Source organism: Perca fluviatilis, chromosome 13, assembly GCF_010015445.1.
Source record: "Perca fluviatilis chromosome 13, GENO_Pfluv_1.0, whole genome shotgun sequence".
Classification (NCBI taxonomy): domain Eukaryota; kingdom Metazoa; phylum Chordata; class Actinopteri; order Perciformes; family Percidae; genus Perca; species Perca fluviatilis.
In genome coordinates this window covers 34,933,279-34,996,963 of record NC_053124.1, presented here as the reverse complement: position 1 = coordinate 34,996,963, position 63,685 = coordinate 34,933,279, and the positions used below count along the sequence as shown (strand labels likewise).

Below are 63,685 nucleotides of genomic sequence, written 5' to 3'. Positions count from 1 at the left end.
TTGCCGTACGGACGAACGCCAGTTGCCCGTCAGCGGGGCGGATGTTTTGACCTATACTAAAAAGGATTTGCTTTTGACGCTTCCCTGATTAATTTAGTTTATAGAGACACACACGCTCTCCGTCTAAGGAGAAGCCCTCGCCCGGATCAGGGAACCCGAAGGCGAGCCAAGAGGTCAGATACACACTACACCAGACGTCCCCAAAAACACGGGCTCTTATCCCCCTGTATATGACAAGCCCTTCCCGAGGGGATCTTTAAAACCAATGATTTTTCTTTAGTACTCACGGTCTCAGCCGTCCTCCCAGGGTCACGGAGGTCCCTTCCTTCTCAAGGACGCCCGCCTTGCCCTTCTTGGTCGCCCGACTGAGAGAGGAGGTGCTCAGAGGCTCTGACCAGGCCGCGCGGATAGGGAAATGCACTCCCACTAGGAGATAACAGGAGGTCTGACCAGGCCGCGCGGATAGGGAAATGCACTCCCACTAGGAGATAACAGGAGGTCTGCGTGTCCAAGTTGATCCCCGCCGGGAGGCTACTCTCCACGGGCGGTTAAAGAGTAGTCGCTAACCCCCGTAAGGGGGGAAACCCCACCCGCTTGACAGAGGGTGGTACGATCCCAGAGAAAATAAAAAACTGGCAAAGATTGGCTCCCCTAGTCTAAAATCAGACTCAGGTGATTTTTATTATTTTGTGACAAAAGCAGAAATTAAAAGCAAGTGTTCCTCTACAAAATAAAACTAAAAATAAAGACTCTCCCACACTCATAAACGAGCAGGTAATCTCCTTCTTCGATGTCGAAGAGGGTAAATAAATCTTCCCCACAACGCAACGAAGAGAGCGTCTGGGTAAAAACTAAGAGAGAAGAGCACTTTTTTGGCTTCTGTATAACAGAGGTATTCGAAGCCGCTTCTCAGAGATAGTCTTTTTTTTCTTTTTCTTTTCCTCCCTTACACTCGGCGAGTGCAAGGGAACCCCTCTCCGGCTGGGAGAGTGAAAATGAATCTTCCCCAAAACACAGAAAGTGCAAGGGTAGATGGAGAAGGCTTCATGGTATCCCGATGCCACGTAAAGCACTCGGTAAAAGAGCCCGAAGGAAGCCCAAAAGGGACCCAAAAGGGTAAAAGGGGCCAAAAGGCACCCAAAAGAGGGGCTCATATTTATACACAAAAAACATTTTACTCCTCCCAAAGTTATCAAAAGGGACGTACTATATGTACTTCCATATCCTTGTAAGGTAATGTAGGAAACACTTCACAAATTACGTTACAGTAATGAACTTCATGAACTCTACAGCTCGTGTGCTGTGTATGGCCACACATGTGCCTTGAAGACGCACACACACACAGCTGCATGCGCCCATCAAGGCCGCAGCTCCTGCCTGTGCTCCTCTTATCTGTCTAGGTGCTTTCCTACACTCTTCACATTTTCTCAATGAGAGCTCTTTCTGTCAAAAAATGCAAAAACAGATCTGTATGTAAGCAAAAGACAGATTAATATATGAGCAAAATATATGTTATTTTTTTGGGTTTTCAACACACACTCTAAGCAATGATATAGTTTGCTTTTCAAAACACATCTATCTAAGTGATTATATGGTTATCTTGTTAATACTGACAACGCTATATATGTTGTAAAGCAAGGAATGACATAGATTCTGCTATTTCTTTGTTTTTGAGTTTTCATCTGGCCTCGCGGACAACACCATGGAGTTTAAAATGTGCATATAAAACATTACACAATTACCGTGTTGTCAGGGCCTTTAACCTTATAATGGCGGTGAAAATCCTGACATTTCAACACACAACAAACATGACGAATGCACCAAGGATGGACCAACAAGTCTTCCAAACTATACGACGATATAGGTCCAGAGAAGGTAACATTTGCAGGTTGGTTAGCTGTGCGAAGTCTGTGTGTGTGAAATGATTTAACACCCGTGAAAAGGTACAAGACAACACTGCCCTACAAAGGCAAAAGACCTTAACTCGCCAGAGTGTGAAACTGAGAAAAATGACTTTAAAGTTATGTCAATGTCCTGACAATTGAGTTATAGGTATAATATTGAAATTAGTGTGTATACCTGTATTATTCTACAAATTTTTTAACTCAAATTTGACCTTTGACCTTTTGGAGTTACTGTATTTGCCTAGCATTGCTAAAATGACAATGGTCATACCAACAAAGACCTAACTTCTATTTTATAGCACAATGTTATGATAACAATGTACATTTTACTAAAAATAGCAATATAATCTATTGCACTCACTATGATAAAATGGCTTCACTTTATCAACATCATATGAAAATTATATATCAATAGTTTTTTTCTGTATTTCATACTCTACTACCAAATAGGCAGTCATGATTGATTCACACACTTGGACAGACAACAGTTAAGCATGAGAGTGTTTTGATGTTTAGCATATAAAGCATGTTCTTCGTTTGGATATGAGACACTAATTTATACCATTGCAAGAATGAAGACGTGAACATAAAGACGTCATTCAGCATAAGCCACGTTGGTTTGTTTGATCTTATAATGCATCATAGATGCTCTGCAGAGAGGATGGTTAGTTTAACCAGAAGTTAACTTCACAAGAATTTGTCACATTTCAAGATTTGTGGCAAACAAGATAAACAGTTAGACTACAAACCAGCTTTTGTTTAGCTTGTTTCTAAATTGCTTTAGAGTAGAGAACAGCTGTGTTGTGTAAACAGCGGTGACGAGTGGACTGCCCAGACAGAGGATTTAAATATATGCTCTACTGTGTGTAGAAGGTGAGTTGGTATTGATACGTTACGTTAGGTTTTATTGAGCCACTACAGTACGAGCATAGCATTTTCCCCAGTCGGTACATGTGCTTGCGCTCCGTGTCTTGTTGTGTGTGTGTGTGTGTGGGGGGGTTTCATTTAAATTTTTTGAAGGAGCCTGGATGATGACAAATATGCATATACTCCAGACACACTACCAGACCACCATCTCCACCTTAAGCACGTTATGGGGATCGCTTCAGAACCACAACATCATTAACAGTGCAACACCTTTTGGACCCCTCATTCTCACATAACAACACCTCTGACCCCCGGACCAACACCCCATCCCCTTCATTAGATAAGGTTAGTAGGGGCAGCTCTCCTTCCCTCATCCCGAATGTTATTGATGAGGAGGAATTTCCCCCACTCCCCTCACTATCCCGTCCCATACCCCCCCACTAAACCACCGCACACTTTCTTTAGAACCCAGACCTTCCCTTCTTGAACTGACCCACTCCCAACAATCACAGGCTGCCAAATGCCCACCACTTCTCCCCACTCCAACAGAACCCCCAAAAACTCAATCTGGACCTTACCAGCACGTACAATCCACATCCCTTTCCCAGGTTTCCCTTGAACTAAACAACACCCAGGACCCTAAACAGACACTGAGGGCCTAATTTACTAACACTAGCGCAGTTTGCGCTGCGTCTGTTTATGCGAGTTCGGTAATAGCGCACGCTATGCTTCCACATTTTGCGTAGTATTTATCAACCCTGACACCCATCAGGCAATCAGCGTCTTTCTCCGCCCACTATACCGTAAATTGCGCTGTAGCAAAGCGGTACTATGATACGGCTGAGTGCAGACTGCGATATTCCCACTGCTGATGCTATGACTGTTTGAAATGATCCTGATGCCAATATTTGTAATGTAGCGAGGAGTTTAACAACTGCTGGAATGTAATGTGAACGCTGAGTGAGAGATTCAATTTCATCTTTGATTTCTTCCAGTAACTCTAATATTACATGGTTGCTTGATCTGTAACGCTAAATGATGTTGTGTTCACTGACAAAGTGTGATTCTTGTGTTAAAAATATTTTCAGCCTCGCCTATGTCTTCGTCTTGCTCAAATTACTGTTGCCATTTCACCAGCGGCATAAAGGTCTATGAGGAAACTCGATTGCGGCTGGTTTAGACCTGTTTTTAAGAGGCGGATAATTTCCCCCGCAGAATAGAGGCGCGCTCTTACTTACAGTCTTTGTAAATACCACGGAATATATAATTAGGTGCACTTTGCGCTTATCCTCCCACCTTTTTGGTGGAGCTCCCACTTTCCCCACGACCCTCCCACGAACGCATATTGAAAGCGCAACTTGTCTCTTCTCATTCATGTGGCAGACAATCTGCGATTTTACCCAAGTGCGCCCTGTTTGTAAATAGCCCGCATCGGTTACGTCCGTCTTTGCGACCAATTAGCGCCTGGAAACAGGCGCAAACGGCTTGATAAATCTAGCCCTGAGTTCCCTCGTCATCTCTGCCCCCAGCTCCTCCAATAACAATGCACCCAAACAGACCATCATTGGAACAGTCCATTCATTTACTCCACTCCCACAACGGACAAAAAGAGTTTCCTGGGGTTCTAACCGAATCATTCAGAACCATCAGACCTCCCCCGTATCACCCCCACCCTCCTCTTCAGTTCCCCAGATGACTAATTACCCACATTTGCAACTTTCTCCTATCCTACCCCTCACCCCCCAGAGAACAGCTTCTCCCCGGATATTCCCACCTCCCAGAGCTCCTAGGAAATCCACTCAATCTATAAACCATGATCCTAACAACATAGCATCAACGTCCCAACAAACATTGACCATCCCTTCACAACCCAAGGGGGGCTTTCCTTTACCCTGCAGCCCAACATCAATTCTCCCAAAAAAAACAACTACCACCACCTCCACCACTTTGCCATCAGCCCTCACCTTTAAGAAGAGGGACATCCATCTCACAGCAGAAATCCACATACCCTCAACTCAGACAAATCATATTAAGACACCCCCAACCCCATTTATTTTTGGATCATCTCATAATTCTAATGTTTCTACCATGACATCATCTTCTCTCTCTCCCAAACATCTGTAGGTGCTGCTACTGTCCAGGGGACCTTGTGCTTGGCGGGGCGTACCCCGGACACCCCAACTTTCCCCCTCCCTACTACGGCTTTTTATCCATCCACATCCCCACACACAAAAACTTATAAACCTACATACCATATAGCTTGCCCCACCCGGAAGGTCACAGACTGGTCATTTAGAAGCAATAAATCTGTTCTAATTCTGGGAGACTCAAATATTAACCGTATTCCACCCCACTCCAATCCCAATATTCAACATGACAGTTATCCAGGGGCTAAATTTTACCATTTCATTGAAATCTGCAAAAAGACCATCCCTAACCCTCACCCCCAAATCGTCATCCTCTCCGTTGAACTCAACAATAAAGACGAGACCCCAGACAAACTTCATGCAAGCAACTAAGAACCCTTTATAAACAGGCCATAGACACATTCCCCAATGCGGACATCTACTTCCCGATCATAAATCACTCTCCCCATCTCACCAGTACACAACAGGAAAACCTCAAACTTATCAATAATACCGTGGCACCAGTTACTGGTGCCAACAGCTAAATTTATAGATTTTTCCAAAACCAACCCGGCCAATACCACTCCTACACAAGCCAACACAACATCTGACCCCCTACCTGACTTTAATACACACAGGGACCTGGACTGGACCTCTCCTTCAAATATTCTAAACCTATCCAAACTATTCACCCCATCATCATTGTTCGCTGGCTTACCCCGTCGGCGACGGAGGATTTCGGGGGACGCAAACTGCTTGAGCGTTGTCGGGCTGGGCCGGTTTGACTGCACCTGATCGCGCACTAAATCGCGTTTTACGGCTTGTCGGCCGGAACACTTCTTGTCGCAACAGAACGCGGCGATTGACTTAAGGATGGGCCAGAAAGCAGCAAGCTGACCTAAACAAACCTCGGCTTGCAACCGGAGGACTGACTTGGATCTGGAATGTCGTCAGCGGACGACGCTTGGCCAGGCTGGCGGGCAGCTTGTCAACGTGGGCACGACATCACGACTTGCTCGATGGCATTCGGCTTACTGAGCTTCAGGGTGGCAGGGATGTCGATAAGCACGGCAAAGAATATAGCGCTTACGGGCTGAGACTTGTGCGGACTGGCACTTGTACCGGACGACGATAACCGCACTGAAAGATCTTGAAGACACTTCTGCGGGACGTTTCTGGCAGGTTTTGCTCTCTGCGATACGGACTTCTGCTTTGTTATCGGATTTTAACGGCGCTTCTGCTTTGAAACATCCAGGCAGCGCTGCGGACTGCTGGATGCGCATTGACTGGATTAGCGGAACGACTTGTGGGTCGGAACAGCATCGCGTGACATGCGCTGGCGGTGGGCGGAGGCACTAAGCCAAATGCCCACACCAACCCCTACTTTACCTTCGCTTTCTGGATGACATTTTTGGTATTTGGACGCATGACATCTCTCTCTTCCCACAGTTTCTCAATATTCTCAACAATCATCATTCCTCCATAAAAGTAAAACACATAATAGACCCATTACAGGTAAATTTTCTAGACACCACAATCTTCTTTCAACCCACCACCCCAACACACAACGGCCTTTTTTCCAAGGTTTACTTTAAACCGACGGATACACATGCACTTCTCCATAAAAGTAGCTATCACCCTAAGCACACCTTCAAGGGCATCATAAAATCACAAATTATCCGTTTTCACCGCCTTTCCTCCCACCAATCAGATCTCCAGTCAGCCATCACCACCTTATTTACCATCCTCAGAACCAGAGGATACAGCAAACGCTTCCTCCTCTCCATTAAAAACAGCAACTTGGCCGCTCTTGCCCCCACTCGCTCCACCCACTTTTCAACATCAGTCCAGGTCCTCAATGCAGAGGGTACCCCACCTTCAACTCCCCCATCAGCCTCAATCACTAACTTTAACCAAGTTTCACATCCCATCACTGACCCTCCTCCCAACCCTCACCTTAATCTTTACGGTTTCTCCCCCCACCCTAACCAGGGTCTGCATTCCGTCCCCTACCCTAAACCCTCCCCCTACCCTAACCAGGGTTTGTATCCCACCACCCCCCACCCACATCCTTCCCCTAACCTTAACCCTCATCCTCACCCCAAATCCCATCCCATCCCAACCTAACCCCAACCCTCACCCTAACCTTAACCCCAATTTTCCCAAATATGTCTGTATCCTATCCCCCACCCCCATCCAAACCCAACCCTAACCTTAACCTCCATCCCCACCCCAACCCTCGTTCCCAGCCTAACCCCAACCCTTTTATAAAGTGTTTTATTCACACCAGTGGTCCCCTTGTGCCCGTGACCCTGCGTTTTAACCCAAACCTAACCTTAACACTAATTCCCATCCCTACCCTCACCCTAACCTTAATCGTACCTCCCCCCACCCTAACCAGAATTTGTGTCCTACCCCCCACCCTCATCCAAACCCCAACCCAGACCTTAACCCTTATCCTCACCCCTACTCTCATCCCCACCCTAACCCCAACCCTCATCCTAACCCCAACCAAACTCCTTTCCCGATTATTAGGGCCCGAGCGCCGACAGCGGCGAAGGCCCTATTGAAACTGAAGGAATTATTATTATTCTTTCTTTCTTTCTTTCTTTCTTTCTTCTATTATTTTCCCGTCAAATGAATTGGCTTTTTGAGGGGCTTAATATATTCAAAAACTCACCAAATTTGGCGGTCGCATCAAGTCTGGTGAAAATGTACGTATTTTAAGGGTTTCGGGAATAGACGCACAAAAATGGCTCGCTAGGCCCCCTAGAAAGTTAAGAAAATTGAGCCCCTGCAGTCGTTTGCGTAGACTCACGATACTTGGTACACATATGTAACATGTCAAGATGTACAAAAAACGTCATTAGAGCCATACCCTAAACCCAACAGGAAGTCCGCCATTTTGATCTCAAAGTTCGAAATTAGTGCGATTTTGGCCATATCCACATGTCGTACTTTAACGAACTCCTCCTAGAGATTTCATCCGATCAACTTCAAACTCGGTCTGTGCCATCTTAAGATGTTAAAGATGAAAAGTTGTTAAAAGAAAAACTTTTCGTCATAGGCGTTGCCGTGGCGGGCGGCCATTTTGGTTAGTTCGCGCCCGAAACAGGAAGTGGTTGTAACTTCGAGTGTACGTTGTCCGATTACCTCGAAACCTTTCAGGATTCACAAGGGTCCGACCCTGAGGACAAATACAGGCCAATATTTACTTAAAGTCATAGCGCCCTCTAGTGGCAGCAGAGTAGGCCCTTAAGTCAAGGTGCTATACTTTAACAAACTCCTCCTAGAGATTTCATCCGATGAACTTCAAACTTGTCTGTACCATCCTAAGACGTTAAGATGAAAAGTTATTAAAAGAAAAACTTTTCGTCCAGACGTTGATGGCTGTGGCCATTTTGAGTGTTTAGCGATGACCAAAGAAGTTGTTGTAGCAGGTTAATGCGTTGTCGATATCTGCCCGAAATTTGTCACGATGGACAAGGGTCCGGGCCTGAGGACACCTACAGGCCAAAATTGACTTTTGGTCATAGCGCCCCCCCCTGGCCACAGGAAATCTGCCTTATATGACAAACATCATCCGATTTACATTAAACTTAGAATGTGTGGTCTACATGTGATACTGAGCCGCCCCCTATAATATGACCACGCCCACTTACTCAGGCCACGCCCCCTTTCATAACATTTGAACCGTTTAAGGTAGAGACTCGTGTGAGGTGTCACTGAACTCAGCAGAGACTTCCTTTTTAATTGGTGATGGTTTGAACCGCCCCTATGCTTTAGCCACGCCCCTTTTCACAGCTAATGAACCCGTATGACGTAGAGTCTTGTGGGAGGTATCGTTGAACTTCGGCGGGAGTTCCCCTTTAATTGGTGACAATTTCCGTCGAGTGCGGGGCGAATGCCGCGATGCAGCAAGGGCGTCCGCCCGGTATAACCCCGACGTGCGCAGAGTCGCGAGGGCCCGTCCATCGCTGCTCGCAGCTTTAATTCCGTTTGTATCCACTTACTTTCAACAGACCACTAAATTACGGGAGATGTAGTCCACTGGGAGATGTAGTTAACTGGGAGATGTAGTTCACTGGGCGGTTTCACACTAAACTAAGTGGTATTATGAAAACCCTATGGCTAACTGAGACTTTCTTCGGTTGAAAAATTATCTTTTAAATTGACGAACATCATATTTGTAATCCATGGCTCAATGCAAACGCCGTTCACTACTGTTCATATTATTTCAGAGTTTAGGTTCCCATGAGATCCACCGGGAGGGGCGTGACTTCGGCTTTCTATAGTTTGAAAAAAAGACATGTTATGGAAGAGAAAGAGCCCAAAATATACAACAAAAAACAATGTTTCTGCTCCGAATGTTATCTCCAAAGCCGTGAGTCTTCTAGGCTGGAGCGGGTTCTGTTTTGCAGCTAGAGAGCAATACATTGGTATCAGGAATCCATGCTATGCTAGTTTTTTGGTATGGGTGGCTGAATAATACCCCAAAGTTAGGTTAAATTCTGGCAAGGGAAAAACTGGCATGGTCCAGACTCGAAGATCACGGAGGTTGCCAGGCTGAGACCGCAGCATCCATAGTCTCGATTTGCCAGACCCTCCTCCAAACTGAACCATAATAAGGTTGCTCAGGGCCAGCCCTAGACTTTTGGGGGGCCCTATGCAGGATCTGGTATGGGGGACTCTCCACATTGTAACATGTTGCCACTGCACTTGGCACTAAACCAACTTGTGTATTGTAAATATTAGTTTAAGCACTCATAATGTACAAATACGCATTTAAAGACTAATGTGAGACCTATTAGCAGCAACGCTATTTTTAAATAGACCGGCTCTGTTATAAGCTCTATTGTGGGACATTTCAAGCACTCTTGGGGGCCCTCTGGTAGCCTAAGCAGCCACTTAGTTCACTTATGGGTCGGGCCGGCTCTGAGGTCGCTAGACGCTATGGTCTCACATAGCCAGACATTACTTCACAGCACCGCAGAGTAGCTAACGTTAGATGCTGGCTATGTTGGCAGTCATAGAAGCCCGTGCTCATGCGGACTTCCGGAACCAACTGACAGACACGCTTCCTTGGCTTAGAATTACGGTAGGAACCACTAAAAATAACACTATCTTGCCGTCCTCTCCACCCGACTGAACACACTTTATTGGCTTAGAATTATGGCAACATTTGCTAAACACACTGCAAACTCACGGTCCTCTCTTCCCGATTTACAGGCCGCCTCTCTTGGCTTAAAATAAGTCACGTTGAACAGGCTACACAATGTAAGCAGCTGTAAATATGTTATTTATTTTTTTAGGTTAATTTTATTATCATGAGAATTCCACATTCACAAGAAGAAATGGGGTGATGTCTAACACACACACACACACCTGAAATAGTTGAACGAGATATTGGCCACAGGAGAAATGCTGAAGCTAACAGCTGATAGTGATGTATGTAGCTTGTGTGCTAAGGAAGTGGAAGACATAATGCTTTTATTTTGCCATTGCCCTGTTGTTGCATGTTTCTGGCAGCAGGTGGCAGACTGGCTGCAGCTGAACAAGGCTTGTCTTTACATTCAGCACCTTCGCATATCATTTGGGGGCTTTCAGGATCACAGTGTAACACTGTTGATTGGAAAAATCTTTATTTCAACAATGCAAAGACATAGTTATTGACGTTATTTCTTATTTAAAACTATTTAAAAAGGAAAGAATCATTTAGAAACATGGAGCTAAATAACTTTTGATAGAAACAAACTCTCTCAGTGCTGGCCGGATGGATCTTCTACTGTATGTAAGTTATGTATGGCAGGGCTCTTCAACGTTTTTTTAAGCCAAGGACCCCTTAACTGATATAGAGACAGATCAGGGACCCCCTACTACATATATTGTATAAAATGAAGTTGCATATTAATCTGGTCCTACAATAACTTTTAGGGCAGCCTAAAGCATTTATACCTGATTTTGCATAGAATACTAAGCTATTCAAATAGCCTTAAAATTGTTGGCATGATTTTATAAATCATGTTTTAATGTTAAACACACATGTGGAACAGTCAATCCTTTGGGATGAACTGTATCTGTGGATGGCTACCTTAGTCCCTACACTACCTATAGGCCAGTAAACCTATCATCAGTGGGGTTTTATATTTGCTAATAATATGTTGGAATCATGTGAAAACGTTTACATTTTGAAAAGAACTTTCAAAAATTAACAATAATTTGGAGGCCCCCCTTGCAGTGACTCTGAGGACCCCCTAGGGGTCCCAGACGCCCTGTTGAAGATCCCTGATGTATGGTTCACACTTCGCCTCTTTGCCCAAAATTGAAAAAGGCCTATTCGAGGACAGAAGGAGGCAAGGGACAACTGTTGTGGAAGTTTCTATTTGCAGCAGGAGTGGATTTAGAAAGTTAAACAGTGAAACAAAATAAAGACAGTTGAAGACTAAACCAGTTTTGTATTTTTGTATTTTATTATATATTATGCAAAATATAGGAGTAACACAGGTATCACAAAGGGCACGACAGCTTAGTGTGGAAAATGTCTCTTCAACGAGTGAACACAGACACTGAGCTTATATAAATCTTCAGAGTGACAGCACACACGCACTTGGCTTAACATGACTCTGCATTTCTTACCATCAATCAAGACACTGTAGACATTCACCTCCCCCCCCCGTGTTTCAACTACCCAGGGAAAACTAAATGTATCAGAAGAGATAGTTTTAGGGTGACCTTGTAGCCCCGATCTGTTCAGACAAAACAGTGCTCACATTATGTTCCAGACTTTGTGGCAGTTTAGTGAGAATCCGAATCTACATGTGGAAAATGAGATAAACTCCCTTTCAGCATTGTGTGAGAAACTTAAACAGAAATAAGACAAAAAGATAAATAATCATGCTTAAATGTAAATTTGCCATTACATCAGCTTCACATTTTCTCCGTCAGCTTTGTATAAAAACCCTGGAATGAAGACAGGAAGAAAATACTTTGTTCATGTTAGTTTATTCAACATGTAAAGCTTCAGAAAAACAGAGAAAACAGAGAAATGCCCTAACACACTATTAAATGCTCTAATATACTCTATTGAAATGTTCTAACACACACTACTAAACGCTGTGAAGACGTGATAGAAAACTCTGCTCATTTCTCTGTGACGGAGGAGTTTTAGTGAGGAAAGTTGAAAGGACAGAGACTGACTGACTCTAAACATGAACACTGTACTTTGTGGTGTTTCAGGAGGAAAAGTGCCTCAGTTATATCAGTTTCACATTTTCTCTGTCAGCTTTGTATAAAAACCCTGGAATGAAGACAGGAAGAAAAGACTTTGTTCATATTAGTTTATTCATCAGGTAAAGCTTCAGTTTGTTCCCACATCCCATCAGTAAAGTCTGTTCAAAGACTCTTGTTCAATGATTTCATCAACACATTCACTTCATCCACACAGAACCAGAATCTCAGAGAGAAGGAGTTATTGATTATGATTATGATAACAACAAATACATGTAAATCTAGATTTCTTTAAACCTCCTGTTGTCCTCGGGTCAACTTTGACCCATTGTCAAAAAAGTTTCTATATTAGAAATTTGGATTTCTTTCAACCAAATTATCCCCAAAAAAATGATGTGGATGGTTCCATACAACGCTCTTAACAAGTTCAATGAATCAGTTCTCTACTTTCATTGAATTTGGGTGTTTTAGTCAATTTTCCAGCATTTGAAGAAAAAACAATTGATAAAAGAACGTTAAAAAAAGTGAGAAATGTAAAAAAAAAAAAAAAAAAATCTTTAACAATTTGGGAAAAAAATCCACAAAAAATTCAAATGGCTCAGAAAAAGTCAACAAACGAAAAAAGTGAGAAAAACATCGGGAGTGAAAGCCACAAAAGTGTCGAAAAAGACGACCAAAACGTTGATAAAAGGTTTTTCATTGAAAATTTTGACTCAGAAAAACTAAAAATGGATAAAAATATCCCCAAAGAGAACAAAGTGTGCAGGATAAAAGAGGTCTGGTGCTTTCTCTCTTCAGAGCCATGCAGTGGAAGAGAAACTACCAACATGACATCATGACTTCACCTAAACATACACGCCCACTTTCTAACGCCAAGTGGCGTGGTATCTGGACGCATTTTGACGGGTTGGGTTTAGTAAACGTGTCACTGTAGCGGACAGGGCGCTTGATGAACACGCTACAAAACACAAACGGTTAGAAAAGCAAATACATGTCCAAGAAAGTGACAAAAAACTTTAATAAAAGCAACAAAATAAATAAGAAAAAGCACCAAAACCAACAATGTAAAAATCGAAAAAATAGAAAGTCCCGAAACATCTCATAGCTACAAACATGGATGACCGCTAAATAAATAATTATATAATTTAAATGTTAAAACATAGAATTTAACCCTTAAATCTTCTCACTTTTTTCAGTTTACGCAAAACTCAGCAGTGTGTTTTTTTTTTTGTGGAGTGTTTGGTGTATTGTTACAATGTGTGTGTGTGTTAAATGGTATTGTGTGTGGGATAGTGTGTGGCGTATGCGTGTGTGGGTCAATGGTGTGTGTTGTAGTAAGTTTTTTTTTTTTTTTTTTTTTTTTTTTCAAGGGTCAAAAAGCTTAAAAACCACACAGTAAAAAAAAAACATTGAAAATGTATCAAAAAGCATCAACAAAAGCCTTGTTTTTGTTTTGAAGTTTTCCTTTCCTTCTGTCTATTTCAGTTTACACAACTCAGCAGAGAATCCAGAACAACAATAAACCAAAGTCCAGCATAGAGCGGCTGAGTGAATGTGGTCTGGACTCTGTGGAGGAGAGTCATGGTTTCAGAGACGCTGTAGAAGGACAGAATACCTGCACTGTGATCCAGGTACACTCCTACTCTGGAGGACTCAGGACCTGAGACGGGAGTTTGGACTTTGTTGTACCAATATGTATATTTGTTGATACAATCTAACGCCCAAGATTTGTCATTTCGTCAAAATCCCCATTCAATCCACCCCCCTGCTCTGCTGATATTCTTGTATGCAACTGCTACAGAAACTCCTCCACTCCTCTCCACCTCCCAGTAACAACGTCCAGTCAGACCCTCTCTACTCAGGACCTGAGACCAGCAAGTGAATCTGTCTGGGTGACTAGAATAAGACTGTTGTTCCCACATGAATGCTGCTTTCCTGTTCCCCTCAGATAGTGTTTAAAATAGTTACTGTAGTACAAATTCAAAATACTAGAGAGAGTCGTCTCCCCCGCCCCCTCCTCCCCATACTCAAAGTTCGATATTCCCGGGACAAAAACATGCCTTTTTCTGGGTAAACATGCAGCGAAGACAGGCACCAAAATGACTAAGATTAGGAAAAAAGTTGGGGTTTTGATAAAAACACTTCCAGGACATGAACACCTGTTTCCTGGGTGAAAGTCTTGTGATTTCTCCTTAACTTCTTCAGGACATGAACACCTGTTTCCTGGGTGAAAGTCTTGTGATTTCTCCTTAACTTCTTCAGGACATGAACACCTGTTTCCTGGGTGAAAGTCTTGTGTTTTCTCCTTAACTTCTTCAGGACATGAACACCTGTTTCCTGGGTGAAAGTCTTGTGTTTTCTCCTTAACTTCTTCAGGACATGAACACCTGTTACCTGGGTGAAAGTCTTGTGTTTTCTCCTTAACTTCTTCAGGACATGAACACCTGTTTCATTTCGGGCATTATTAGTGGGGGTCATTTACGAGATACAAACGTGGGTCCATTAGCCCCTGCGCTAAGCTATTCAGCTGATAACGCTACTCTACGCTAATGCTCCCAATGTTCGACCCAGGTGAAAAAAGCTTCTGGGGGGGTGTTTGGCTCGAGGTCATGGTGCAAAGGACCCTAGGGTGAAATTACTCCAAACCATCACTTTAACATTTTCAGGACATGAACACCTGTTTCCTGGGTGAAAGTCTTGTGTATTCTCCTTAACTTCTTCGGGACATGAACTCTGCTCCCCGGCTTAAAAGCCCTTCAACAGTCAACAGCCTTCAACTTATTATTTGCCTGAGCTAGTATATTATAATCTAGTGTGGTTTACATTGCAGATCAGTGATGATTGGAAAACATAGGGTCCCAGGTTGAAGTTGCACACACACACACACACACACACACACACACACACACACACACACACACACACACACACACACACACACACACACACACACACACACACACACACACAAACACACACACACACACAGACAAACACAGATACAAACAGACATTATGTTCTTTAAAAGTAAATAAGTCAGATTGACTGACATGTGATGTAATACTTAGCCTAGCCCCTTACCCTAACCTTAACCATCACAACTAAATTCCACACACAGACACACACACACACACACACACACACACACACACACACACACACACACACACACACACACACACACACACACACACACACACACACACACACACACACACACACACACACACACACACACAGACAGACAGACAGACATACAGACAGACACACTCACCCTATCCATAACCTAATTCTAACCCTAATCCTAAAACCAAGTCTTAACCCTCAAACAGCCCTTTTAAACTTGTGTGGTCCAGCATTTTGGCCCCACAAGGCTGTCGGAACTCCTGGTTTTGGACCCCAACACATACAGTTAAACAAGCCCACACGCATACACACACACATACACACAGACACACACACACACACACACACACACACACACAACACACACACACACACACACACACACACACACACACACACACACATAGCACACACACACACACACACACACACACACACACACACACACACACACACACACACACACACACACACACACACACAAACACACAGACAAACAGACACAAACAGACATTATGTTCTTTAAAAGTAAATAAGTCAGACTGACTGACATGTGATGTCATTCTTCTTAGAAAACGATCATTTCTACGATTGTAGAAATGTCTCCTGATAAACTGCCTCTAGAAGTGTTTTATTCTACTTTGTCGTTAAAGACGACATCGACGTGAGTTGAAGAAGGGAAAGATTATTTCGTGGAGGTCTTTTTAACACCTCCAGTTTAGCGAAGATAAGATAGGTTGCATCCCCCGAAGGTCGTCAGAGCATTACCGTTTTTTACAGTTTTTCCCCTATATGTTTCAGCTATAGTTGAACTAGGCTAACTCGACTTTTAATCTTTCATGATTTGAAAGTTTTTAACTTGACAACAAAGCCAAATCTTACAGGGTTAGTTTGGACTACTCAGACCCACACAAAAAACACATCATAAAAATAAAATAAAAAACCCCACCAGACTCCATGTAAATAATCAGGACTTTTAGCGTGTATAGGTACTGTCAGGGCACGCCCTCATACTCTGCTTCTGATTGGCTAGTAGTCCTTACCTAGCTACTGTCAGGGCACGCCCTCATACTCTGCTTCTGACTGGCTAGTAGTCCTTACCTAGCTACTGTCAGGGCACGCCCTCATACTCTGCTTCTGACTGGCTAGTAGTCCTTACCTAGGTACTGTCAGGGCACGCCCTCATACTGACTGCAGTGTGTGTGTGTCTCTGTGTGTGTGTCTGTGTGTGTGTCTCTGTGTGTGTGTGTGTGTGTGTGTGTGTGTCTCTATGTGTGTCTCTTTGTGTTTGTGTGTGTATGTGTGTGTCTGTGTGTGTCTCTGTGTGTGTGTGTCTGTGTGTGTGTGTTTGTGAATGTGTGTGTATCTCTGTGTGTGTGTCTGTGTGTGTATGTGTGTGTGTCTACATGTTTGTGTCTCTGTGTGTGTGTGTCGTCTCTCTGTGTGTGTGTCTCTGTGTGTGTGTGTGTGTGTGTATGTGTCTGTGTTTGTGTGTCTCTGTGTCTCTGTGCGTTGAATGTGTGTGGTGTATTTTGTCTTGTGTGTGTCTATATGTGTCTGTCTGTGTGTGTGTGTGTGTTTGTTGTGTGTGTGTGTGTGTCTGTTTGTGTGTGTCTGTGTGTGTTTATGTGTCTGTGTGTGTGATTTTCTGTGTGTCTGTATGTGTCTGTGTGTGTGTGTGTCTCTGTGTGTGTATTCATACCCCCTCTTAGCCCTAATTGTAGAAGCAGAACCAGACTCACCTCGTGAATGTCTTTAGTTTGCAGCACTCGTTAGGGCTAAGAGGGGGTATGAATACACACATACAGACACACACACACACACACACAGACACACACACACACACACACACACACACACACACACACACACACACACACACACACACACACACACACACACACAGGTTTTGGCACTATGTTTGTGGGGACCCATCATTGACATAATGCATTCCCTAGCCCCTTACCCTAACCTTAACCATCACAACTAAATGCCACACACAGACACACACACACACACACACACACACACACACACACACACACACACACACACACACACACACACACACACACCACACAGACAGACACAAACCCACACACACACACACACACACACAGACACAAACACACCTACACACACACACAGACACACACACACAGACACACACATACACACAGACACACACACACACAGACAGACACACACACACAGACAGACACATATACACACACATACACACGCACACACACACACACACACACACAAACAAACAGACACACACACCACACACACACACACACACACACACACACCACACACCACCACACACACACACACACACACACACACAGGTTTGTGGCACTATGTTTGTGGGGACCTGTCATTGACATAATGCATTCCCTAGCCCCTTACCCTAACCTTAACCATCACAACTAAATGCCACACATACACACACACACAGACACACACACACACACACACACACACACACACACACACACACACACACACACACACACACACACACACACACACACATGGATCATGTTATTTTAAAGCATAGGCTTGTTGTTTCCTGGTTCAGAAATTATTTGAGTGACAGGACCCAGTGTATTAGATGTGATGGTCTGTGTTCTGAATTTTTTAATGTCCACAAGGGGGTGCCGCAGGGTTCTATATTAGGACCCCTCCTGTTCATCATGTATATTAATGATTTAGGACAACATGTGTCTGACGCTAATATGCATTTTTATGCTGATTACACAATAATTAACTGTTTTGGATTAAACCCTGCTAAAGCTGTAGAATCTTTGCAGAAAGCTTTTCATGTGGTCCAGCACACACTTACCCAGCTAAAACTGGTCCTTAATGCTGAAAAGACCAAACTAATGTTGTTTTCAAACACTAAGAAGGTCCCTCAATCTATCCCTTTTGTGTCCACTCTTGAGGGAAATGTCATAGAGATGGTTCACACCTACCTTGGTATTTTGCTTGATGACTCCCTGACTTTTAAGCTCCATATAGACAATCTTGTGAAAATGCTTAAACTCAAATTGGGCTTTGAGTTTTTCTTTTGAGGCAATAAAAACGCCTTGTTAATGCAACATTTTTACCTATTTTAGACTATGGAGACCTGTTGTATGTGAATGCTTCTGCTAAATGTCTCCATAAGATTGACATTGCATATCATGCTTCTCTGTGGTTCATTACTAATTGTAGGGTCTTGACCCATCACTGTGAACTGTATTCTCGAGTGGGATGGCCTTCTTTGTATCGATCCTTTGTAACTGTTTTTCATAATGTATATTTAATTGTATTGTATGTTTGTAACTCTTTTGCTGCTTCTTGGCCAGGACTCCCTTGAAAAAGAGGTTTTTAATCTCAATGGGATTTTCCTGGTTAAATAAAGGTTTAATAAAAAATGCCAGGGTCATTAACCAACACGGTCACGATTTTCTTACGTGACCATTTCACGAACTGCCATCCAATCCAATCCATTTTATTTATATAGCACATTTAAAAAGAACAAAGGTTTACAAAGTGCTGAATAACATAGAAACACATAGAACACCTAAAACAACATAAGCCCACACAGTTCTCATGCTGGTGAGTTTTAAGGCGGGATTTAAAAGATTCAAGAGTCGGGGCCAATTTGACCTGTGGAGGTAGCTCATTCAACAGTTTAGGCGCTGCAGCTGAAAAAGCGCAGTCGCCACCGGGTTTTTAGGATCTATGTTCTATCAGTCTGCTGTGGCAGGTGCTATCTTCTTCGCTGTCACGTGCTGGGGCAGTGGGATGAAAATACCTTTACCTTTACCTTTACACCAACAGACTGAACAAACTGATCAGGAGGGCTGGTGATGTCGTGGGGGAGGAGCTGGACACACTGACGACCGTGGCTGAGAGGAGGATGCTGTCCAGGCTTCTGTCCATCTTGGATAATGTCTCCCACCCTCTCTACGACACACTGGCCAGGCAGAGGAGCACCTTCAGCAGAAGACTCCTCTCACCCAGATGCATCACAGAGCCCCACAGGAAATCTTTCCTGCCTGTGTTCATTAAACTCTACAACCCCTCCCTCAGAGAGTCACACACCCCCTCTCTGTAATCATCTCATCTCAAACATCACTTCTCTTTTTTATTGCATTAAAATCATCTCAACATAGACAATCATTTCTCTTTTTTATTGCACTATTTGCACATTATTGCTGTACATTTCATATTTTATATATTATTACTGTACATTTGTCTTTATTATATATGTTAAAAGTCTTGATAATATATGTTGTTTTTATTTGTTGTTTGTATACCTGGAGTGGTAACAAAAATATTCCCCTGGGATTATTCAAGTATTTCTGATTCTGATTGTAGAAAAAATATTTATAGGGTGGCGAGAGGGGGGCAGGAATTTTTGAGGGGTGGAAACATATGGCAGACGTATATATACTGAATTCAATCACAGTTATCCCAGTTTGATGAGAAACAGTATGTACACACTACAAAAGGGCACATGCTGCCATTTACAGACTCATACAGACAAACTTCATCTCATGCAATCAGTGTCTTTCATTTGAGGTTTCATGTGAAACAGTTCACAGGGCTCTAGAGTGCGACCAAAATTTGTAAGGGTGCGACTAAGATTTTTCCTAGGTCGCACCGGTGCACCTAATGTCCTCGCATACGCTGCCTCTCCACGAACGAAGCGATGTCATAATTGTAAAATACCCTTTTCCCATCTGGGGTTCAACAGCAATTTACTGGTGAAATAAGTTATTGTTATTGTTATAGTTATTACATTATTATTAAATCTTTAATTTTGACCATGGCCTTAGCAATAAACAAGTCACTGACTGTTGTTTACTACCCTTTTTTTTTTCTTCTTCTTTTTTTTTTAACTTTATTGAAAAGTACCGATTCAGGCACCGTTTAGGCACCGGCACCGTTTTAAAAGTATCGATTTAGCACCGGAATCGAAAAAAAACCAAACGATACCCAACCCTATTGGCAAGTGACCATGGTATAATGCCCTTCGCTGCGCGTCGGACGGTTCATGCCTCGCCGTCGTCCATTAATACTTTACAATGGACACCTCGTCGGGCATTAACCCTTACATATATCCTAGGCTATTTATTTTAGATAACTTTCATTTACATGTGTTGCTGCTGTATATTTTTAAACTGGTAAAGGAAACCCTGTCTTTGCCTTTGATTTTAATCACAATCTGTTAATAAAAGAGATAAAAGAGAAATAAAAGAGCTTATGAAAAGTGGCTTTGACTTAAAACTGAACATTTAGCCCACTTTGTAAAAAAATACAGAGCTATATATCGTGTATCGCCATTCAGCGTTAACGGCGATGCGAGGAAAAATTTGGGTGCACCTAAATTTTGTCCGGGTGCACCTAAATAAAAAAAGTTAGGCGCACCAGTGCAACCAAGGCAAAAGGTTAGTCTGGAGCCCTGGTTCATATTAGGAATAAGTGACCGTACAATGTGATCTCACTCAATAGGAGATAGAAGTATGATAGAAGTAAGGGGCATTATCACAGGACAGGCATTAAGGTAAGACCCATGTGATGAGTGGCAGATGTGTGAGAGGGGAAGCAAACTGTTTTTTACTGACTGCAGCCGGACATTGGAGATTCGCGCTCGTAAATGGTCAAAGTAAATATGCTTTAATGAGTGTGAGTCACTTGTTTTGGTTCTGAGCGTTTCTTAACTTTGTACACATACGGTAAATGCATCCGGACATCAACGGAGTGAATCAACGGGCCTTTCAGAGTTCAATAACACTGTGAGCAGACGCACTTTGGACCCTCGCAGTGGTCCGGGGGCATTAAAAACCCTGACCGTCTGCCCTGTCCTCACTGTGCAGTCCCCGACAGATCCCAGAGAGAGCAGAGGGTGCGTTAGATTTTTGTCTCAGAGCACGATGAGCGTTGTGAAGAGAGCCGTGCTGCTGACGCTGCTGCTGGCGGCGATTGGCAGCTCCGCCGCGGCGGACCCCGAAGACTGCAACGGTCTGAACGTAACGCTGCAAACTAAAGACATTCACAAGGTGAGTCAGATTCTACTCCTACAATTAGGGCTAAGAGGGGGTATGAATACACACACACACACACACACACACACACACACAAACAAACAGACACACACCACACAGACATATACACACACACACACACACACACACACACACACACACACACACACACACACACACACACACACACACACACACACACACACACACACACACACTGTCAGAATTTCTTTTTGCAGCCATTCTTCTTTACAAATGAACACAGTTTAAGTTCAAAAGTCATGTTAGGCCTACATGTAAGGATTTAGTGTGTAAACAGTTGTTAAAAATTGTAATATGCAACCTCACTGTATACTACTGACTTACTGTGTACTTCTACTTCAGAGGGAAACATTGTACTACTGCATTTACCTGACAGAGAAATGTTACTGGTTATGTTGCTTATTCACATTTTACTCTCAAAACATCACAATTTAAATGTAGAGTAATCACCAGAGACGTACTGGGACAAAAGTTCAGACAAACACAGACAAACAAACACACACACACACACACACACACACACACACACACACACACACACACACACACACACACACACACAGACACACAGAGACACACACAGACACACACACACACACACGTACAAACACAGATACACACACAGACAAACAAACACACACACACACACACACACACACACACACACACACACACACACACACACACACAGACACACCTACACACACCTACACACACACACACACACACACACACACACACACACACACACACACACACACACACACACACACACACTCCTGAGGCCACCCCTACAGTGGGGTACTGATTGGTCAAAGTGGGCGTGGCCTATGGGACCCACGTTTGGATTCACCACTTATACTAAAGTGAATAACTTTAAATTTACAGGGTAGATTTACAATGGGTCATGGACCTCACACACCAAAAAGTACACATGTTGACCACTAGGTGGTGCTATAATGACGTCAAACGTGTTTTTGCCTATAACTCCCACAATACTCATTGCACATTAGATACCCTTACATCCATGTGTTCATTGAATGGAGCTGAATGTAATTATGTAGGCCATGCCCATTTCTGCTAAGGTTTTTTGCAATATTGCGCAATGTGCAAAACCAACTTTTTCTAACTCCTCCTAGGCTCTGCGACCGATCTGCATGTAACCTGGTATGTAGCATCTCCAGATGGACCTGACCAAAAGTTATAAAAATAATTTTGCTACATTTAAGTATGCGCAATTTACGACCAAACAAAGTTTCCTAGCTAGGTAGCTACCAAAACATGAACTTTATCATATCTCAGCCAATTTAAATGCAATCACTTTGGCACTAATTTCAGAACCTTGACGTCATTTTTCAAAACTGTAGACACAAAACTTACAACCAATGATCAAAATACTAATTTTTTTAAAACTCTAACACTTGTTTCATTTGCTTGGATACAATACACATGAACCTGAGATCATTTCTTCATTTTACAAAGATCACCTGTTCAATATGACACAACTTAACATCAAAGTACTACTATTTCAAAATGCAATTCATATATTACAGTTCAGATGATTGTCTGTTCATTCCATTACAATCATCTAAATATCAATTGATACAACTGCTCAAAATGATAAGTAACTGTTGCATTACTCTTAATGCATAGTTGTATGGAAACAGACAAACAATATTCTATGTTTAGTTCACAAAAGTTTCAAGATAACCAGATTCATTGTCACCAATTAGCGTGGAGCATGAACCAATTAGACTACATTATCTATGGATGTAATATTTCATCATCATTCTTTACTGTAATGTATTGCAGTTTTTTTACAATCACTTTGCTACTAATTTCCGAACCTTTGATGTCACTCTAGACACAAAACTCAAAACTTTCACAACTTGTAACACAGGCTGTCCAACGTTCAAAACATTGCATTGTGCATTCATATCTTTAAAGAAATCTTGCACAGTCATTGGTTCAAAAAAGAAATTGATTGTGAAATACCATTGAAACGTTACTTTAGATCACCCACACACAAGCTACACATAGTTTCACTGTGTTATTGTTCGTACAATCATGAAATATTGTAGTACAAAATAGGTGATACATGTTTCATTATGGTACTACATATAAATATATCCCTGTAAAAGTACTGCAGTAGTAGAGAGAATACTACAGACCAATGTGGTACAAGTATATATATATATATATATATATGTGTATGTATGTATGTATGTATGTATGTATATATATATATTAGGGGTGGTACGGTTCACAAAACCCACGGTTCGGTTCGTATCAGGGTTTTAGGGTCATGGTTTTCGGTTCTGTACTGTTCTTGTTGTTATTGTTTCTTTAATCTTTAACACTCCAGAAATATACTTCAGCATATGATATATAGCTTAATTATCCACAATGTAGAATACAGTATTAAAACATAGTTCTATCTTGTAATCATGCACAAACGAAGTTTGACTTTAAGCACATTATTGGGACCATCTCTGAGGAAAGCTAGGTGAGATTTTGATACAGCAAGAGGGAAGACATTGATGATTTCAACAAGCTTTTCATTTTTTTGGCAAAAAAATGAGTATGAGTAATGTGTATCGCCATTTACAGGAACATATGTGCCCTTTTTAGCAATTCCAAGGGCCTGCATGCATGCAGTGCAGTACTGTCAATAAAGTAAACAGTCTTAAAGGTGGTACATGGGAGCATAGAAACAGTATATAATAAACAGTAGTACATTACTGTAAAGAATAGTGATGAAATATTACATCCATAGATAATGTAGTCTAATTGGTTCATGCTCCATGCTAGTTTGTGACAATGAATCTCGTTATCTTGAAACTTTCATGATCTAAACATGGAATAATTGTCTGTTTCCATACAACTACATCCATGGTAAGCATACATCTGAAATGTAATGTGTGAATTTTTGAAATAGTAGTACGGTACTTTGATGTTAAGTTGTGTCATAGTGAACAGGTGATCTTTGTTAAATGACCGTTTGGAGTTTTGTGTCTAGAGTTTTGAAATATGACGTCAAGTTCTGAAATTAGTAGCAAAGTCATTGTAAAAAACTGTAAATGGGACATTTGCAATTGCAATATCTCTGCTACAGTAAATGCTATATTACTACCAAATTTGGCAAAGATCGGCCATTAGGGGGCACAATAGTCAACATAGACCAGTTTTGGCCCTTTTACTCAATCAATGTTAATGGGATATTTGCAGTGACAATGTACAACAGACCTTGCGGCTCATACATCTCGATTTACTGATGTTTGCCTCCCTACCTTTATGCTTTATATAATAATAATAATAATAATAAGTGTCTGTCAGCTGCAAAAACAGAACATTTAGTGGAAGGATACTCTGTCTGACCCCCCCCCCCCCTCCTTACTCTCTCTGCAGATTTTCGGGGACTGGGTCCTGGTCTGGTCTGTCACTGACCACGACCAAGGCAACGCGCTGATTCGAAACGTCACCAGCTCCCACGTCGAGTTAAGACTCCACGATGACAACAAGACGGTCATGGTCACAGTGAGGAACGTGCAAATGTGAGTGCTTACAGTGCTTACATAGTCTCACTTTGCCAGACCCTCCTCCACAGCATTCCTGGATGGGAGAAAGAAAGTGCTCTGGTTTATTGCCATTTCTTTAAACCAATCACAATCGAACCATCACCTTATAATGGTGGAGAGGTTTGTGTGTCCCTGAGGGCTGTGGTGTCTGGAGCTTGGTGCTCCTGGTAGGGTCTCCCATGGCAAAGTGGTCTCAAGTGAGGGGCCAGACAAAGAATGGTTCAAAAACCCTATGAGTCAAGGAGGAAGAGGTAGAATTACCCTGCCCGGAGGAAGCCCGGGGCCCCCATTTGGAGCCAGGCCCAGATGGAGGGCTCGTCAGCGAGCACCTGGTGGCTGGGTTTACATTACATGTCATTTAGCTGACGCTTTTATCCAAAGCATCTTACAATTTCTATATATCAGAGGTTGCACACCTCTGGAGCAACTAGGGGTAAAGTGTCTTGCTCAGGGACACATTGGTTGATGTATCTCAGTGGGAATCGAACCCAGATCTCCCACACCAAAGGCATGTGTCATATCCACTGCACCATCACCACCCACGTTTACCACGGAGCCCTGCCGGGCACAGGCCAAAAAAGCAACATGGCACCTCCCTCTCCAACCCATGGGCCCACCACCTGTGGGAGGAACCGTTGGGGTCAGGTGCGCTACCACACGGGTGGCAGGTCAGGGGCCTCGACGGACCAGACCCGGGCATCAGAGGCTGGCTCTGGGGACGTGGAATGTCACCTCTCTGTGGGGGAAGGAGCCAGAACAGGATATCGAGGTGCAGTTGGGGTGGGGAGGGGTTGCAGTTCGGTGGTCTGGGGATCTCATCACGGCTCTTTGCAGATGATGTGGTCCTAATGACATCATCGGCCTGTGACCTTCAGCACTCACTGGATCGGTTCACAGCCGTGTGAAGCGGCTGGGATCAAGATCAGCACCTCTAAATCTGAGGCCATGGTTCTCAGCAGGAAACCAATGGAGTGCCTACTCCAGGTAGGGAATGGGTCCTTACCCCAAGACTTCCAGTACCTTGGGGTCTTGTTCACGAGTGAGGGGACAATGGAGTGGGAGATTGGTCGAAGAATCGGTGCAGCGGGGGCGATATTACATTCAATTTATCGCAACGTTACGATGAAAAGATAGCTGAGCCAGAAGGCAAAGCTCTCGATCTATTGGTCAGTTTTCATTCCTGCCCTCACCTATGGTCATGAGTCATGACCGAAAGAACGAGATCCAGGGTACAAGCAGCTGAAATGGGTTTCCTCAGTAGGGTGGCTGGCGTCTCCCTTAGAGATAGGGTGAGAAGCTCAGTCATCCGTGAGGAGCTCGGAGTAGAGCCACTGCTCCTTTGTGTTGAAAGGAGCCAGTTGAGATGGTTTGGGCATCTGGTAAGGATGCCCCCTGGGCGCCTCCCTAGGGAGGTGTTCCAGGCACATCCAGCTGGGAGGAGGCCTCGGGAAGACCCAGGACTAGGTGGAGGGATTATATCTCCAACCTGGCTTGGTAACGCCTCGGGATTCCCCAGTCGGAGCTGGTTAATGTGGTAGGGAAGTTTGGGGTCCCCTGCTGGAGCTTCTACCCCCGCGACCCTACCCCCGGATAAGTGGACGAAAATGGATGGACGGATGGAATCACAATCGTCTTGGGCGCCGCTAAGCACTGGATGGAGCAACGGTGCCTCTGCAGAATAGTCTCAGGAAGGAACTTGTTTTGGTGGAACATGTGTACGTTCAAAGGTAGTTTTAATCGTGCAACAGAAAACTCAGATTGGACAGATAGTCTAGCTAGCTGTCTGCGTTTACCCTGCAGAGATCTGAGGAGCAGTTAACCACAGTCCTAATAAATCTACCGGAGGTTAGAACGCCAACACAAAGAAAGAGAAAGGTGACAGACATCTGGCCGAAATGACGGACATGCGGCAGAATTTGAAATAATTTTGGACCGTTATTATCACCACATCTGTGTCTCAAATGTTGGAAAAGCTAGAGCAGATCATAAAAAACTACAAACTCAAAAAGCTTGAAGACAAAACTTAAAGCTAAAGAAATCCATCTACAGTCATCAGATCTGACAAAAGTATTTTTGTTACATTCATTCAGCTTAGTTGCTGCACCTTAACCTTATAATGGCGGGTAAAACCCTGACATTTCACCATACAGTCGTTAAACAAATATGATGAATGAACCAAGGATGGACCAACAAGTCTTCCAAACCATACGAAGATATAGGTACAGAGAAGGTAACGGTCGTTAACGTTGTGAAACGGTCCCAGTTTGGTTAGCTGCGCGAAGGCTAATATCTGCGTGTGTGAAATTATTTACTTTGCTCGTGAGCATGTTTTATCACGCTGGAGCATCATTATCCTGCAATAAGAAGTACGTTTGTTGTTTGTGTCGTGTTGTCTAACTGGTTTGTGTCATTTTCAGACACCAGGTGTGTTTCACCTACATCATCAACACGACAATGCCCACTGACCCGCTGGACAGCACCATGACCAGCTTTACTGGTGGTGAGTCGCATTAATACACACACACACACACACACACACACACAAAATATCAAAAACGAAGCAGGAATTTATTTTTCGCGGAAAACAATAGGTGGTTGGAATGCCGTCCCCGGGTGAAATTCAAATTTTACAGAAGTAGAAGAAGAAGGGGTGAAATGTTGTGATCGTCATTTCCGGTAAGTGCGAAATGGCCGATTTGAGACAACACTCCCCTGTCGAAATTTACGTAGCGTACAAAAGTGTTTCACACCATTGGTGCAGCGTGTAATGTGGGTCTGTGTGTGTGTATGTGTGTGCATGGGTCTGTGTGTGTTAGCCACGGAGAAGGACGGACTTCTTGAGGTGTACAACGACACAGAGACTGTGAATTTCTTCGAGACCTGCCCCGACTGTCTGTTGATGGTCTTCAAGGACATCAACGGACGATACCTGCTCAACTACAGTAAACACAGATGCTCATATTATTATCTTTAGGGCTGCAACTACACATTATTGTCACCATGCATTCATTTGTGTGTGTGTGTTTCAGAGAGGGAGGGGCATCACCAGGATGTTGAGAAGCTGAAAGCAGACCACAGCGATCACCACAAACTGGCCGCCTGTCTGGGATTCCCCACCAACGCCAAGCCGTTCATCTACGACGGAGCTGCAGGTCACTTCTTGTCTGGTTTCTCCTCCCACAGATTGTAGAGATGCAAATTAAAAAAAGAGATGATTTGATCCTTTTGTCTCCTCACAGATTTCTGTCATAAGAAATCATCCCCGGAGGTGGAGCCAGAAGCGTCCTGAGTGAAGACATTGGAGCAAAACAATCATATCTCAGATATGTCCTCCACCAATATAATAAAAGGAAATACTAAAACCTGGATGTGTGTTATGCACATTATTGTGCGTTGCTCTGGTCTCAAATACCTTCAAATGTTCTCTTTAAATATGCAAATGACACATTGACTACGTTTACATGCAGCCAATAACCCGTTCAAAACCGGAATATTAGTAATAACCCGGTCGCGCACGGCCATGTAAACACGAATATGCTCATATTCCGGTTTTTAAAAACCCGAATATGCTACCTGGGTTACCCCTTTTCTAACCCAACATTTTGGTCATGTAAACGCGTATCGGCATATCCCCATCATAAGGAACATTGATTTGTGTTCTGCGCATGTTCTATTCGCAAGGAATCTTGGTCTTTTGAGTAGAGGAACTTCTTGTATGCGCCAGAAAACATAGTTATAATAATAATGATATACTATAATAATATAGTTATATATATATATATATGTCAATGCAGAAAACCTGTGCGCAGTATACCGGAAGTAAACAAGAAGTAGAGGTAAACATGGCGAGACGCAGCACAGCACCACACTTTTGGAGCGAGGAGGAAACCAATTTCTTTATTAGTGTGGTGAAAACCATGAATATAATGTCTTTTGTTGACGGCAGAAAGTACCGAGATAATGAGATTTATAAGAAGGTGACCGAAAAGTTATTGCGCCTTTAAGGTTGTCCGTAGAGCTACGTCCAGACGCTAACCGCGGCGTCATTGCCACGTCGGGATATTGCCATTTGATTACAAATGCCATGTATACAGGAGTAACTCTCTCTGCTCACGCATGTAAACGGGTTATTCCGAATGTTTCAGAAACCCGAATAGTGACCTTAACCCGACCATAACCCGAAAATTGACAGCTTGTAAACGTAGTCATTGTTTAATTAAAGCTAACTTTTGTTGATTTTAGGAGAAATCTACAGACACAGGTAGACAAAGTGTGACAAAATAAAGGTTTTCTTTCCAATAGAGAGCTGAAGTCCTGCCCTTCTACTTCCGGTCCATGGGACCTTAATTCGGAAAAAAATATGAACGAGAGTCAATGGAGAGATAATAATTATTTTTTTGATTACAAATATGATATTCGTCAATTTAAAACATTATTTTTCAACCGAAGAAATTCTCAGTTTGTTGTTAAATTCGAGGACAGAAGGACGCAAGGGACAACTGTTGACAACAGATTAAAGATAGTTGAAGACTAAACCAAGTTATTTTATTTTATTTTATTATATATTTTGCAAAATATAGGAGTAACACAGGTTTCACAAAGGGCACGACAGCTCAGTGTGGAAACTGTCTCTTCAAAGAGTGAACATGAACACGGAGCTTATATACACATGCACTTGGCTTAACATGACTCTGCATTTCTTACAATCAATCAAGACACTGTAGACATTCGCTGCCCGTGTCTCAACTACCTACTGTACTACTAAACTTAATGTATCAGGAGAGATAGTGTTAGGGTGACCTTGTAGCCCCTATTTGTTCAGACAAACAGTGCTCACATTATGTTCCACACTTTGTGGCAGTTTAGTGAGAATCAGAATCAATCAATCAATCAACGATAAACTCCCTTTCAGCATTGTGTGAGAAACTTAAACGGAAATAAGACAAAAATATAAAGAATCATGCTTAAATGTAAATTTAGCCATTACAACAGTTTCACATTTTCTCCATCAGCTTTGTATAAAAACCCTGGAATGAAGACAGGAAGAAATACTTTGTTCATGTTAGTTTATTAAACACGTAAAGCTTCAGAAAAAGAGAAAATAGAGAAATGCCTTAACACACTATTAAATGCTCTAATATACTCTACTGAAATGTTCTAACACACGCTACTAAACGCTGTGAAGAAGTGATAGAAAACTCTGCTCATTTCTCTGTGATGGAGCAGTTTCAGTGAGGAAAGTTGAAAGGACAGAGACTGACTGACTCTAAACATGAACACTGTACTTTGTGGTATTTCAAGAGGAAAAGTGCCTCAGTTATACTCTCATATCAGTTTCACATTTTCTCCATCAGCTTTTGTATAAAAACCCTGGAATGAAGACAGGAAGAAAAGACTTTGTTCATGTTAGTTTATTCGTCATGTAAAGCTTCAGTTTGTTCACACATCCCATCAGTAAAGTCTGTTCAAAGACTCTTGTTCAATGATTTCATCAACACATTCACTTCATCCACACAGAACCAGAATCTCAGCTATGTAAAAGAGAAGAAGGAGTTATTGATTATGATTATGATAACAACAAATACATGTAAATCTAGATTTCTTTATACCTCCTGTTGTCCTCAGGTCAACTTTGACCCATTGTCAAAAAAGTTTCTATATTAGAAATTTGGGTTTCTTTCAACCAAATTATCCCAAAAAAAAAATGACGTGGATGGTTCCATACAACGCTCTTAACAAGTTTAATAAATCAGTTCACTACTTTCATTTAATTTGGGTGTTTTAGTCAATTTTACAGCATTTGAAGAAAAAACAATTGATAAAAGAATGTTAAAAAAGTGACAAATGTAAAAAAAAAAAAAAAAAACTAACAATTTGGGGAAAAAACCCACAAAAAATTCAAATGGCTCAGAAAAAGTCGACAAACATTGAAAAAAGTGACAAAAATATCGGTGGCGAAAGCCACAAAAGTGTTGAAAAAGATGACCAAAACATTGATAAAAAAGGTTTTTCATTGAAAATTTTGACTCAGAATAATGAAAAATGGTTAAAAATGTCCCCAAAGAGAACAAAGTGTGCAGGATGAAGGAGGTCTGGTGCTTTCTCTCTTCAGAGCCATGCAGTGGAAGAGAAACTAAATACAATTTTAGATTGATTTGATTTCTGCATCACGCCAAACATTTGGCTTGTCCCACATGGGATTACAAGACACCGCTATTTAACAGACATCTTCCTGTCCCGCAGATACATAACGTGGAGAAATACATGAATAACAAATAGCTAATATTTACAGATCATCTTGATAAAGATCTTTTTTTAATCGTTCTTGTTTCAACAATCAAAAAGGTAAAATAACAGATCTCAACTGAGCACATTGAGAGCTTCTGGGGGGCTCCCCGAATGGTTTTCATCAAACAGAAATCATCTCATCACTTCTAAAACGTCAATACAAGCAAACAAAGACGTCAAACTAATTTACAAAAACGTTTAGAAAAGCAAATAGATATTGAAGAAAGTGACATTTTTTGATAAAAGTAAAAAAAAGTAAGAAAAAGCAACAAGACTTGTAAACACATAAAAAAAGGCACAACAATCAGCTCTCAGCTACAAACATGGAGACTAAATAATTATTATATTATTGTGTGTGTGTGTCAGTGTGTGTGTGTGTGTCCATGTGTGTGTGTTGTAGCAAGCGAGCGTCAAAAAGCTTTCAATAAAAAACACCGTAAAAAAACATTGAAAATGTATCAAAAAGCATCAACAAAAGCCTTGAATGCGTAAAAACGTAAAAAAAGCATCAAATGCAGAAAAATCCTTGAGGAGTGAAGGAACAAGAAAATATTCTCATTTAACAAGCTGCAATTTAGAGAAGTTTTCCTTTTTTTAAATAAAAAAATGACTCAGAATGACAGAATTTGACCCTTAAATGACTTCTGTCTATTTCAGATTACACAACTCAGCAGAGTCTCCATAAGAACCATAAACCCTGAGTCCAGCATAGAGGGGCTGAGTGAATGTGGTCTGGACTCTGTGGAGGAGAGTCATGGTTTCAGAGACGCTGTAGAAGGACAGAATACCTGCACTGTGATCCAGGTACACTCCTACTCTGGAGGACTCAGGACCTGAGACGGGAGTTTGGACTTTGTTGGACCAAAATGTATAACTATTGTTGGTACAATATAACGCCCAAGACTTGTCATTTTGTCCAAATCTACATTCATCCGACCCCCCTGCTCTGCTGATATTCTTGTATGCGACTGCTACATAAACTCCTCCTCTCCTCTCCACCTCCCAGTAACAACGTCCAGTCAGACTCTCTCTACTCAAGACCTGACACCAGCCAGTGAATCTGTCTGGGTGACTAGAATAAGACTGTTGTCGTCTCATTAATGTTGCTTTCCTGTTCCCCTCAGATAATAACAGATATGCGTTTGCTGTGTTTGGATCCAGTGTGATTTCACATGAATATTTTAAGAATTCAGCTCTGGTCTTGGGCTCTGGTTGTGGCAGTAAAACGTCCACTTCAGTCCCTGTCAGTGAGACGTTTGTCCACTCCTCTCTCAGGACGTCCTGTAGTTTATCTCTGACTTCAGACACGGCGCGCCGTCACGTCCTCAAAGCAGCTCAGAGGACTGATATGGATGCTGGATGCTGATTGGCTGAGTGGTGACAGTGAGGGGTAGTAGTGTAGAAACTGGCTGTGATCCTCTGTGTGTGAGAGCTTCTTCAGCTCAGCGTCTTCCCTCTTCAAGATCTTCTCGCTGTCCTTCACTGCTTTATCGGCGGCGCGATCGATGGCCTCCGCCTGCTGTTGAAGCAGCTTCACATCTTTCTCTCCGTCCTGGATTCTCTGCTGGATGGTCTGTCGACTCCCCTCCAGCTTTTTCTGCCTCTCAGTCCTTTCTGCTGCAGCTGAGACTGTGTCGTGACCTTTATGTTCGTCCATTAAGCAGAGATAACAGATAAGCTGCTGATCAGTACGGCAGAAAATCTTCATTACCTCATCATGACGAGAGCAGACGTTCTCCTGGAGCTTCTTGGACGGCTCCACCAGCTTGTGTTTCTCGAAAGCAGGGATTCAACATGAAGCTGAAGGTGTTTCTCACAGTAAGAGATCAGACATTGCAGACAGGACTTGTGTCTTTTGAGTTTTCTCCCGGTGCAGACATCACAGGCCACATCTTCAGCTCCAGCATAGCAGTGATCAGCAGGAGCAGCTTGGAGTCCAGTCTTCTTCAGCTCCTCCACTAAATCTGCCAACATGGTGCTTTTCAGCAGTACAGGCCTCGGTGTGAAGCTCTGCCTGCACTGAGGGCAGCTGTACATTTCCTTCTCATCCCCTTCATCCCAGTGGCTTTTAATACAGTTCATGCAGTAGCTGTGACCACAGTTAATAGTCACCGGATCCTTCAGTAGATCCAGACAGATGGAACAAGAGAAGGTTTCCCGGTCCAGATGAACTCCTTTCTGCGCCATTTCACCTCTCGCTCAGTGAAAACGACAGTCTGAGTCTCACTTCCTGAGAAGTGAGACTAGTCTGAGCTCTGATGTTATAACAACATGTGATACGCTGTTGTACTTCCCCCAGCATGTTGGTTACACCCATCTGCAAACTGTAGCTCTGAAGGGGAGGGAACAAGGAAATATGTACACAGAGTGGAGCTGGCTGTGTTTGAGAGAAGGAAGAGGAGGGAGGGGTTATCAAGCTTTGTTCATTCCTGGAAGAGGAGTGCTTTGAGAGAGATACTGGGTGTGTTGCAATGCCCATACTACCATTAGTATGACAGGGAAAGATATAGTATATCCCAATACATAGAATGTAAAATGCAGAATGCCTAAAATGTGTCCTGATGCACTCTGTTGCATTTTGCAGTATGCAAGCCAGTGTGCTTTTCTTCCTCTTCCCCTTTTCGGGACCTTTCCTGTGCTCCTGCTTATCTGCACCTTTAAGTCATGAAGGAGTGAACCAATTTTATGACTCAGCTTAACTTTCTGTGCATCAGGGACATTCCTTGAACCTCTTCCTCAATTGACTGCACACAGCTTCTTTTGCAATGAGCAGATACACACAGAGAGGCACATGATATACTTATACTATTACTTGAATAATATGACACATTTAGGTAAAGTACATGTCTAAAAATAATAGAAATATCTCTTCATTAAGTTGAATAAAAGTTTATATTGTTGACAATAATTCAACCACAGCCCTTGACAGAATCAGAGTAAAATATAAAGTGACCTTATCAATAACTGGTTCTTATCTCTCTCAAACACCTGAGTGAAACTTAGGCCCTGTTTACACGAGAATGCTCGCAAGTGAAAATGACAAAATATTTTATCAGATGTGCCTTTCGTTTAGACGGCGATGGCATTTTTGGGACTTAAAAATGAAAAAGTCTGCTCCAATCTGCTCACGGTAGTTTAGTGAGAATCAGAATCATCATGTGAGAATGAGATAATCTTACTTTCAGCATTGTGAGCGAAACTAAAAACAGAAATAAGACAAGAATATAAAAGAATCATGGCTAAATTTAATTTTGCCATTACACAACTCTAATATCTTCTGACTTCTTCTTTATTTAATTCCAGTTTAGTTTGTTTCAGATGGATTTCAGTTTGTTGGTACAAGCAGCAGAATAATTACTAATAGGTTGATAACCTTCAAAGGCAAAAACACAAAAAGAAGGATGCATTTACATTACTTTAATGGCGCTGACACACCAACATGATTATCGGCCGTGGGACAGTCCGGTGACTCGAGTCTGTTCGGTGTGTTCTGTGCCGTCGTCTGTCGTGGAGCCGTCGGACTTCATTTGGGCCGATTTGACTTGTTGAATCGGAAGGCAGGCAGTCAGACTCAATGTCCAATCTGATTGGTGGAGAGCTAACCCGGAAATGACGAGTGGGACGAGCCTGACTAACACCTCTCAAAATTGGACAAAAATCTTTTAAACTGACCTTTGTTGATCTGAAATGAAGACAGATTCAGCAACTGCATCACGGCCTATTTCTCTCTTCAAATGTTTTCAGAAACAGGTTTCGGTGAACTATTTTAGTAAAATATGAGATTGTATTCTGAACGAAGCCACCATTATGCTCGGTTGTACAATCCGGGAGCAGCCAGACCCACATGGCGCGTTCGTCCAATAGGCTGCTGGTTTTGGTTTTTTTGGGCGACAATACAGATTAGCACCACCTGCTGTTATGGAGATGTATTACATCTCGCACAAACGCAGAACGTACGCTAAAGTCTGCGTCTCTTCGGTCAAAAAATCTGAGAAAAATCAAATAAACACAGGCTCAAGTTTCACCAACAATGTATAGACCTTTTTCACGGCAGACATGTTGACATGTCATAGTAGGAAAAGCACAGGTGTATTCAAAACCATTACTGATGGCTGCATTCCACTTAGGAGAGGTCCTGGTATTAAACCATTACTGATGGCTGCATTCCACTTAGGAGAGACCCTGGTATTAAACCATTACTGATGGCTGCATTCCACTTAGGAGAGCCCGTATTAAACATTAATGATGGCTGATTCACTTAGAGACCTGGTATTAAACCATTACTGATGGCTGCATTACTTAGGAGAGACTGGTATTAAACCATTACTGATGGCTGCATTCACTTAGAGAGGTTGGTATTAAACCATTAATGATGGTGCATTCTTAGGAGGCCTGTATAACATTATGATGGTTATAAAGACCCTGGTATTAAACCATTACTGATGGCTGCATTCCACTTAGGAGAGACCCTGGTATTGTGCATGCTGACTCACTGAAATATCTTACTGGGACACTTGATGGAATTGAGCCATCGTTAAGGTTATCAATTTCAGCTGTGCTTTTCCTACTATGACAAGTCAAAATGTCTTCTGTGAAAAAGGTCCATTGGAATTAATATATTAACTAAGAACTACACATTTCCAATACAATATGAAAGGAATCAATCGTCCATTAGACTGCCATCAATCATTGTTTCCTAAATAGCATTATCAAATCAGACAATTTGTCTTAAATTTCAACACAAATAAGCACTTAACAACTGGCAACAATTTTACACAAACAATGGCCATTTCCCTACTGGTTGCGTCTCCAGTTTTGTCAAATGAGCTGAATGTGTCTGAATGCGCGTCTCCTCATCAAGGAAGGAATTTCAGTGAAATGCTTTGTCCCAAACTTTTCACCACCTGCCCTCACTAAGGTGCACCAGTTTAAATGTTCCCTAGGGAAACACAAGCTAATGATGGGTTCCAACAATGCATGCACTTTCTCACCGCCTGCTGGGGTTTTATCTTGCAAGGAAGTTGAAAAGGTGAATGCTTATGTTGTTTACTGTCTCTTGACGCAACAGTGTGTGTGTGTGTGTGTTTGTGTGTGTGTGTAGCAACATGACTCTGACAAAGCACCCTGACCTGAATCAGAAAACTGTTAGATAACATTCTGCCGACATCAGAAAAGCTGACACTTACAGTTTGAGATTGCTTTAAATATCTGGGTGTAGGCTAATAATCAGGGGCGGAACCAGATGTTGTAAACTCTGCTTCTGACTGGCTAGTAGTCCTTACCTAGGTACTGTCAGAGCACGCCCTCATACTCTGCTTCTGACTGGCTAGTAGTCCTTACCTAGGTACTGTCAGGGCACGCCCTCATACTCTGCTTCTGACTGGCTAGTAGTCCTTACGTAGGTATTGTCAGGGCACACCGTCATACTCTGCTTCTGACTAGCTAGTAGTCCTTACCTAGGTACTGTCAGGGCACGACCTCATACTCTGCTTCTGACTGGCTAGTAGTCCTTACCTAGGTACTGTCAGGGCACGCCCTCATACTCTGCTTCTGACTGGCTAGTAGTCCTTACCCACCTACTGTCAAGGCACGCCCTCATACTCTGCTTCTGATTGGCTAGTATGGCGCATTCATGCCACCTTGGAATAACAGGGATCGCCCCCGTGGTTACGTTGTTTTTCCGATTGGCAGCGTTAGTGTTAATTTCGTCAGATGAGACGAGACTAAATATGTTCGTCAACGACCTTTTTTTTCATGACTAAGACGAGACGATGACGAGACTGTGCCAATGTCCAAAAACGCTGACTAAGACTAAATTAACATGCATTATTGTTGACGAAAAAAGATGAGACTAAAATGTTTTGCATAAAATTAAAACTTAGATAAAATCCCTCTTCATTTTCGTCTACAACCGCCTCTACTTTTTCATCATGAGATAGAATATTCAGCTGTTACTAGGGTTGGGTACCGAGACCCGGTGCTACGGCACCGACAGGTGCCTTAACGGCCGTTATTTACCGGACCGAATAGCATCGCGGATTTCGGTGCCACTTAAATGCCTACGCTTCTCTCTGATGATCCTAAACAGACATTAGAGGCAACCGAAACATCGCTGCACGGGACGCTAGTTAACACTACACTTGGCAGCAGGTAACGCTAGCCTACCGTTAGCTAGTTAACACTACACCTGACAGCAGGTTTACCGTTAGCTAGCAGCTGGAATAAACACGGTTAAAATGCTGACAGCTAAACGGTGTAAAAGTTTGTCTGTGTTTCACTGTGTAGGATTCTAACAGGGGGACGTACGACAGTCTGCAGCTGCCATTGTCTGAAAAACAACACATATGTTGCGTTCACTTAAAATACGCCTTGCCAGCTTCGTGCTGCATTTATTTTATTGTAAAATATCCTTTTCCAATGCAGTGGTTGTTTTTGTCGTTTACTGGTGAAATAAGGAAGAGGCTCAATATTTATATAACTTTATATAATTTATTTATTTTTATAACTATTTGACTGAAATGGTAATCAGAAATAATTTAAAAAAGACTAAAATGTTTTGACTAAAACTAGACTAAAATGACGAGACTTTTAGTCGACTAAAACTTGACTAACAACAAAAGATATGTGATTGACAAAATATGACTAAAACTAACAAGGACATTTGGCACAAGACTAAGACTGAGACTAAATTAAAAATAGGTGACAAAATTAACACTAGTCAGCGTTCACATGGTCGGGATGCGTGTTCTTCTTCTGTTATATTGCCGTTTGGCATAACAACTTTTTGCATGACTGCCACCAACGGTTGGCCGTAGCCCAGAGCATCAGGTGTGGAAACATGGAGGCCACAATAACAAAAGATTTGCTGTTTTCTTATACGAGCATGGAAACAGCACATTGCCATGTGTTTGTTTGTGTTATCTGCAGGACAACGAAATGGAAAAGACACGGATATACATGGGCCTATTTATGAATATTTTTAAACATGTTATGTCTGTTTATGTTTCTTGGCAGAGGCATTTGTCCACAATAAACAGTTTATTGTCATTGAAATATGTTCAGTGAACCAAAGTCGCCTACATCAAACGAAAATCGAGCCAGAGTTTCCCACCTCTGATTCCCACAGGAAGTTACGTGAATGGTGACGTTTTCACTCGGAAAAACGTTTTTCTGATGTCCATGAACACCTGGTAGTCCTTACCTAGGTACTGTCAGGGCACGCCCTCATACTCTGCTTCTGACTGGCTAGTAGTCCTTACCTAGCTACTGTCAGGGCACGCCCTCATACTCTGCTTCTGACAACAACAGGACTTTAAATAATGCGTAATTTCCATATTAAAACAGAACATTTGAAAGTATTTGAGACCAGAGAAACACACAATAATGTGCATAACACACATCCAGGTTTTAGTATTTGCTTTTATTGTATTGGTGGAGGACATATCTGAGATATGTTTGTTTTGCTCCAACGTCTTCACTCAGGACGCTTCTGGCTCCACCTCCGGAGATGATTTCTTATGACAGAAATCTGTGAGGAGACAAATGAATGAAATCATTTCATTTATCTTTCTTTTTCTAATTTTCATCTCAACAATCTGTGGGAGGAGAAACCAGACAGGAAGTGACCTGCAGCTCCGTCATAGTTGAACGGCTTGGCGTTGGTGGAGAATCCCAGACAGGCGGCCAGTTTGTGGTGATCGCTGTGGTCTGCTTTCAGCTTCTCAGCATCCTGGTGATCCCCCTCCTTCCCTGAAACACACACACACACACACACACACACACACACACACACACACACACACACACACACACACACACACACACACACACACACACACACACACACACATTAAAGGACAAATCCGGTGCAAAATGGACCTAGGGGTTAATAATGCATGTGTACCGAGTCAACTGTTCTCTGGGATATGTTTTCATGTTAATTGAATGTGACCAGTTTTAGCACAAAATGCTAATTATCTTATAACGCTAGTTGTCGGGGCACGTTAGCGGAAAAAGGAATCTCTATTTTATACCACTAAGAAAGCTCTAAATAGCAACACACTTCCATGGTAGCATAATGAGGGTCCCTACATGTAAACCGAAGCATTGAGAACAAAGTTTAAGTGTACAGACAGTTTATTAAAAACATTGTTCATAAAGACAGTAGGAGGCGCTATCTTGGGAAAACAGCCACGACCAGTTGAACCCTAGGTCTTGTACTTAGTCACTCATATATTTTAATAAACAGAGATAATTTATGCACTTCCATGTAATTACATTTCACAAACGTCATTCCTATCGACCCATTGGAAGAACCACGGCTCATGGGAGATATTAAGTGACTTTTCAGGTCACGTTGCACGGCGATCGGTGTTCGACTGGTCGTGACTGTTTCCCCAAGATGGCGTCTGCCTGTATACGTGAACTGATTTGTCCATTAATCCATGAGTAAAATAATGTGTAGTTGCAGCCCTAAAGATAATAATAAGAACGTGTGTGTTTACTGTAGTTGAGCAGGAATCGTCCCCTGCTGTCCTTCCAGACCATCGACAGACAGTCAGGGCAGGTCTCGAAGAAAGTCAGGGTCGCTGTCACGTTGAACACCTCAAGAAGACCGTCCTGCTCCATGGCTAACACACACAGAGACACACACACACACACACACACACAGACACACACACAAAAACACACACAGACAGACACACACACACACAGACACACACACACACACACACACACACACACACACACACACACACACACACACACACACACACACACACACACACACACACACACACACACACACACACACACACACACACACACACACACACACACACACACACACACACACACACACACACAGACAGACAGACAGTGGATGGATGGAATGGATTTTAAAAACCAAACGTGGCAATAATAGATTAACTGTGTGTGTGTGTCTCTGTGTATGTGTGAATGTGTGTGTGTCTGTGTGTTTGTTTGTCTGTGTGTGTGTCTCTCTGTGTCTCTGTGTATGTGTGTGTCTGTGTGTTTGTGTTTTGTGTGTGTGTTTGTCTACGTGTTTGTGTCTGTGTGAGTGTTTCTCTCTGTATGTGTGTGTGTGTGTCTCTGTGTGTGTGTCTGTGTGTTTGAATGTGTGTTTGTGTCTCTGTGTGTGTTTCTATGTGTGTATGTGTGTGTCTGTGTGTGTGTGTTTGTGTGTGTGTGTCCATGTGTGTGTGTGCTTCTGTGTGTGTGTGAATATGTGTGTGGATGTGTCTTTGTCTCTGTGTGTGTGTATGTGTTTGTGTGTGTCTCTGTGTGTTTGTGTGTGTCTCTGTGTGTGTATGTGTTTGTGTGTGTTTGTGTGTCTACATGTTTGTGTGTGTGTCTCTGTGTGTGTGTGTGTTTGTCTGTGTGTCTCTGTGTGTAAGTGTGTGTCTCTGTGTGTCTGTCTGTGTGTGTGTGTCTCAGTGTGTGTTTCCATGTGTGTGTGTGTGTTTGTGTGTGTGTCTATGTGTGTGTGGTGTCTGTGTGTTTGTCTTTGTGTGTGTCTGTGTGTGTGTGTGTCTATGTGTGTGTGGTGTCTGTGTGTTTGTCTTTGTGTGTGTCTGTGTGTGTGTGTGTGTTGTGTGTTTCTGTGTGTATTAATGTGACTCACAACCAGGAAAGGTGGTCATGGTGCTGTCCTGCGGGTCAGTGGGCATCGTCATGTTGATGATGTAGGTGAGACACGCCTGGTGTCTGAAAATGACACAAACCAGTTAGACAACACGACACACAACAACAAACTTACAGCATGATAATCACGCTCCAGCTGGATAATCAATCAATCAATCAATCAATCAATCAATCAATCAATCAATCAATCAATCAATCAATCAATCAATCAACCTTTATTCATAGATCTCATTTAGTGATGGCAGAGAAGAGAGTAATGGACTTGTCAACAACAAATCGAAAAGAGTTTTAAAGTAGTAGAGTAGAACTCGGGTGAAAAAGCTGCGAAATATTTCGACATTGACCCCAGGAGAATCCGAGACTGGAAGAAACAGAAGGATGAGCTGACAAGATTAGAGCACAGCTAGCTAGCTGGAGTTGGGAGGAAAAACATTAGCCTGAACCTAGAAACAAAGCTAGCTATCTACCGTCTGTAACGTTAATCAGATACTGGTGTGCTGCAAACCATCAACTACTGTATGCTCTTATTGTAATATACCAGCAATAATGAAGTACCTGTATTTGAAATAAATACCGGTACATTTACAGGGTTCAAACTGACACATTGGTGGTGTTTGATTATTTCTGATGAAGTATATTATAATTTTAGTGTATCTGCATATTCTATATGACTTGTATTTAAGTTTTGGGTAACAAAGAAACCCAGATGAACTTTAGCCCAGTTCCACAGGAGACCTCGGATGAACTTTTCTATACTTTCAGAAGACACCTCTCTGGAAACATCTGGCATGCTTATCAGTGGGCCCTCCAAAATAAGGCCAGTTGGCTTGTAGCCATTGGTCAAAGTATTGTTTCCTCCCCCATCTACGTTACACACAGTATAGAATATATACCATGTTCAAACAAAGAAAGCCAGAGTGACCACTGGAGAATTGGGAAAACAGGTCCTCTCCGAGCTCTGCAGGGCTTGTAAATGGATGCTGAATTATTTGATGTAAATAAACCTTTATAATCAAGAAACAGTGTTGGCAGATTCCTCTCTACACAGCAATGCACCATCGCTACCAAATACAATACATTGACCCAAATTTCTTTGTCGCTCTTCTGGTTGTTGTTGTATATGGTGATATTTTTGCAAATGTTTCTTAAAAAATGAATGATCTCTAGCCACTGGAACGCTATGGTTTTTCATTTAATACAGTTTATTTAAAACAATTATACATATCAAACAGACAGAATTAGAAATAAAGGCCTGCCTCTAATGAAAGCCTGCTTCAAATACAAGCGTGGTACCTTCTGCAGTTCAGGTAAATAAAGGCCCCGGCTTTTATTTGAGGAAAATAAGGTATACAGATTAAAAAGAACAGGGCCTAAAACTGACCCTTGGGGCACACCAAATGTCATTTCATGGATTTTCAAAACATATTCACGAGCAAATTAAATTATTTCACACATGCAGATACTAGTCTTTGCGCAGCTAACCAAACTAGGACCGTTTTACAACATCAAAGGGTTGGTTCGGAGTAATTTCAACCTAGGGTCCTTTGCACCATGACCTCGAGCCAAACCAGCCCCCCACCCCCTCCCTTGGTCGAGTTAGCGCTCTCAGCCGAACGGCCTAGTGCAGACGCTAATGGAACCAACAGTGTATCTCGTAAATTACACCACTAATAATGCCCAGAAAGGTACCAAATTTCTACAGTAGTACAAATAGGTTCTGTACTCATAAAACAAGGCATTGGAAAGTTTGTAAGTAATTTAATTGCAAAATTACATTTAAGCATGATTCTTTATATTCTTGTATTATTTCTGTTTTAGTTTCTCTCACAATGCTGAAAGTGAGTTTATCTCATTCTCACATGTTGATTCTGATTCTCATAAAACTAAGTGGGAGCCACAAAGTCTGGGAACGTAATGTGTACGCTGAACAGATAAGGTACAAGGTCACCCTAAACTATCTCCTTTGATACTCTTCTTTCTCCCCTGTCAGTTGAGATATGTAACCTGGGGTTGAGAGTTGTGCAGGGGCTCAGAGATGTCTCCTGTGTTATTAGATTGTCTCCTGTGTATCAGATTGCCTGTGAGAAATGTTAAGTCAAGTGCCTGTGTGCTGTCACTCTGAAGATGTATTTAAGCTCAGTATTCCTATTGACTTGTTAAAAAGACTTTTCCACACTGACCTGCTGTGCCTTTGTGACATTGTGTTACTCCTATATTCTTGCAAATATATAATAAAATACAAAAAACAAACTTGGTTAAGTCTGCAACTGTCTTTTTTTTTGTCTCACAACTTTTATTATTTTTTAAATCCACACTACTGCAAAGAAACTTCTACAAAAATTTTGCACCCCACATAGGACCGGTTGGAAAACCGAGGAGAACTATGGGTCGCTGATGACTTGCTATCCAGGGGTCAAAGATCGCCTGCCTCTACCTCGCCTAAAAAGCATTCAGAGAGAGAGGATCAGAAACCGCTGAGGACTCCACTGAATCCACACTGATCCATAAAAGGAAGAAATTTCAAGCAGCAGGGGTATTAGTTTTTTAATCCACCCTGCTACACCAGGAGTTTATTTAAATAACACTTGCCTGATGGCTTCTACTCTCTGCTGCTACCGCTAACGCTGCATCAACCTTCCATGATCTGCCATTTTACTACAGTGACCCGGAGCTTCTACAACAGTGGCTTGTCGTTCTCAAAATGGACATTACGACGCCAGTCGGGACGCTAAAGAAGAAGCGCTACTGTGTCTGTAGCAGACATTTCGATTAAGGTGAATTCATTTATCCTAGTAAATCCAAGGTTTAGTCAAAAAGGAACGATATCCCATGAGTAGGGCCACCGGCTGCGGTGGAAGTTTTGTCTTCTTTTTGGATTTATGAGGACTATGGTTAACTGCTCCTCAGATCTCTGCAGGGTAAATCCAGACAGCTAGCTAGACTATCTGTCCAATCTGAGTTTTCAGTTGCACGACGTAAACTACTTTTGAACGTACACATGTTCCACCAAAACTAGTTCCTTCCTGAGACTATTTAGCAGAGGCACTGTGGCTCCGTCCGGTGCTTAGCACCGCCCAAGATGATTGTGATTGGTTTAAAGAAATGGCAATAAACCAGAGCACGTTTTTCTCCCATCCAGCAATGCTGTGTGGACTAGTCCGACCTTCCTCCACAGCGCTGTGGAGGAGGGTCTAGCAAAGCGAGACTATGTAAGCACTGACTCACGTGAATTTGTTCCTCTCTGTGAAAATGACCGTCTTGTTATCATCGCGGAGTCTGAACTCGACGTGAGAGCTGGTGACTTTTGGAAGAAGCACGTTGCCTTTGTTGTGGGCAGTGACGGACCAGACCAGGACCCAGTCCCCGAAAATCTGTGGAGAGAAGGAGGGGGGGTTCAGTTTTTGCCGCTGACAGAATCAGATTATTTTTCTAAGTGTCTGACAACATTATGGAAAGGATCTGTACAGATATAGACATTTTTGTTAAAGAGTAATATCCTTTTAGTTTTACATGAAACAGCCCAAAATCACCATCACAAAACTCCACCAGACTCCATGTAAATAATCAGGACTTTTAGCGTGTATAGAGCCAGCATATCTCCACCAGACTCCATGTAAATAATCAGGACTTTAATCATCGTAAAACACACGGAAACTAAATAAAAGTATCAAAAGCCGTCTTGGTTCGTCTTTCCACTGTTCCAACAGTTTTTGTGTGTGTCTGTGTGTGTGTGTTTGTGTGAGTGTGTGTCTGTGTGTGAGTGTTTGTGTCTGTGTGTCTGTATGTGCGTGTATGTGAGTGTGTGTCTGTGTGTGTGTTTGTGTATGTGTGTCTGTATGTGCGTGTATGTGTGTGTGTCTGTTTGTGTGTGTATGTGTGTGTGTGTGTGTGTGTGTGTGTGTGTGTGTCTGCATACCCCCTCTTAGCCCTAATTGTAGGACCAGAATCAGACTCACCTTGTGGATGTCTTTAGTTTGCAGCTTTACGTTCACACCTTGGCAGTCTTCGGGGCCCGCCGCGGCAGAGCTGCCGATTGCCGCGAGCAGCAGCGTCAGCAGCACGGCTCTCTTCACAGCACTCATCCTGCTCTGGGACAAAAATGAAACGCACCCTCTAATCTCTCTGGGATCTGTCGGGGACTGCACGGTGAGGACAGGGAAGCCGGTTGGGGTTTATAACGGCCTCGGGACCCTGGCGTGGGTCCAAAGTGTGTGTGCTCATAGTGTTATTGAACTCTGAAAGACACACGCACACACGCACACGCACACACACACACACACACCCACACACACACACACACACACACACACACACACACACACACACACACACACACACACACACACACACACACACACACACACACCACAGTTTAGTAACAACAGGAAAGTACCCTGACCTGAATCAGAAAACTGTTGGATAACATTCTGCCGACATCAGAAAAGCTGATACTTTAAATAATGCGTCATTTCCATATTAAAACAGAACATTTGAAAGTATTTGAGACCAGAGCAACACACAATAATGTGCACAACACACATCCAGGTTTTATTATTTGCTTTTATTGTATTGGTGGAGGACATATCTGAGATATGTTTGTTTTGCTCCAATGTCTTCACTCAGGACGCTTCTGGCTTCACCTCCGGGGATGATTTCTTATGACAGAAATCTGTGAGGAGACACAAGGATAAAATCATCTCTTTTTTGAATTTGCATCTCTACAATCTGTGGGAGGAGAAACCAGACAGGAAGTGACCTGCTGCTCTGTCGTAGTTGAACGGGTTGACAGGCGGCCAGTTTGTGGTGATCGCTGTGGTCTGCTTTCAACTTCTCAACATCCTGGTGATGCCCCTCCCTCCCTGAAACACACATGCACACACACACACACACACACACACACACACACACACACACACACACACACACACACACACACACACACACACACACACACAGACACACACACACAGATTAATGCATGATGAAAATAATGTGTAGTTGCAGACCTAAAGATTATAATATGAGCATCTGTGTTTACTGTAGTTGAGCAGGTATCGTCCGTTGATGTCCTTGAAGACCATCGACAGACAGTCAGGGCAGGTCTCGAAGAAATTCACTGCCCCTGTCCCATTGTAAGGCAAGGCAAGGCAAGGCAGCTTTATTTGTATAGCACATTTCAGCAGCAGGGCAATTCAAAGTGCTATACATAAAACATTAAAGAGCAGTTAGAAAACAATTTTAAACAATTTTAAAACATTAATAAACAAATTAAAACAAGAATAAAATTGATAGTGCAGTATAAGAATAAAAGTTACAGTGCAGTATAAGAAATTAAAGTTAATAAAATAGATTATTTAAAGAAAAGCAACATCAAAAAGATAGGTCTTTAGCTTAGATTTAAAAGAACTGAGAGTTGCAGCGGACCTGCAGGTTTCTGGGAGTTTGTTCCAGATATGTGGAGCATAAAAACAGAACGCTGCTTCCCCCTGTTTAGTTCTGACTCTGGGGACAACAAGTAGACCTGTCCCAGGCGACCTTAGAGGTCTGGGTGGGTCATAGTGTAGTAGCAGATCAGAAATGTATTTTGGCCCTAAACCGTTTAGTGATTTATAAACCAGTAGAAGTATTTTGAAATCAATTCTTTGATGCACTGGAAGCCAGTGTAAAGACTTCAGTACTGGAGTGATGTGATCCACTTTCCTGGTTTTAGTGAGGACTCGAGCAGCAGCGTTCTGAATCAGCTGCAGCTGTCTGATTGATTTTTTAGGGAGACCTGTAAAGACACCGTTACAGTAGTCAAGTCTACTGAAAATAAAAGCATGGACAAGTTTTTCCAGATCTTGCTGAGACATAAGTCCTCTAACCCTTGATATATTTTTAAGGTGATAATATGCTGATTTTTTAATTATGTTAATGTGGCTGTTAAAATTTAGGTCTGAGTCCATGACTACACCAAGATTTCTGGCTTTGTCTGTTGTTTTTAACATTGTCGTTTGAAGCTGAGCGCTGACTTTCAATCGTTCCTCTTTTGTTCCAAAAACAACCGCCTCCGTTTTTTCTTCATTTAATTTAAGAAAGTTCTGGCACATCCAATCATTAATTTGTTCAATGCACATATTTAATTGTTGTATTGGGTTATAGTTCCCTGGCGATAAGGTTATGTAAATTTGTGTGTCATCTGCATAACTATGGTAAGTTATTTTGTTGTTTTCCATAATCTGAGCCAGTGGAAGCATGTAGATGTTGAACAGAAGAGGCCCCAGAACTGAGCCTTGGGGAACTCCCGACCGTCATGTTTGTATGCTCAGATGTATAATTACCTACAGACACAAAGTAGTCCCTATTCTTTAAATAGGATTCAAACCACTTTAGTACTGAGCCAGAAAGACCAACCCAGTTTTCCAATCGGTCAAGCAATATGTCATGGTCTACTGGTATCAAATGCAGCACTAAGATCAAGTAATACTAAGACTGAAATTTTGCCACTATCTGTGTTTAAGTGGATGTCATTAAAGACTTTAACAAGAGCCGTCTCAGTGCTGTGGTGTGGTCGAAAACCTGACTGGAAGGCATCAAAACTGTTGTTTAGCAATAAGAAAAGGTTGAGTTGTTGAAAAACCACTTTTCTATGATTTTACTTAAAAATGGAAGGTTTGATATTGGCCTATAGTTGCTCATTAGTGTCATGTCTAGATTGTTCTTTTTAGGGAGTGGCTTGATGACTGCAGTTTTCAGGGCCTGTGGAAAGATACCTGAGAGCAGAGATGTGTTTACAATCTGTAGAAGATCAGAAGCCAAACACTTCGAAACATTTTTGAAAACACCCGTTGGTAGAATATCAAGGCAACAGGAGGAGGTTTTCAGATGTTGTATAATGTCCTCCAGGTTTTTAAGGTTGATTGTATGAAATTGTGTCATGTTGGAATTTGTTTTGCATGCATACTGTGACAACACATATCCTGTACTAGATATGGAGGCACTGACTGTTTGTCTAATTTTCTGAATTTTGTCTGTGAAAAAGGAGGCAAAGTCGCTGCAAGCCAACGTTAGCTACAGGTACTGGGTTTTATCATCACACCGATGTCGCAAAAGGACCCCAATTAATCTGGATACCACGGTCCTTGCACACCTAAAATTTCTCCATGGAGGTCTTTTCTTACCAGAGACAGCTTTGACCTTAGTGGGAGCAATAGCATCAATAACATTCCTAATTTTACAGTTGAAATTATCTACCAGCTCAGTGACTGAGGCCCCAGTGAGGGTGGGTGTAGAGGAGAAAAGCTGAATGAATGATTCACTGGTGTTTTCAGTGATATACCGTTTTCTGATTAACTTTGTTTGAACACTTTTGGGCACAGAGATAGTGCCGTTAAAGAAAACACAGGAATGATCAGAGAGAGCAACATCAGTCACCACAACCTTGGGAATGTTCAGACCCTTGGAGATAATCAAGTCCAGAGTGTGCCCCTTATTGTGCGTGGGCTGTGTCACATGCTGAGTCAGTCCATAGCTCTCAAAAACACAACACAGTTCTTTGGTCCCTCGGTCCTGGGGGTTGTCAACATGAATGTTAAAATCACCAGCAATAATTACACGGTCAAAGTTAATACAGATTATAGACAGCAGTTCATTAAAATCGTCAAAGAAGGATGCACAGTATTTAGGTGGCCTATAGATATTTAGAAGTAGAGCTTGAGGGGAGGATCTTAGCTGAAGAGCCACATATTCAAAAGAAGCAAAATTTCCGTAAGATATTTGCGTACATTGGAATGAGTCATTAAACAAAATGGCGACTCCACCTCCTTTCTTATTCACTCTATTCTCACTCATAAAACTAAAGTTAGGGGGGGCTGACTCAATGAGAACAGCAGCACTGTTATTATGGTCCAACCAGGTTTCAGTTAAAAACATGAAATCAAGATTGTTCTTGATAATAAAATCATTGATTAAAAATGATTTTCCTGCCAAAGATCTAACATTTAGTAGGGCTAGTGTTAGTGCGTTTTCATTTTTTGGGACAGACTGTGGCTGACGAGGAATGGATGCTAAATTTGCAAAGTTTGCAGTTACGTGTTTATTCGCCATTCTTTTTCTATTACCTATCACAACATAAATTGTGGAAGAACCTAATACGCAGGGCCCAGGCTTGTCTTGGAAAGAGTCATGAGTGCTACTATGCATGCAGCCTGGACCCGGCCCATATCAGTTAATGCTTACTGCATTTTGCACACAAGCATCCTTATCAGTTTGGGGAGAAGGAGTTAACTGCCGTCCTTGAGGGGGCAGAGGTGCCTGGCGTTTTACGATGGGAGAAGGAAGGGGGGCATACTTGGTTCCAGCATTTACCAGCTGCTTCATCTGGTCAGTGAACTCCAACATGGGGATGGGGGAAAGAGGGGAGAGCGACATATCCTTAAAGAGGTCCTCATAGCTGTCGTGGTTGTCACAGGGGCTTGAGGAGTGTTGCACGGGTGAGAAGGGGTGTTGAGATTTCTCATCTCCGGTCTTTGGTCTCCCATGGTCAAATCTTTGCTCAGGTGGGGGCTGTGGTGGCTCACTGCCGCACTTTGTTGTTGTGTCTTCCTCTTGTTTTGGTTCATCTTGTCTCGTGTCCTTGGCCAAGGGAGCAGATGTGTGGCGCGGAAAGTAAAGTAGGCTAGAGGTGAACAGCTTTACTCCTGGCTTGTTAAGGAATAGTCCATCTGCTTTAAAAAGATGTCTGCAGCCCCAGAAAATGTTAAAATTGTCAATGAACTGCAGAGAATGGTTGGTACATGCATTTGAAAGCCATCTGTTCAGTGCCAACAGTCTGCCGAATCTCTCAGCTCCTCCTCTGACTGGCGGTATAGGGCCACTGATAAACACCTTTGCGTTTAGGGAGTTGACTGCGTTCAGCAGATTCATAAAGTCACGATTCAGCACTTCAGACTCTTGCTTTACAACATCATTTGACCCTATATGCAGTATAATGTTCTTCACAGTTGGGTGTGCTGCTATGATATCCTGGATTCTGAAATCAGACACCATGTCTTTGGGAAAACAGAGTATTTTGGTGTTTTTACTGCTTTTTATATCTTTCACAGCAGAGTCACCCACAATCAGAGTTTGGGGCCCAGTCGTTAGCTTTCCCTGTAGCTTTTTACTTTTAGAATTGCTCTCAGTCCTTACCCTGCTGTGTGACGATGAGACGTAATCCAGGTTACGTCCAGGGTCCTGCAGCAGTGGAGCAAATCTGTTCTTCACCTGCACACTCAGTTGTTGGGGAGGCATTTTGTTGCTGATTTTCCCTTTTGCAGTTGTCCACGGCTGTGTCCTACTAAGTATAGGGGTTGAAGAGGCACTCTGCCTGGGTGGTATTGTACACCTCAAGAAGTCCGTCCTTCTACATGGCTAACACACACAGACACACACACACACACAGACAGACACAAACCAGCACGCACAGGCATGCACGTACGCACGCTCACACACACACACACACATACACACACACACACACACACACACACACACACACACACACACACACACACACACACACACACACAAACGCACAGACACAGGCACTCACGTACACACACACAGACACACACACACACAGACACACACACACACACACACACGCTGCACCAATGGTATGAAACACTTTCTGTCTCCTAAAGGGGCGTGGCCTCATTTGAAAGTGTAGTTAAGGTCGTGTGGTTGGATGAAATGTTATATTTACTTAACTTATTACTATTTTCTTGTGCTACTGTTAGATATTTAGACAGTTTAAAGATGTGTGTCTCTGTGTGCGTGTGTGTGCGCGGGTGTGTGTGTTTTTGTGTTTCTGTGTGTATTAATGCGACTCACAACCAGGAAAGGTGGTCATGGTGCTGTCCAGCGAGTCAGTGGGCATCGTCATGTTGATGATGTAGGTGACACACGGCTGGTGTCTGAAAAGACGATTGTGATTGGTTTAAAGAAATGCCAATAAACCAGAGTATGTTCTCCCAACCAGCAATGCTGTGTGGACTTGCCAGACTTTCCTCCGCAGCGCTGTGGAGGAGGAAGGATCGTCTTTTTATCATTGCGGAGTCTGAACTCGACGTGGGAGCTGGTGACTTTTGGAAGCAGCACTTGGTATCCATCGTGGTCAGTGGTGGACCAGACCAGGACCCAGTCCCCGAAAATCTGCAGAGGGAGGGAGGGAGGGAGGGGGGGATACACACAAAGTTAATGGATTAGAGGTGATCAGCCTTGAAGGGACAGCGTTTAGCGAACTACCTGAAGTCTTCACGCAAACCAACATACCAGTGAGCCATGAAAACATCGCTACAGAGGAGGACATACGAAAGTGGTCATATCTGAAGGATGTTCTACTTACCACCATTAGCGCAGACATCGGTCTGCTCATTGGAGCCAATGCCCCATGGGCACTAGAACCTTGGGAAATTATACAGAGCCAAGGAGACGGGCCATATGCCGTCAAGACCCTTTTAGGATGGATCATCAATGGTCTGTAGAGTGTTGGTTCACTTACCGATGAAAGTGTCCGACCGTGCGTTTCCTGCAATAGAATCTCTGTGGCTTGCCTAAAGGAACTGCTCATTAAGCAGTATAATGAAGACTTCCCAGAAATGGCCTGTGAAGAACAAGTAGAGCTGTCTTTTGAGGACAAGAAATTCCTGAAAATAGCTGATGAGTCAGCCGTTAAAAAGGATGGTCACTATGAATGACCTTTCCTGACGACAACGTGACTATGCCAAACAACAAGGCCTTTCATTTAGACTACACACGTTTTATGAATGCCATGTTTGACCAAGGCCATGCTGAAAAGGTGCCAAACGACGAGCTGTCCAGATGTGATGGTAGAGTGTGGTATATACCCCACCATGGGGTCTACCATAAAAAGAAAAAGAATATCCGTGTAGTATTTGAGTGTACTGCATCATTTCAGGACACCTCATTAGAAGTTCAGCTACTGCAAGGACCCGATCTGACAAACACCCTCCTGGGCGTCATCCTCCGGTTCAGACAGGAACCAGCTGCCATCATGGCAGATATTGAGGGGATGTTCCACCAAGTCTGAGTACCTGAAAATGATCTCTTACGTTTCCTGTGGTGGCCTAATGGCGATCTCAACAAGCCTCTCACAGACTACAGAATGGTAGTGCATCTCTTTGGTGCAGTCTCCTCGCTGAGCTGTGCTAATTATGCTTTTAAAAAGAACTGCCAAAGACAACAAGAATAAAGTGGCCACAGACATGCTGAACACCATCAAGAATAATTTCTATGTGACCTTCAGCACTCACTGGATCGGTTCGCAGCTGAGTATGAAGCAGCTGGGATGAGGATCAGCACCTCTAAATCGGAGGCCATGGTTCTCAGCAGGAAACCGATGGAATGCCTTCTCCAGGTAGGGAATGAGTCCTTACCCCAAGTGAAGGAGTTCAAGTACCTTGGGGTTTTGTTCGCAAGTGAGGGGACAATGGAGCGGGAGATTGGTCGGAGAATCGGCGCAGCGGGTGCGGTATTACATTCCATCTATCGCACCGTTGTGACGAAAAGAGAGCTGAGCCAGAAGGCAAAATCTCGATCTACCGGTCAGTTTTCGTTCCTACCCTCACCTATGGTCATGAAGGCTGGGTCATGACCGAAGAACGAGATCCAGGGTACAAGCGGCCGAAAATGGGTTTCCTCAGGAGGGTGGCTGGCGTCTCCCTTAGAGATAGGGTGAGAAGCTCAGTCATCCGTGAGGAGCTCGAGTAGAGCCGCTGCTCCCTGCGTCGAAAGAAGCCAGTTGAGGTGGTTCGGGCATCTGGTAAGGATGCCCCTGGGCCCCTCCCCTAGGGAGGTGTTCCAGGCACGGCCAGCTGGGAGGAGGCCTCGGGGAAGACCCAGGACTAGGTGGAGGGATTATATCTCCAACCTGGCCTGGGAACGCCTCGGGATCCCCCAGTCGGAGCTGGTTAATGTTGCTCGGGAAAGGGAAGTTTGGGGTCCCCTGCTGGAGCTGCTCCCCCCGCGACCCGACACCGGATAAGCGGACGAAGATGGATGGATGGATGGATGAACTTTGTTGATTTTAGGAGAAATCTACAGACACAGGTAGACAAAGTGTAGCAAAATAAATGTTTTCTGGAGGAGAAAGAGCCCAAAATATATAACAAAATACAATGTTTCTGCCCCGAATGTTATCTCAAAAGCCCTGAGTCTTCGAGGCTGGAGCTGGTTCTGTTTTGTAGCTATAGAGCAATACATTGGTATCAGGAATCCATGCATTTGCCAGACCCTCCTCCAAACTGCGCTGAAGGAGCAACCACAATAAGGTTGCTCAGGGCCGGCCCTAGACTTTTGGGGACCCTAAGCAGGATTTGGTTTGGGGACTCTCCACATTGTAACATGTTGCGACTGCACTTGGCACTAAACCAACTTGTGTATTGTAAATATTAGTTTAAGCACTCATAATGTACAAATACGCATTTAAAGACTAATGTGAGACCTATTAGCAGCAACACTATCTTTAAATAGACCGGCTCTTTTATGAGCTCTATTGTGGGACATTTCAAGCGCTTTTGGGGGCCCTCTGGTAGCCACGGGGCCCTAAGCAGCCGCTTAGTTCGCTTATGGGTCGGGCCGGCTCTGAGGTTGCCAGACGCTAGTCTCACATAGCCAGACATTACTTCACAGCACCGCAGAGTAGCCAACGTTAGATGCTGGCTATGTTGACAGTCATAGAAGCCTGTGCTCATGCGGACTTCCGAACCCAACTGACAGGCACACTTCCTCGGCTCAGAATTACGGTAGGAACCGCTAAAATTAACACTACCTTGCCGTCCTCTCCAGCACACCTCTCTTGGCTTAAAACAAGTCACCGTTGAACAGGCTACATGATGTAAGCAGCTGTAAATATGTTATTTGTTCATTTTTTTAGGTTAATTTTATCATCATGAGAATTCCACATTCACAAGAAGAAATGGGGTGATGTCTAACACACACACACACACACACATACACACACACCTGAAATAGTTGAACGAGATATTGGCCACAGGAGAAATGCTGAAGGTAACAGCTGATAGTGATGTATGTAGCTTGTGTGCTAAGGAAGTGGAAGACATAATGCTTTCATTTAGCCATTGCCCCGTTGTTGCATGTTTCTGGCAGCAGGTGGCAGACTGGCTACAGCTGAACAAGGTTTGTCTTTACAGTCAGCACCTTCTCATATCATTTGAGGGCTTTCAGGATCACAATGTAATACTGTTGATTGGAAAAATCTTTATTTCAACAATGCAAAGACATAGTTATTGACTTCATTTCTTATTTTAAACTATTTAAAAGGAAATAATCATTTAGAAACATGGAGCTAAATACCATTTGATAGAAACAAACTATCAGTGCTGGATGATGGATCTGCTACTGTATATAAGTTATGTATGGCAGGGGTCTTCAATGTTTTTTAAGCCAAGGACCCCTTAACTGAAATAGAGACGGATCAGGGACCCCCTATTACATATATTGTATAAAATGAAGTTGCATATTTATCTGGTCCTACAATAACTTTTAGGGCAGCCTAAAGCATTTATAGATACCTGTTTTTGCGTAGAATACTAAGCTATTCAAATAGCCTTAAAATTGTTGGCATGATTTTATAAATCATGTTTTAATGTTAAACACACATGTGGAGCAGTCAATCCTTTTGGATGAACTGTATCTGATGGCTACCTTAGTCCCTACATTACCTATAGGCCAGTAAGCCTATCATCAGTGGGAATTTATATTTGCTAATAATATGTTGGAATCATGTTAAAATGTTTACATTTTGAAAAAACTTTTTAAAAATCAACAATAATTTGGAGGCCCCCTTGCAGTGACTCTAAGGACCCCCTAGGTGTCCCAGACCCTCTGTTGAAGATCCCTGATGTATGGTTCACACTTCGGCTCTTTGCCCAAACTTGAAAAAGGCCTATTCGAGGACAGAAGGACGCAAGGGACAACTGTTGACAACAGATGAAAGACAGTTGAAGACTAAACAAAGTTATATTTTTTTATTTTATTATATATTTTGCAAAATATAGGAGTAAGACAGGTTTCACCAAGGGCACAACAGCTCAGTGTGGAAACTGTCTCTTCAACAAGTGAACATGAACACGGAGCTTATATACACATGCACTTGGCTTAACATGAGTGTGGTGTTAGGGTGACCTTGTAGCCCCTATTTGTTCAGACAAACAGTGCTCACATTATGTTCCACACTTTGTGGCAGTTTAGTGAGAATCAGAATCAACATGTGAGAATGAGATAAACTCCCTTTCAGCATTGTGTGAGAAAATTAAACGGAAATAAGACAAAAATATAAAGAATCATGCTTAAATGTAAATTTGCCATTACATCAGTTTCACATTTTTTCCATCAGCTTTGTATAAAAACCCTGGAATGAAGACAGGAAGAAATACTTTGTTCATGTTAGTTTATTCAACACGTAAAGCTTCAGAAAAACAGAAAATAGAGAAATGCCCTAACACACTATTAAATGCTCTAATATACTCTACTGAAATGTTCTAACACACACTACTAAACGCTGTGAAGAAGTGATAGAAAACTCTGCTCTTGTCTCTGTGACGGAGCAGTTTTAGTGAGGAAAGTTGAAAGGACAGAGACTGACTGACTCTAAACATGAACACTGTACTTTGTGGTGTTTCAGGAGGAAAGGTGCCTCAGTTATACTCTCATATCAGTTTCACATTTTCTCCATCAGCTTTGTATAAAAACCCTGGAATGAAGACAGGAAGAAAAGACTTTGTTCATGTTAGTTTATTCATCAGGTAAAGTTTCAGTTTGTTCCCACATCCCATCAGTAAAGTCTGTTCAAAGACTCTTGTTCAATGATTTTATCAACACATTCACTTCATCCACACAGAACCAGAATCTCAGCTATGTAAAAGAGAAGAAGGAGTTATTGATTATGATTATGATAACAACAAATACATGTAAATCTAGATTTCTTTATACCTCCTGTTGTCCTCGGGTCAACTTTGACCCATTGTCAAAAAAAGTTTCTATATTAGAAATTTGGGTTTCTTTCAACCAAATTATCCCCCCAAAAAAAAAAAAAATGACGTGGATGGTTCCATAGAACGCTCTTAACAAGTTTAATAAATCAGTTCACTACTTTCATTTAATTTGGGTGTTTTAGTCAATTTTACAGCATTTGAAGAAAAAACAATTGATAAAAGAATGTTAAAAAAAACAAATGTTAAAAAAGTGACAAAAAAAAAAAAAAAAAAAAAAAGAAAAAAAAAAAAGAAACTAACAATTTGGGGAAAAAACCCACATAAAATTCAAATGCCTCAGAAAAAGTCGACAAACATTGAAAAAAGTGACAAAAATATCGGTGGCGAAAGCCACAAAAGTGTTGAAAAAGACGACCAAAACGTTGATAAAAAGGTTTTTCATTGAAAATTTTGACTCAGAAAAATGGTTAAAAATGTCCCCAAAGAGAACAAAGTGTGCAGGATGAAGGAGGTCTGGTGCTTTCTCTCTTCAGAGCCATGCAGTGGAAGAGAAACTAAATACAATTTTAGATTGATTTGATTTCTGCATCACGCCAAACATTTGGCTCGTCCCACATGGGATTACAAGACACCGCTATTTAACAGACATCTTTCTGTCCCGCAGATACATAACATGGAGAAATACATGAATAACAAACCACTAATATCTACAGATCATCTCGGTAAAGATCTTTTTTTAACATATCTTCCTTATTTCAACAATCAAAGGTAAAATAACAGATCTCAACTGAGCAGATTGAGAGCTTCTGGGGCTCCCCGAATGGTTTTCATCAACAAACTAAAACTCATCTCATCACTTCTAAAACGTCAATACATGCAAACAAAGACGTCAAAGAAATGTACAAAAACGTTTAGAAAAGCAAATAGATATTGAAGAAAGTGACATTTGTTGATAAAAGTAAAAAAAAGTAAGAAAAAGCAACAAGACGTGTAAACACAAAAAAATCAGCTCTCAGCTACAAACATGGAGACTAAATAATTATTATATTTATATATATATATATTTTTTTTTTTTTTTAAACATATCTTTATTAAATTTCCTCAGGGCACATTCAACATACAGGAATACAGCTACTGAGTAAAGAACAAAGCCCTTGTCTTAGCCCACCCGTAACCCCTTAAAATAAACAAACAACCAAGACAAAAAAAATAAAAAATAAAAATAAAAAATAACTAAACAAAAACACAGAAGGTTTGCACATTTGAGGCATTGTATGTCACCTGGAAATGCACTTTGAGATCTCAGACCATGCTAGACCATAGAGGCCACTCTGAAGGGTCCGTGCACCATCCTCCCCAATATAGTCCAAGAAGGGGTCCCAGATTTTGAAAAAGCGGAAAGGCATGTCCCTGAGCCAGAAGCTAATAGCTTCTAATGGGAGAAGTTCCAACACACTCCGAGTCCATTGTGAAATTGTGGGAACAGAGTCCGAGATCCACAGAAGAAGAATACATCTCCTTGCATTAAAGAGAAGCACCTCCAGCAGCCTTAGTTTGGAGGAGCCGAGACCCAGTGCTTTAGTATTTAACCCCAGAATACAGCTGATGGGAGTAAGAGCTAGTTTTTTCTTGAATATAACATCAATTTCCTTACAAATTTTGACCCAGAAGTCATTAATAAGGGGGCACTCAAATATACAGTGGAAATATGTACCTTCAGAAATTTTACATTTATTACAGAATTTTGAGAGCAATGGGTTAAACCTATTGCGTTTCACCGGTGTGATTTGGAGCCTGTGTATGACCCTAAATTGCATCTCCCTGGCCTTGTTGGTAAATAAGCAACCTGCAGGGCCTGACCAAATCCCATTCCACACATCGTCCAAGATAGTCTCCCCAAAATCCGCCTCCCAGAGTGATCTAACGTGAACCGTACAGTCACTGGTTGAAGTTGACAGGGCCTTGTAAAGCCTGCTAATAAGTTTCCTGGAGTCAGGCTTCAGGAGAGCCTTCTCCACAACTGAGATGGAAAACCCATTAGGATACAACTTAGCATTAGAAAGAATGAAACTGCGTATTTGCAAATACCTAAAAAAGTTATTCTGTGGGAGATTGTACTTCACTCTGAGCTGATCAAAAGACAACACAGTGCCCTCTGTCAGCAGGTCCCCCACAGTCTTTATACCCCTACTAAACCACACTGAGAAGGCTTGGTCGGCCAGACCAGGAGGGAAATCTGGGTTCAAATGGACAGGTGTAAGGAGAGAAAAAAACCATCTTGGTCTTCTAACTTTCTTATCATCCTCCAGACTTTTAAAGTATTCTGTAGAATAAAATTGCCCTTTAAGTTAAGGCGAGCCCACCCCTTAGATGCATATAATAGATGGTACAAAGGAATAGGGGCCACTGGGGCAGCCTCCAAATCAAGCCAGGTAGTCTCGGTACCCTTGTCAAACCAATGCCAAATATAGGTGCAAAGAGATGCTAACTGATTGCGTCTAAAATCCGGTACTGCCAAGCCCCCTTCCTCGAGGGGGCGCTGTAGTGTAGTGAGTTTCAACCTGGCTCGCTTGTTCTTCCAGAGAAAGGAAGTCATAGAGCTGTTTATAACAGAAAGAGATTTTCTTGTTAACAAAGCTGGGATCATTTGGAAAGGATACAGTAACCGGGGAAGTATAGTCATTCTGATAAGATTCGCCCTACTGTGGGATATAGATACACACGCTTTGCTGACCAAATGACTTATGTTCCTATAATATACTGCCTAATTATTACAGCAAGCTGCCTAGACTTAACGAGCTAAAAGTATGCTGCACAAGAACAGAGCCAAGGCTGCACACAGGTGGCCTGCATCGTGCAAAGGAGGACATGTTCCTCTGTGGGATGCAGTAAGCAAGGACGGAGGACACCAAGACCTGGCTCAGTCACAATCCATCAAAAGCAACAGCCCACTTTGTAGAGACAGATGTTCGTGTGTGATATGTAACTGCCCTTGTTAAACTTCAATAAAAGACAGGCAAAAGAGGAAGAGAGTCAGAGCTCACTGGTGAGAAGCAGACTGCGGAGTCTGCTTACGGAGTGATGCTCTCCTTCTATAGAAGCCTATTGTATTAATACATATCTGTGTCTGTGAAGTTGTTGCTATCTATTTCAGAGAAGAAGTCCTCACCTGGGAGTGCACCTTGGAAGCACGACAATTGGGGGACTCGTCCGGGATGAGAGGAAAAGAGGATTCTTCAAATTGATTGACAAAGGTTCGGTCCAAGGGTGAAAAGTCGCGTTGAACATCTGGCGCCATAAATAAGGTAAGCAGACCATTATTCTGCATTGACTATTCTAAATCAAGGGTGTTCAACGTCTTAGTAACCCACAGACCGCTAAAATTAATTAATTAAATACATAGTGACAACTTCCATTTCTATAAAGGTACAGGAAATATGGTATGGTTTATGGAACAAATATGAGGAAATATTTGTGAAAGTCTGAGTTTGGCAACTCCACCCGTGTCTGACGAGGGAGCGGTTTTGGCTGGGTTGAAACACCCGAGAATTGAGACATCTTAAAAACAAAAAGGTTAAGTTAAGGTTAATAAGGGTAAGTCCTCCATAGTAGAGGTAAGTCCCAGGTAATTGTAGGGGTAAGTCCTCCATAGTAGAGGTAAGTCCCCCGGGGTAAGTCCTCCATAGTAGAGGTAAGTCCCAGGTAATTGTAGGGGTAAGTCCTCCATAGTAGAGGTAAGTCCCCTGGGGTAAGTCCTCCACAGTAGAGGTAAGTCCCCAAAGGAGTTGAAGTCTCCTAGGTATGACTGGTGAACGATTGTATTATTGAACCATTTCACACTATTTAGGTGATATGACAAAATAATCCAATGTTCACATGACTTGTTGGTTTTGGTGTCAGACAATTGAGCTAGTTCAATTGTCCAAAGGCTGAGAACCAGGGTATAGCGAGCCATAGATCTCAGCTGGCCAAAATCATAGGGAAATTTGATTTTGGTGTCAAATAGGAATATTACTTTCCTGTTTAAGGGTTGAGAACCAGGGACATAGTGTCCCATAAATCTCAACTGGCCACAATCAAGGTTTTAAAAAAAAAAAAAAAAAATGAAATGAAAAATTGACTCATCCAAATTAAGGGTAATGCATGAATGACCAATGTGTATGAATGCTAAATAGAAGCAATTGAAGCAGCAGCACTGCCTGAAACCTGACGGTGTTAACATAAACCAGTGGACTGTTGAAGTAAATTGTGGATATTTAGATCGAGGGATTTCTGTGTGGCAATTTAGAAGTATTGAGTGTGTGGCAGTTTTGGATAAATATTTCTGGCAAAATTAATAAGCATATTTTGGCAATCTCATAAAGACCAGTGTTACTAGTTAAGGAAATGGACGGAGAATTTGATAGAGAAATAGATGACGGGGGGTGGGGAATTAAAGGACCATATAATTATTATTATATTTAATAAGTTGGGGAGCAGTTAGAAGTAATGGAAAAAGCAGTGAAAGCGGCCTATGGGACAGGGAAGGAGGCAGAGGATATGATGATACAAATGAGGAAAGATGTTAATCAGATACTGACCGATCAGGGGGAAATTGCTAAATGCACAGATCCACTGTTAGCAGCATTTTGGAGACAGGAAAAGAGAGCAGGTCAGGATCAGGAAGAAGCACAGAAAGATGTGAAAAGAGCGCAGTTGGCTAAAAAAGGGAGAAGCCAAGGATAGGAGAGATAAAGCAAGTCAAGATAGGAAGAAGTGGGCACTATGCGGCTATTTTGGCAGGGAGTGAGGCATCTAATGGTTGATAATACAGGTCATACACAACCACATAAACCTCCATCGTACTCACCACCTCAGCCCACTACAGGGTTGTACCCATTTTTGATGTTAAGGAAGGAGCAGTGGAAGTTACAGGGCTTGGCAGAATGTGTCCCCTCAGCCCCCCGTTTTGCGGGCCAGGACCAAACCCACAGGGGGAAGATTAGGCAACCAACTGATGAGTGGCAATTACAGAGACTCATGGCTTTAACTGCAGGGGCCCCCCTCCTCAACCTTTTTCCCCATTCCTGACTGAATCCCAGCCCCTCCACACACACAACCACAATCCTATGCCCAACCCCAACCCTATAGGCGGGGTCCTCCCGCCAATGGCAACAAAATAGTGGGAGGGGATATGGGAGAGGAGGAGGGAGACCAGGAGGGGAGGCGGCGGCCCTCCCGAGGGAGAACTCCAGGGGCCTGCTTTGCCTGTGGTCAGATGGGACACTGGTCTAGGGGTGTCGCTAAAATGGGGGTCAGTCACCAAGGGGAAGGGGTTACCACCAAGCAAAGTCCATACCAGCCACCGCAGGGACCACCGCAGGTTTCCCAAGCGCAACTGCAGATGGCTGAATGGAACTGGACTGGCTGGGAACCAGGCCAGCAGTTGCCACAATGACACTCCCCAGCAGCAACAGGACCCAGGGACCACGGCAGATCCCATGGTGTCCATGAGAGTAGAAGGAACTGTTCAGCCCTTCTTAGTTGACACAGGAGCTACTTGCTCAACAATCAGACATTGTCCATCACAACACATTTCACCAAGTCACATTACGGTGATGGGTTTCTCTGGGAAGAAAGCAAAACCATACCAATAACAAAACCACTGCATACAGCTATAGGGAACCAATGCGTCCCTCCATCCATATGTTGTTTCTCCCCACGGTTCCTATGAACCTCCTTGGCAGAGATCTCCTCAAAATTGGACGCGTATCTACCTGTGTTGTGCTGATGGGATATTACTAACTGACTCCTGAACGCGTCAAATGACCTGTTCTGAAGGAAACCAGGGCCACGGACAATACATCCTTTCCCCACCTCTGACTCCTATGCTGACATTTACTGGGCTATGTTGTCTCCAGAAGGCCGGGCTCGGGGTTATCCTGAAACAGTTCTTCCTCTGGAAGCCCTGGATCTCGCAAGTTGCACCCTTTGTCCCTCCCCCAGATCCCCCACATGTCACCCTAAATTATGATGTCCACTCTGATCTCTGTTATCAAGACGCTTTTGACACGATAGCGGACACCAGATGGGAGATCTTCACCCAAAACATCTTTGTGGGACCAGAGGGCGTAGCCGCCGCAGTCCACGCTAAACCCCTGATCAGTTGCCATGGTTTGTTATGACTGAGGAATCTGCCGCCCCATGTTTCACTCGCGCCCACCCAGGGTATGAGGCCAAATCATTAGGTCCCATGGTCAAGACAGCCCTGACTGCCACCGACTGGACACCCACTCCTCTCCCAAGGTTCAATACTCTCCCTCCACCAAAACCTTCCGCATTCTCTGTGAGGGTCGAGACCCAACACAGCTTTTCTCCAACATGACTTAATTGCTAGGCACCATGGTAAGGGAAAGGACGTGACCATCAAGATGCTAAAGCCATGTTAGATGGTCTTCCCACCACTCTCTGGTCACAAACACCGACTGATGTAGGTTTAGTGCATTGTGCCCGCTGAACCTTTCACCTTAGGCCATCTCCGCCTGTATGGATACCACAATACTCATGCTCTAGGGAAAAGCAGCTAGGCATTTCAGATACAGTCACAGGATTGATTGAGGCAGGGGTGTTAGAACCTTCTCGTTCCCAGTGGAACACACCTATCCTCCCAGTTTTGAAAGCAGAAACAGGTAAATATAGGATGGTTCATGACCTGCGTGCCATAAATGATCTCATTGTAGACACCACTCTCACTGTACCTAACCCACATGTTGCTCTCGCTGACATAGGACCACAACACCACTGGTACACAATGTTAGATCTCTCAAATGCATTTTTCTGCCTCCCTCTGGCCGAACATCTGCGAGATATTTTCTCATTCACATACATGGGTCGCCCCATGCGATACACACGCCTACCACAAGGGTTTAACCTCTCCCCAGGCCTGTTTAACAAAGTTCTGAAAAACTCACTGGCAGATTGTATCCTACCACCTGACACCGTTCTGGTACAATATGTAGATGATCTTCTGATAGCTGCACCCACCGCAATTGCCTGTCTGCAGGCTACCAAAGATGTTTTGACCACCCTGGCTAGGGAGGGTTACAAAGTAAGCAGGAAGAAAATACAAGTCTGTAGAAGAGAAGTTACCTTTCTGGGCAGAATCCTTTCAGGCAGTGGTGTAGGTGTTTCCCCTGCACACAGATCAGTCATTTTGGCCCACCGGAAACCATGTACTGTAAAAGACATGTCATTTTTGTGCTTGACAGGCTACAGCAAATCCTATGTTCCAGGCTATGTCGACCTTACAGATCCCCTCCGGGCTATGGTACGCCAACAGGGCATGCGCAATTTGTCCTCAGCCTTAGACTGGACATTTGAAGGCAATGAGGCATTCATTAAACTTAAACAATCCCTTGCTGCAGCAGCAAATCTGGCCTGCCCAAACTACTCCCTGCCCTTCCACTTGGATGTTTCTGAAACAAAACAAGCAACTAATGGGGTTTTGTTTCAGAAAAAAGGGGGTGACAGAGTAGTGTTGAACTACATGAGCATCCCATTTGAACAAATTGAAAAACGCCAGCCCGCCTGCACACAACATGCTGCAGGGGTGGCAAAATGCATTCAGAAATCATCACACATAGTTATGGGACACCCCCTGATAGTGTTGACCTCCCACAGCATAGTGTCCTTTGTTAACTCAGCCATGTTTTCACTCACACCAACCAGACAAAGGTGAATCAGCAAAGTTTTGCAGGCCCCAAACCTGACCTTTACACATGAAGGCATTAACATGGCAGACCAGATGGGGGGAGGGGAACCACATGAGTGTGAGGACAGGAC

At 42.8% G+C, this 63,685-nt stretch overlaps 4 protein-coding genes and 1 pseudogene across 5 annotated transcripts; 1 reads left to right on the top strand and 4 right to left on the bottom strand.

Annotated features, from left to right (window-relative positions):
• The first annotated feature begins 21,098 nt into the window (after positions 1 to 21,098).
• LOC120571413 (saxitoxin and tetrodotoxin-binding protein 1-like) lies at positions 21,099 to 28,280 on the top strand. 2 transcript variants are annotated; one of them, XM_039820350.1, is made up of 6 exons: positions 21,101 to 21,309; positions 24,745 to 24,890; positions 27,332 to 27,414; positions 27,731 to 27,856; positions 27,944 to 28,066; positions 28,154 to 28,280. In XM_039820350.1, exons 1-6 carry the CDS (start codon positions 21,184 to 21,186, stop codon positions 28,201 to 28,203), a joined length of 654 nt encoding a protein of 217 aa, XP_039676284.1. In that variant the 5' UTR covers positions 21,101 to 21,183; the 3' UTR covers positions 28,204 to 28,280. The 2 variants fall into 2 exon arrangements, with proteins under 2 accessions (XP_039676286.1, XP_039676284.1); XM_039820352.1 differs by lacking the exon at positions 27,731 to 27,856 and having other exon boundaries at positions 21,099 to 21,309.
• Positions 28,281 to 31,683: 3,403 nt separating this feature from the next.
• LOC120571430 (tripartite motif-containing protein 16-like) lies at positions 31,684 to 32,381 on the bottom strand (the record flags this gene model as incomplete). Its single annotated transcript, XM_039820372.1, has 1 exon — positions 31,684 to 32,381. A coding segment is annotated over one exon (531 nt), but the record flags the coding sequence as incomplete, so codon positions are not given.
• Positions 32,382 to 32,577: 196 nt separating this feature from the next.
• LOC120570958 lies at positions 32,578 to 33,443 on the bottom strand (annotated as a pseudogene).
• A 5,160-nt stretch (positions 33,444 to 38,603) lies between these two features.
• Positions 38,604 to 45,028, bottom strand: LOC120571414 (saxitoxin and tetrodotoxin-binding protein 1-like). The gene is made up of 6 exons (XM_039820353.1): positions 44,825 to 45,028; positions 44,094 to 44,239; positions 40,849 to 40,931; positions 39,707 to 39,832; positions 38,829 to 38,951; positions 38,604 to 38,730 (listed from the first exon to the last, which is right to left on the bottom strand). Exons 1-6 carry the CDS (start codon positions 44,948 to 44,950, stop codon positions 38,681 to 38,683), a joined length of 654 nt encoding a protein of 217 aa, XP_039676287.1. The 5' UTR covers positions 44,951 to 45,028; the 3' UTR covers positions 38,604 to 38,680.
• A 459-nt stretch (positions 45,029 to 45,487) lies between these two features.
• LOC120570957 (saxitoxin and tetrodotoxin-binding protein 2-like) lies at positions 45,488 to 51,240 on the bottom strand. The gene is made up of 6 exons (XM_039819644.1): positions 51,235 to 51,240; positions 50,908 to 51,041; positions 50,721 to 50,803; positions 45,907 to 46,005; positions 45,656 to 45,727; positions 45,488 to 45,537 (listed from the first exon to the last, which is right to left on the bottom strand). The coding sequence occupies exons 1-6, from the start codon at positions 51,238 to 51,240 to the stop codon at positions 45,488 to 45,490; spliced, it is 444 nt and encodes a 147-aa protein (XP_039675578.1).
• Positions 51,241 to 63,685: the final 12,445 nt, after the last annotated feature.

Bases quoted from the DNA above. Each gene is read 5' to 3' on its own strand.
- LOC120571413 (XM_039820350.1), top strand. From the start codon at position 21,184: ATGAGCGTTGTGAAGAGAGCCGTGCTGCTGACGCTGCTGCTGGCGGCG. The intron at 21,310-24,744 runs GTGAGTCAGATT...CTCTCTCTGCAG, and splicing joins AAACTAAAGACATTCACAAG to ATTTTCGGGGACTGGGTCCT. The intron at 27,415-27,730 runs GTGAGTCGCATT...TGTGTGTGTTAG, and splicing joins CATGACCAGCTTTACTGGTG to CCACGGAGAAGGACGGACTT.
- LOC120571414 (XM_039820353.1), bottom strand. From the start codon at position 44,950: ATGAGTGCTGTGAAGAGAGCCGTGCTGCTGACGCTGCTGCTCGCGGCA. The intron at 40,932-44,093 runs GTGAGTCAGTGC...TGTCATTTTCAG, and splicing joins ACAGAGAGGAACAAATTCAC to ACACCAGGCGTGTCTCACCT. The intron at 39,833-40,848 runs GTGAGTCACATT...TGTGTGTGTTAG, and splicing joins CATGACCACCTTTCCTGGTT to CCATGGAGCAGGACGGTCTT.
- LOC120570957 (XM_039819644.1), bottom strand. The intron at 46,006-50,720 runs GTGAGTCGCATT...GCCTTGCCTTGC, and splicing joins CATGACCACCTTTCCTGGTT to CTTACAATGGGACAGGGGCA. The intron at 45,538-45,655 runs GTCAACCCGTTC...GTCTCCTCACAG, and splicing joins TCACCACAAACTGGCCGCCT to ATTTCTGTCATAAGAAATCA.